The 66,919-nt window shown below is 44.6% G+C and overlaps 2 protein-coding genes across 3 annotated transcripts; one reads left to right on the top strand and one right to left on the bottom strand.

Annotated features, from left to right (window-relative positions):
• The first annotated feature begins 7,014 nt into the window (after positions 1-7,014).
• On the top strand, positions 7,015-42,716 carry RHCE (Rh blood group CcEe antigens). The gene is made up of 10 exons (XM_065898168.1): positions 7,015-7,162; positions 19,701-19,887; positions 23,446-23,596; positions 26,027-26,174; positions 26,941-27,107; positions 28,636-28,773; positions 31,131-31,264; positions 34,964-35,043; positions 38,040-38,113; positions 42,690-42,716. Exons 1-10 carry the CDS (start codon positions 7,015-7,017, stop codon positions 42,714-42,716), a joined length of 1,254 nt encoding a protein of 417 aa, XP_065754240.1.
• Positions 42,717-44,598: 1,882 nt separating this feature from the next.
• TMEM50A (transmembrane protein 50A) lies at positions 44,599-65,140 on the bottom strand. Of its 2 annotated transcripts, none has more exons than XM_065879174.1 (7): positions 65,008-65,140; positions 63,220-63,325; positions 61,399-61,511; positions 58,917-58,984; positions 56,763-56,855; positions 53,985-54,045; positions 44,599-44,949 (listed from the first exon to the last, which is right to left on the bottom strand). In XM_065879174.1, the coding sequence occupies exons 2-7, from the start codon at positions 63,310-63,312 to the stop codon at positions 44,904-44,906; spliced, it is 474 nt and encodes a 157-aa protein (XP_065735246.1). In that variant the 5' UTR covers positions 63,313-63,325; positions 65,008-65,140; the 3' UTR covers positions 44,599-44,903. The 2 variants fall into 2 exon arrangements, with proteins under 2 accessions (XP_065735246.1, XP_065735249.1); XM_065879177.1 differs by having other exon boundaries at positions 63,220-63,356; positions 65,008-65,098.
• Between the last annotated feature and the right edge of the window lie 1,779 nt (positions 65,141-66,919).

Raw genomic sequence — 66,919 nt, 5'->3', positions numbered from 1 at the left:
GAAGCAGATGCCGTCTTGTTTTGTCCTGGGATGCGTGGACCTCTCCCTGCCCTGTGATCACCCCTGAAATAAAAACCCGCCCCAAGAAGGAACTTGTAATTTACACCAGATGCATCATGCTCAACTGCTGCTCTTTAATACTGTCGCAAATCTTCAAGGATCACCCAGTGCCTGAAAGAGAAAACCCATTCTCTCTATTATGGCATCCAAAGATGGTCACAATGGGGACCCACCCCTATTTTCCAGGCCTCCTCAGGCAAGCAAGCCTTATCTATTCACTGTCCTCAAACCCACTAGTACAACCTTATCTTCCCTCATTCCTGCCTTTACTTCTACAGAGAGCATCTCTGTCAGTATTGTTCCTAACTTGTGGTTTCTTGGGTGAGGCTTGTCCATCCACCTAGATGAAAAGCTTCTTGGGGATTGGATTCATACCCTGTACAGATGCAGTTTAGAAAAATGGCAAGAATACCTGCTTTTTCAGACCAGGATTGAAATTCCAGCTTGGCCACTTACTAGCTTGGGCAAGTTACTGAATGTCTCAGAGCCTCTGTTTTCACGCAGGTTTGTTTGAAGCCTTACCAGATGATGAACTCTCAGGGCCAGGCATGCAGTAGGTAAGAGCAAGTCATTTCTGTTAACAGTATACTTGGTTTTCTTCCTTCACCTCTACTCCAGCATGTTGATAAAGTGTCACCGGGCAGCCAAGGATAACATACTCTGTGAGCTCAAAGTTTCACCAAGGCTGTCCGTCATTGTGAAATGCTCTGCTTGGAACCACAGAAAAAGACTTCAGTTGCCAGGGCAGGTTGGTTCATGGAGAAGGATACAGGCAGAACCTAAATCAATATGACTGGAGGCTGAAAGGCATAGGTACATGGTGAGGTCATGGCTCCAGACTCCATGGGGTTCGTCAACCTGAATAGCCCTCCTCTCCATGACTGCAAGTTTCCAGATTACCTGGGCCAGGGACTAAGACAGTCAACTCTGTGAGGTTAGGGGCCGTATCTGTGGTCTTTTCCACTCCTCACTGGGTCCCTGTCGTCTAGGACAGTGCCACGGCACACTGCGGAATGGGTAGGTGAATAATTCAGAGAAAAGATGAGAGAGGCACTGGGGACACATGCCAGCTTTCTGGAGCTCACTGTCTAGCCTGCCATCAAATAGGTTCCTGACAAGGGCATTCCATGTGGAGAAGTGTGGAGTGGCTGGGTGTTACTGGAGTATGTGGCTGGGAGTTACTATTGGGCAACAGACTATCTGAGAGCAGAGGAAGGGCAGAGAGAATCCCAGGGTTGGCCCAAGATGATGCAATCTGGAGGTCTGGGTTCCAGTCCCAATTCAAATGTCAACTCACTGGTGTCCAGAGTTGAGTCACCCGCCCCCCCTGTGCCAAGATCAACTCTGGAGACACTTCAAGCCCTATGTTTAAAAGCAGAACATGTTAGCTCCATTTTACGGATGAGAAAACCGAAGCTCAGAGAAAACAAGGTCATGCAGTTGGTATGGTAAAGGAATTTGGCTTGAGTCACGAGCTGAGCAGTATGAAGCCTTGATGCTCTGGTGCCTCTTGATGGTAAGGATTGTTGACCTAATGATTGGCTGGAGTGGGTTGATGGGAAAGGCCTCCTTGTCAAGAGCCCTAGGACGGGCCACAGTAAGTCTGCCCTTCCCCATTCCCTTCCTCACACCTCCTGTCCCAGCTGGACCCTGTATTTTCCTGACCGACCATAGCCCAAGCCCCTCTGGCTCCAGCCAAGTTCCAGCCTTTCACCTCTGCAACCTGAAAGGACCCTTTGGGATCCTAAGGGCACAGAACTGGGCTGAGATGAGGCCTGACACAGAGCTCCCCAGTTCCCCACACTGCCACCACCAATCAGGAAGCAGGGGAGATCAGCAGTGGCCATTTTACAGATGAGTAAGACAGGGTAGAGGAAATCATTTGCTCTCATTCAAAAGACCAAGGGCCAGACAGGAATTCAGGGCTGTTCCTCCTCTTCTCCTGGGACATTCTGATGGCCAAGGGGTTGGGATTGGCATGTGAGCTTCAACTGAGCTCAAAATAGCTCAGAATAGCCTGGAGAGAGATCATCACACCCTATTTCACATATGAGGAAATTGCATACCCACCTCTTTTAGCAGCTTTGATCCCCTCAAACCCGCCAGGCACGGCTGGCCCAGCTCCCTTGAGCTTTGTTCCTGTCCCACGTGAGTCACAGAAAAATCCAGACATTGGATGGCCACCTCCTATACGTGTGTCTGTATCCCCCAGAGGACGCTGTTAATGAATGATGTTCTTAGTATGTTTAGAACAGAAACAGTTTAGAAATAGCCCAGCTATCCCACAAAGGGAGCTGGTCAAACAAATGATCACACATCCTTACTGTGGAAATCAGTGTGCCATGGAGAATGATGACACATAGCACTTACTATGTGCAGGCACTCCTCTAAGTCTCATATGCATTTTGATCTAATCCTCACAACAGTCCTGTGACAAAGAGATTACTACTGGTGCCATATTACAGATGAGAAAACTGTGACACACACAACTACTGAGCCTGAGCTCTAGAGCCCGCAAGCCACAACTACTGGGCCCACGTGCCACAGCTACTGAAGTCTGTGCGCCTAGAGCCCGTGCTCCGCAACAAGAGAAGCCACGACATTGAGGAGCCCACACACCGCAACGAGGAGTGGCCCCCGCTCACCGCAACTAGAGAAAGCCCACGCACAGCAACGAAGGCCCAACACAGCCAAAAATAAATAAATATATTTAAAAAAAAAAAGAAAAGAAAACTATGGCACAGAGAAGTTAAGTCATTTGCCTAAGGTCACACAGTAAGTGATAGAGCTAGGATTCAAACCTAGGCAGTCTGGTGTCAGAGCCTGGGCTCTTATCCACCATGATAGTGTTATAGAAAGATTTTTTCCTGGCTTGGAAACTGCTTGTGATATTCTGTTCATGAAAGAAGCAAGTTACTAAACATTTGCTATATAATCCCTTTTTTGTAGGGGAAGAAAAAAGGCATAAATTCACATGAATAGAAAAAAATCTGAAAGGATATATACACAAAGAAGTAGAGCTGGTTTGGGGAGATGATGAAATCATGGGTGCTTTATGTAAGCTTTATGCACCTTTGCATTTTTGAACTTTCCTATGGTAAACATGCCAAGCTTGTGCCATAATAATAATGCTAACATTTATGGAGTGTTTTCTACACATGTGACACTTTATGTGCATTACCTCATTTAATCTTCACAGCCACCCTGTGAGATCGATCCTGATTTTCTCCACTTTACAGGTAAAGAAACAGACTCAGAGATATTGGTACTCTTATCGAAGGTCACACAGCTAATAATTTGCAGAGTTAGGATTTGAACCCATGTTGCCTGACTCCAAAGCTCATGTTTGTTAAATGAATGAATTATTGACTTAGCCACACTTTAACCAGGCATGCCCAGAGCAGGATCAAACCCTTGGTGTGGACAAGCTTCCAGAGAGGAGATGGAGGGCCTACCTACCTCCTTGGTCACTGCTCATGACTGAGTTTTACAATACTTGGCTCAGGTGAGGAGGGCCTGGTGAGTATTCTCATAGAGTCCTGTTTCTTACAGAAAACGCGAGATTACACGTGAAAGCTGCAGTCTCTCTGACTTGATTCATCACACGCGGAGGAAGCCTGGTCACTCAGAACAGGAGGCCACAGTCATGGCACCACTTGCTCACCTTCATTTCCGAAACACAGGTTGCCGAGCATGCTTACATAGTCTCACATTTATAATAACTCTGTGAGGAAAGCAAAGTAGCTCATCTTATTTGACTCACAAGGAAATTGAGACTGTGAGTTGTTTAGTTAATGGAAGGCAGAATTGCAAAGAAGTTAACAGCACAAGGCATGACGTCAGATGGATGTGGGTTGGGTTCCGACTCTGCTGTTTATTAGCTTTGTGACTTTGGGCGTTCACATCACCTCTCTGAGCCGTAGTTTTCTCATCTGTAAAATGGGAGTGGTGATGCCTATACTCACAGGCTTTAGGGGAAAAGTAGATGAAATAATGTAAGCAAAATGCTGGGTCCAGTGCTTGGCATTCCAGAAATGGCAGTTGTTAGTCAGTCAACAGATATTTATTGAGCACCTACTATGGACTAAGCATCAGGTGCTGAGGATACAACAGTCAAAAGTCCCTGGTCTCCTGTTGCTTGGATCTGGGTCAGCGAGGGCAGGAACATGCAGACACCTGGGTGGAGGGGTGCTTTTGGCATAGGGAGTGGCAGGTGCACACAGAACCTTTTCTCCCCAACATTTTGTTATGAAAAATTTCAAACATATATCAAAAAAGTTGAAAGAAATGTTCAGTGAAAAGCCATTCACCTCCCACCTAGAGTCAACAATTAACATTTGATTTGCTTTATGACGTTTCTGGCCTAGATCGCCTGTGCTTTTCTGTACTAGGGGCCCTGCCTTGAAGATTTAGAGTCACACTAGCTGGAACTGTCATCAGAAAACAGGGGTCTTTTGCAAGAGTTAGAGAGGAAGACAGAAAACTCCCCTTTTGACCAGTCTTCTGGGAGAGGCCACCTGTGGGGGTCCCCTCCCTTTAATAAAAAAAGCCTTTCTGTTCACTGAGGAGCTTGGCCCTCTTGTCAAGCGGTCCATCCCTCACTGAGGCAGGATCAGGACACACAGTGGGTTAGGATGCCTCTGTGAGAACCAGCTGCCGTCATCACTGAGTTTGCTAGCTGATAAACGCAACCATCAGGGGCTCCAGGCGCAGGGGCTGGCAGCGACTGGAAACCTTTGGTGTTCATCTGCCTGACATTTGGTTTCCCTGGGCTGCCTGGTTTACAACCTGCTGGTACAGGACCCATGCCAACAGGGGTCACATTCACTTATCGCTCCTCACAGGGGAGTCCCTCTTTAAGGAAACCCAGCTCATCAGAAGTGCTGATGGCTAGAAAAGGACCAGAAATCAGAACCAGGGCTGACCAATCTCCAGAGACCAGGGCACCTACTCCCTTATTTACTGTTGAGATAGCAGAAGCCTTAGAATCCTACATTCCTAGACTTTTAGAAGTGGAAGAAGACTTAGAAGTTATCTGGGCTAAAGTTAAGTGGTTCAACACCCAGGTGCACAAGTCAGACTGCCCGGGTTGAAATCCCAGCTCTATTACTTACTAGCCCCATGAACTTGGGCGAGTCACCTAACCTTTCTGTGCCTCAGCTTCCTCTGTTGTAGTAAAGGCTAATAGTCCCATCTCACAGGCTAGTTAACTAAGTTCATACATGTAAAGTGCCTAGGACAGTGCCTAGCATGCTAAGTGCTTAGTAAATTTTAGCTCCCGAAAATACCTAAAGCAAAAGTAACCAGGTAGTGGTTTGCAGCCATTTTTTTTCCTATGCATGTCTTAGCATACTGTATCATTATTATTTTACAAAAGTGGGATCGTACTTACACACTGTTCTGTAATTTCCTTTTTCACCAAATAATATATCCTCTGTGCCATTTTTGAGAAACCTTAAAAGCATTTTCCTCTGGATTTTCCCCCATGTTCAGAACCATCATATGGGTGGCAGATCGTGTGTCCTGTAGTTTACTTAACCAGTCTTCTACTATTGGACATTTAGGTTATTCTCAATTTTTTCCCTTCTGTAAATAAAGCTGTGCTGAGCAAGAAGTGACTGATGCCCATGACTGTATGACCTTGGGTGTGACCTTCTGTGTCTCGGTTTCTTCATCTAAAAACAAAAAGACAAGATTCTACCAGGTGATTAGAATCTCCCTTGATCCAGATATGAATCGCATGCCAGACATCTCTGACAAGTAACCATCAGTTTCTGCTTGCATTCCCCTAGTGACAGGGTGCTCACTACCCCGTGAATGGTCAATAAAGTATCCACTCATGTTGGATCAATATCTGCCTCCCTGCTACTCCTAGCCAACTTTTAGTCTCTGGGCTCCCATAAGTTCAGTCTATACTCAGTGGCCAGTAGCTGGCCAGGGCAGAAGGTAAAAAACTTTGATTCCTCCCTCCCTCCCTTTTTCCATGCTTACTATGTATTAGGTCTTCTGCTGAGCAAATGGATGTGACCACAGGAAAAGTTAGCTGCAGGGTCAGAACTAGATCTCAGGTGCCCTAAATCCTATTCCAGGGGACTGTCCTCCATTGTGGGTTGGGCGTGCTAAGGCCGGTGTCCATCCTCAAATGCATTGCAGTGTTCATGCCCCAGGCAGAGTCCTGGGATGCTCTGTGAGCAAGTGACCAGAATGGGGGACAATTTTAGCCTCACCAGGGTTTTACTAGAGCTGGACCCAAGCCTCTTTTCTTTTCTCCCACCTGTCCTTAAGAGATTTAGAAACAGGTCAATTTAAATACAGTTTCAAATAAAAATAATTTCAACTGTGTAGCTCCGAGGACTTAGTTCTCTGTGGGTCCTGTGTCCTCCCCAGGGCTTAGCATTGCTCTTTGCTTTCATTCATTCATTCATTCATTCAATATATCCCTTTTAAGAGCCCACTTGGTGCCCTCTCTCACATGTGGTAAGGTTTTAAAGAGAAATTTTGCCAATCCAAAGCCCCATCTGAGCTTTAGTTTCTCCATTTGTAAAATAGAGGTGTTGAGTTGATCTATTCTTTGCCATTCTTGCAAGATATAGTGAAGGTAAACGAAGTAAGGGGTAGAGAAGGATTCTTATGTTTGGGGATCAAGTGAATGAATGCCCTCTTTTCAACTGAGCACAGTGCCTGTAGTAGGAATGTAGCAACTCCTTGTTGAATGAATAAGTCAATGAATGATTGAATGAATCAGTTAATGTTGGAATAAATGCATTTTTTTCCTCCTCCCTGTCATTGCCCCTCTGCTCCTGTGTTAACTCCATAGACAGGCCAGCAGGGCCAGCCTTGAAGCCTGAGATAAGGCCTTTGGTGGGTGTCTCCCCTATCCCTACCCCGAGTGGGTGTGGAGCCGAGGTGTAATGCCCGGTGCTGGTGGAACTGACGCACACAGACGGACACAGGATGGGCTCTAAGTACCAAAAGTCTGTGCGGGGCCCGCTGACCCTGTGGGCCTTTATGCTGGAGGTGACTCTCATTCTCATCTTCTTCTTTTTCACCTCCTATGAAACTTCTGTAAAGGAACAGAAGAAGCTCATGAGGACCTATCGAGGTGAGTGTCCAGAGGGGAGGTGGTCACAGAGGCAAATAGAAGGGGCAGGGGAAGAGGAGGTCTGTGGTCCTCCAAGGGCCTAGGGGCTCCTTTCCACAAAGTCTCCGAGGAAAGGGTTTCCCTCATCCTCTTCCATTCATTGCACAAAGACCCAGCCAACAATACAGTCTCTTCTTTAGGACCGGTGTCGCCATCACCTCTTCCATGAAGCCTCCCTTGATTTGTCAGGGCAGAGGGAGGGGCCTCCTTTTCTGTGTTCCTAGAATTCCCTTTGCCAAATGGTCTTCACAATTCTCTGCTTCTCTGCTCCCCCACCCCCGCTTCTCTCTCCTTAAAAGCAATGAATTTCATGTTGTTGTTGGGTTTGGGGGATTTCGTTTCCTTTTTTTGTCTCTTTTTCTCATTTCTGTGCCACCCTCCTTTTGGAAGCTTTCCTCTCACTTAGGGGCTGGGAAGTCTGCTTTCTGCCTGCAAATCCAGAGCCATAAGCTCTGGCTGAAGGGGAATGTAGGATGGTTGTTATTTTATATGCAGCTAAAAATATTCATAGACTGTGATGAGAACAACTCTAAACAAGACAGACATCCACAGTGGTGTGGCTTCTGCTTTTTTTAAAAGTTGAGATGAGTTTTCAAGTATATCTGTGGGTCAATATGTTGTTTATGATAACGGAAGGGCCTCCTTGAGTGAAGTCCCTGGGACAAAGCTGAAACTTGAGCCTAGTTGAGTGCTTGCTTGTTTCTAATTGATATTAGCTAGCTAACTGGAAGCAAAGGGAAGGCATCCCTGGGCCCTCAGCAGTGGAAAGAAGGACAAGGAGATGACTTGGGAAAGGAAGTCCCTATACTGCTTAATGGGCTAGCCCAGAGAGGGCTCTCAGTGCTGGACAAGTGAGACCTGGGCACAATTTTAATTCATTTCAACTTACTTTAATTCTTTTTAATCCGGTACAATGTAATTCAATCCATTCACTCATTCATTCCCTCAACCCTGTATTACAAACCATGTGAGATCCAAACGCATGCTAATCAGGGATGATATTTATTGATTACTTACTAGGTACCAGGCACTATTCTAAATGCTTTACCATAACTCTACAAGACAGGTACTATTATGATCTCCTTTGTTCTTGTGAGGAAACTAGGCACTTAGACATGGAATGATTTGCCCAAGGTTGTTCAGCTAACAATAGCACAGCAGATTTAAACTTAGCCTTATATTTTAAATAGGTAACCAACAAGGACCTACTGTACAGCACAGGGAACTCTGCTCACTATTCTATAATAACCTAAATGGGAAAAGAATTTTAAAAAGAATAGATCCATGTATATGTATAACTGAATCACTTTGCTGTGTACCTGAAACTAACACATTGTTAATCAACTATACTACAGTATAGAAGTTAAAAAATTAAAAAAAAATTAAATAGATTAAATAAATAAAACTAAATTAAGGGGAAAAAATAAACTTAGGCAGCCTGGTTTGAGTTTCCATGCCCTTAACCATGATGCTTCACGACCCCATTTTACAGTAAGGTTGAGTCTCTTGTCATATAATCAGTAGGTGTAGGAGCCAACATTGAAACTTTGTCGTTTGGGTACAGGGTCCCTCTTCTTTACCCCTAGGCTGTGCTGCTAACATATAATAGATATAAGTGTCCTCAGGTGCTCACTTGGTATGGAAGCACAGAGGAGGGCCCACAGTCCATGCAGGGGAGATGGTTTTGTCAGGAAAGGCCTCTGGAGGGAAGTGACTGCCCAGCCAGGACTTGGAGGCTCGGTAGGAGTTACCATGTGAAAATGGAGGGTCAAGAGCTCAGCAGGAACCATTGCGTGCACACTCATTGGACCGCACCAATCTGGGGTTTAACAGTGCAGTGCTGTTGGAGCATACATAGGGAAGCAGGGTGTGGTGGACCCATCGCATTGAGTGAGAAATTTGCCCTTCATTCTTTTCATGTAATAGGAAGCAGGAGTGTGATCAGTTTGGGTTTGGGTTATGGAGAAAGCCATTCCAGGGCTGGCGTGGGGATGGGGAAGAGAGCGTGACTTGAGGTAGAAGGCCAGCGTGGAGGCTGTAGTGTAGTACGGACCCGGGGGCTTCAAATACTTCTGATCACGCACACCATTATTCAAGCACGCACCATATTTATACGTACCGCTACATGAATACATTTCGTACATTATTATACATGTACACAACTTAGAAAATTTGAAAGAAATCAAAAGTAAATATAAAATATTTTCAAATTACTGATCATAATGGTGTCAGTCACTCTTAAGGCAAGGTCCATTGTTACTGTTAATGATAGTGGGTGGGGACTTCCCTGGTGGCGCAGTGGTTAAGAATCCACCTGCCAATGCAGGGAACATGGGTTCGATCCCTGGTCCAGGAAGATCCCACATGCCGCGGAGCAACTAAGCCCGTGCTCCACAACTGAGCCCGTGTGCCACAACTACTGAAGCCTGCACGCCTAGAGCTGGTGCTCTGCAACAAGAGAAGCAACTGCAGTAAGAAACCCACGCACCGCAATGAAGAGTAGCCCCCGCTCGCCGCAACTAGTGAAAGCCTGCGTGCAGCAACAGAGACCCAATGCAGCCAAATAAATAAATAAATAAATAAATAAATGATAGTGGATGGCAATCCATTCCTCGGGGTCTTCTTAACAATTTCAAATTATCTTGCTTGACTTCTTGTCAGATATGGTTAGATTGACATTTTTTTTTAAACTCTGAATGTGGCTGACGGAGAGTCTGCACGAGGAAAAGTATCACTGCCCTTTTGTTTCTGTATGTTTGGCTGCCATTATTGATCTGCCTTCAATCTGTGTTTTTTGGCAGGAGTTGTTTGAGCCATTAGTCCATTTTGTGAAGGTTAGTTGAGTTAAAACTAGGAAGCAATCTGTCAATCCACTTAATCTAACCCAGTCCCTGTAAACGATAAGTTATTTAAACCAGCCAATTCTTTTTTTAAAACATCTTTATTGGAGTATAATTGCTTTACAATGGTGTGTTACTTTCTGCTTTAGAACAAAGTGAATCAGTTATACATATACATATATCCCCATATCTCCTCCCTCTTGTGTCTCCCTCCCACCTTCCCTATCACACCCTTCTAGGTGGCCACAAAGCACCGAGCTGATCTCCCTGTGCTATGTGGCTGCTTCCCACTAGCTATCTATTTTACATTTGGTAGTGTATATATGTCCATGCCACTCTCTCACTGCGTCCCAGCTTACCCTTCCCCCTCCCCGTGTCCTCAAGTCCATTCTCTACGTCTGTGTCTTTTTTCCTGTCCTGTCCCTAGGTTCTTCAGAACAAATTTTTTTTTTTAGATTCCATATATATGTGTTAGCATATGGTATTTGTTTTTCTCTTTCTGACTTACTTCACTCTGTATGACAGACTCTAGGTCCATCCACCTCACTACAAATAACTCAATTTCGTTTCTTTTCATGGCTGAGTAATATTCCATTGTATATATGTGCCACATCTTCTTTATCCAGTCATCTGTCGATGGATACTTAGGTTGCTTCCATGTCCTGGCTATTGTAAATAGAGCTACAATGAACATTGTGGTACATGACTCTTTTTGAATTATGGTTTTCTCAGGGTGTATGCCCAGTAGTGGGATTGCTGGGTCGTACGTAAACCAGCCAATTCTTAAAAAAGACATTTTTAAGACAATCTGGAAACTGGAATAAAACATGAATATTATATAATATACAGAAATTATTGTTAGTTTTGTTAGGTGTGATAATAGCATAGTGGGTGGTTTTTAACTTATTTAGAAACAGGTTTAACAATTTAACAAATAGTGAGCCCTATTTGTTAGAGAAGCATATTGAAATGGAATGATGTCTAGGGTCTGCTTCACGCCAAAAAAAAAAAAAAAGAAGAAGAAAGGAAACAAGGATAATAAAAAAAGATTGACCCCATGTGACAATCATCAAAGCTGGGAATGGGTACGTGAGGTTCATCATGCTACTCACTCTGTTTTTGTGTATGCTTAAAATTTTCCATAATATAGAGGTAAATTAAAAAAAAAAAACAAATCCCTGTCATTAGTTGCAACATGACGAATATAGAGAAACACATGTCACCCCCCTGCTCAATGGCCCAATATTCCCTTAGAATACCTTCCGAAGCTAGGAGACTAAGCTGTCTGACATCCTGAGCAAGTGAGAGGAGGCTCCTGGGTTCATCTCAACATTAAATGCTTGCAGAGTTGCAAACTTCACCAAGTGCCTCTAGGGGTAGAAGAGCCTAGATTAGTGGTTCTCACAATGTGGTCCCCAGACTAGCCACCTCAGCATCCCCTGGGAACTTGTTAGAAATACCCGGGCCCCCATCCATACTTACTGATCTGAAACTCTAGGGTGGGGCCCAGCAATCTGTGTTTTCCCAAGCGCTCTAAGTGACTCTAATGCTCATGGAAGTTTGAGGACTACTGGAGCTAGACTGATTCACATCTTGCCTCTGCCTTTTCTTAGCTGTGAGACCTTGGGCAAATCACTCAACCTCTCTCTGCCTCTGTTTTAACCTCTGCCACATGATGACAGTGCTTATTTAGCTGTCAAAAGGATTAGGAGAATGAACACATACCAAGACTGATAAAGAGTATTATCTTTTATCATGAATAAACTTTAATTTCTTAATTTTGTTAGTAAAAACGAATAGAACTAGAGTGCTAATATCTCTTCTTCCAGCAGCCCCTATGGATTGTCTGGAGCGTCTTCTGAGGGGTGTGATCCCTACTCTGATGACCACTGGCCTGGATGACCTGTGATGAGGCCAAACGGGCAGGGACAATAGAGGAGAAGTGAAGAGTCAGATTCAAGAGCTACTTAGGAGATAAAATCAGCTGTTCTTGGTAAAAACGAGGGAGGAGTCAAGGATGGCTTCATATGTGAGATTTGGCAGATGAAGGAGCCCATTCCTGAGATGAGAGACACAAGGGGAGGGTCAGATTGTGGGATAAAGGAACAATGATATGTTCATTCTGGGCTTGGGATTCAGGCGCCTGTGAGGTGCTTGGGGGAAGCAAGTGCATCCATTATCTATTGCTGCATAACAAACCACCCCCAACCTTAGTGGCTCAAAACAGAAACCATCTAACTTGTTCCTGATTGTGATTCCATGGTTCAGCAATTTTGGCTGTATTTGGGGAGGCAGTTCTTCCATCAGTTTCACCTAGGGTCACTATGCATCTCTAGCCTGGAGGTGGCTGGATGGCCTCAGATAACCTCATTTGCATGTTCGTCAGTTAGTGCTGGCTGGCAGCTAGCCCATGTGGTTCCAGCAGACTAGCCCAGACTTTTCACATGGCAGCAAATGTGTTACCACAGTAAGAGAGGGCAAGCCCCAATGAGCAGCTGCTTTTCAAGCCTCTGCTTGTATGGTGTTTGCTAATGTCCCATTAACCAAAGCCAATCACAAGGCTCAACTCAGGTGGGAGGGGTCTACACTGGAAACCATGATTCACTGGGGGCCATTACTCTGACAACCTATCACACAGAGCCTGCTTGCAAGCTGCCACATTGGGGGACCATCCTGGGCCCTGCACTGTGGCTACCACCCAATTGCCCCCATACGCCTTAGAAGCAGTAAGCAGAGCTACTAAAAGACAAGAGCGGCTTTGCCAGTGACCTATAAATACCCCCAAATCCTGGTACCTTCTATATCTCAGCCTTGACTGCCCCTTTGATTGGGCAATCTCTTTTTCTTTTCCCAGGCTGCTGCAGAGGTGAGGGTGGGGTGAGAGGATGCGGGGAGGGGGAAGGCAGCATGGGGCTCCGTGGATGGTCCCTGACAGGGGCTGCAGTCAGGTCCTCCCAGTCAGTGGTGGGGAGCACGGTGTGGAGGCCGAGCCCAGGGCCTGAGGGACAGAAGTCTGGCCTGGCTTCAGAACTGACGGTGCTGACGTGTCTGCAGGCCAGAGGGAGGGGCTGGGGGGGGGGTGGGGACACAGAGTGAGACTCCCAGGGGCAGCCAGGCAGAAGGAAGGGGGAACAGTCTTGCCTGAAGTGACAGCTAACAAGTGGCAGGTGTGGAATAGCCGTTACTAACACTTACCGTGCACCCAGCGCTAAGCTAAGCAATTCGAAGGAGCCGGCGAGCTCCGTACTCACAGCACACCTCTGCGCAGGTGCTCGTGTTTCAGACCATTTTACAGACTAGCAAGCGGGTACACGGCGAGCTCCGTACTCACAGCACACCTCTGCGCAGGTGCTCGTGTTTCAGACCATTTTACAGACTAGCAAGCGGGTACACGGCGAGCTCCGTACTCACAGCACACCTCTGCGCAGGTGCTCGTGTTTCAGACCATTTTACAGACTAGCAAGCGGGTACACGGCGAGCTCCGTACTCACAGCACACCTCTGCGCAGGTGCTCGTGTTTCAGACCATTTTACAGACTAGCAAGCGGGTACACGGCGAGCTCCGTACTCACAGCACACCTCTGCGCAGGTGCTCGTGTTTCAGACCATTTTACAGACTAGCAAGCGGGTACACGGCGAGCTCCGTACTCACAGCACACCTCTGCGCAGGTGCTCGTGTTTCAGACCATTTTACAGACTAGCAAGCGGGTACACGGCGAGCTCCGTACTCACAGCACACCTCTGCGCAGGTGCTCTTGTTTCAGACCATTTTACAGACTAGCAAGCGGGTACACGGCGAGCTCAGTACTCACAGCACACCTCTGCGCAGGTGCTCTTGTTTCAGACCATTTTACAGACTAGCAAGCGGGTACACGGCGAGCTCCGTACTCACAGCACACCTCTGCGCAGGTGCTCTTGTTTCAGACCATTTTACAGACTAGCAAGCGGGTACACGGCGAGCTCCGTACTCACAGCACACCTCTGCGCAGGTGCTCTTGTTTCAGACCATTTTACAGACTAGCAAGCGGGTACACGGCGAGCTCCGTACTCACAGCACACCTCTGCGCAGGTGCTCGTGTTTCAGACCATTTTACAGACTAGCAAGCGGGTACACGGCGAGCTCCGTACTCACAGCACACCTCTGCGCAGGTGCTCTTGTTTCAGACCATTTTACAGACTAGCAAGCGGGTACACGGCGAGCTCCGTACTCACAGCACACCTCTGCGCAGGTGCTCGTGTTTCAGACCATTTTACAGACTAGCAAGCGGGTACACGGCGAGCTCCGTACTCACAGCACACCTCTGCGCAGGTGCTCGTGTTTCAGACCATTTTACAGACTAGCAAGCGGGTACACGGCGAGCTCCGTACTCACAGCACACCTCTGCGCAGGTGCTCTTGTTTCAGACCATTTTACAGACTAGCAAGCGGGTACACGGCGAGCTCCGTACTCACAGCACACCTCTGCGCAGGTGCTCGTGTTTCAGACCATTTTACAGACTAGCAAGCGGGTACACGGCGAGCTCCGTACTCACAGCACACCTCTGCGCAGGTGCTCTTGTTTCAGACCATTTTACAGACTAGCAAGCGGGTACACGGCGAGCTCCGTACTCACAGCACACCTCTGCGCAGGTGCTCTTGTTTCAGACCATTTTACAGACTAGCAAGCGGGTACACGGCGAGCTCCGTACTCACAGCACACCTCTGCGCAGGTGCTCTTGTTTCAGACCATTTTACAGACTAGCAAGCGGGTACACGGCGAGCTCCGTACTCACAGCACACCTCTGCGCAGGTGCTCTTGTTTCAGACCATTTTACAGACTAGCAAGCGGGTACACGGCGAGCTCCGTACTCACAGCACACCTCTGCGCAGCTGCTCTTGTTTCAGACCATTTTACAGACTAGCAAGCGGGTACACGGCGAGCTCAGTACTCACAGCACACCTCTGCGCAGGTGCTCTTGTTTCAGACCATTTTACAGACTAGCAAGCGGGTACACGGCGAGCTCCGTACTCACAGCACACCTCTGCGCAGCTGCTCTTGTTTCAGACCATTTTACAGACTAGCAAGCGGGTACACGGCGAGCTCCGTACTCACAGCACACCTCTGCGCAGGTGCTCTTGTTTCAGACCATTTTACAGACTAGCAAGCGGGTACACGGCGAGCTCCGTACTCACAGCACACCTCTGCGCAGGTGCTCTTGTTTCAGACCATTTTACAGACTAGCAAGCGGGTACACGGCGAGCTCCGTACTCACAGCACACCTCTGCGCAGCTGCTCTTGTTTCAGACCATTTTACAGACTAGCAAGCGGGTACACGGCGAGCTCCGTACTCACAGCACACCTCTGCGCAGCTGCTCTTGTTTCAGACCATTTTACAGACTAGCAAGCGGGTACACGGCGAGCTCCGTACTCACAGCACACCTCTGCGCAGGTGCTCTTGTTTCAGACCATTTTACAGACTAGCAAGCGGGTACACGGCGAGCTCCGTACTCACAGCACACCTCTGCGCAGCTGCTCTTGTTTCAGACCATTTTACAGACTAGCAAGCGGGTACACGGCGAGCTCCGTACTCACAGCACACCTCTGCGCAGGTGCTCTTGTTTCAGACCATTTTACAGACTAGCAAGCGGGTACACGGCGAGCTCCGTACTCACAGCACACCTCTGCGCAGGTGCTCGTGTTTCAGACCATTTTACAGACTAGCAAGCGGGTACACGGCGAGCTCCGTACTCACAGCACACCTCTGCGCAGGTGCTCTTGTTTCAGACCATTTTACAGACTAGCAAGCGGGTACACGGCGAGCTCCGTACTCACAGCACACCTCTGCACAGGTGCTCTTGTTTCAGACCATTTTACAGACTAGCAAGCGGGTACACAGAGGTAGAGCCAGACTCTGGACTCTGACAGCCTGACTCAGAGGCCCACACTCTTCGTTTGACACTGTGGAGAGCGGAGAATGTATGGAGAGGCAGGATGGTATAGTGGTTAAGCCCAGAGAGTCAGGATTCAGCTCTGCCACCAACATTTGCTAGCTGTGTGACCTGGGCTAATTACAGCACCTCTCTGCGCCTCCCTGTCCCCATCTGTAAAATGGCGATAATAAATAGTACCTCCTACGTGGGCTTGTTGAAGGTCAAGGCTGGCAGGCACTCGGAAGAGTGCCTGGTATGTGGCGGGCACCATGTATGTGCCCGCTGTTACAGTGATGGTAATTATTGTCCTGCAGGACTCCCAGGTTAGACTTTCATAAACTTCTGAAGGCCTGCCTTAGACAGGATGTAAAACTCCCCTCTGGGGTCCGGTTGTTGGGGCCCCTGCCGCTATCCTCTCTTTATCGCCCCTGGACACCTTAGCGTCGTTAGCTTGTCAGACCAGCAGCTGATGAGGGGCTCAGCGCAGGGTCTGAGAGGCAGAGGCTGACACCAGTGGGGATGCCCTGAGCTGGGACCCAGCGCTGAAGCTGGGGTCCAGGTCGTGAGACATGGGAGGAGCAGGGGTGGGCCAGAGCCCTGAGAGGCTGGGAGAGGAAATGGGAGGATGCATGGGGTGAAAGTAAAGGGACCCTGAAATCAAATGTGATTTACTGACCAGCTTGGGGTGAATGTGCTCTGTCAACAGCTCCCAGAAACTGCCACCCTAATTTCATCCCCCTGGCCGAAGCACAACCCCACCCTCAAGGACACTGCGGGGTCTTGGGAGGAGGGTCCTGAGTGCCTATACCAGGCAGCAGGCGTGGCAGCTGTGCCTGATACTGATAAAGCTCCCCAACCAAGAGGCGCTGACTTTCTATCTTTAGAGCCCCACGTCTGCCGTAATCCTGGTGCCCTTCCCCTCCCCACCCACTGCCCCCCTCCTCTGAACACACCAGAGCGGTGAGGTCCTTGCAGAGTATCAAGTCCGACTCCCATGTGTTACAGATAGGGAAACGGAGGCCCAAAGAGGGCAAGGGACTTGCCCAAGGTCCTTTAGTGCATTGCGGGCAAACATGAGCAAGAGACAGCCTAGCCTGATGGGAGGGCACTGCACCAGGAGTCCAGAGCTTGGCTCTGCTACTGACATGCTGTGTGCCCTTAAGTAAGTCACAGGCTGTCTCTGGTCCCCTTCTGTAGAATGAGAGGAAAATGCAAGATCCCCCTACTCATGGAAACTTTGATAAATCTGGACCCTTTGCATATAGCATTGCTGCAAGATGGTGGATGTGTTTGTTTGTTTGTTAATTTGTTTTTTAACAGCAGTGTTTAAGAAAAGATTGAATTTGAATATCTAAAGTGGGGTTCGCAGTCTCCAGTTGGCCATAGCCCTCACCACTCCCTAACACACATTGTACCCTTTGTATACATAGTTTCCTGTTCGGCTCCTGAAGGAATTTGAGGGATCCCAAGAGGAGCCCCTATACAAAATGTGCCCTGCCCACCCCCATTCCACCCCCATTCCTAAGGGGATGCAAGCAGGAGATGGAAACATTGCCTCCCCCTCCCTTATGTCAGAGAAAAAAGGTGAAAGAAGTTGAATCCTCCTGCTTGCCCACTTCTCACCCACTCCAAGTCCCCAGATCCTGTGGAGATGCCCGGGTCTCCTATAACCCAGTGTTTGTCAGACTGACCTGGGATCGTCAACACCCACCCAAGTCCTATGTACAAGATTCTAGGTATGTGTATTTTTCAATGAAAGTGAATTTAAATGTAAATTGAAGAGGCTTTGGAGAGATCTGGAAATGAGAGCTTCCTTGTTATCAGAGCCAAGGGTGGAGACCAGGTGAGTTCTTATTGCTGTGATGGTGATGATGGTGCTGGTGGTGAATAACCACCATTTACTGAGCTTTCTCCATGTGCCAGGCATGGTGCCAAGCTCTTGAACAAAACATTACTTCCTCTGGCTCTCCCAGCACCCTCCGAGGGGGGGATAATTGCCCATATTTAGCTGATGAGGAAAGTAAGCAACCCACAAGGCCATGCAGCTAAGAGGTTGAAGCATAAAAGCTGCCATTTTTGTAGGTCAAAATGGTCAAATGCTGGCAATTTAATATGGTTTAACCTAATAGGGAACGATAGAGGTGGAGTCAGACAGAACTGTCTGACCTCAAAGCCCATGCTTTTTCCTTTAAAAAAAAATTACTTACTGTCCACGTGCTGGTTGTAGAAATTTTTAACCCTGAAAATTTTTTAAAATATAAAACTCTCCTAAACCCAGAGATAATCTCCATGGGGCAAAAAATTCCTTCAAGATCTCTCTCCAGGCATTTGTACACGTATGAACATAGTTGGTGTTTGTTGATGAAATAGTCTTTACTATTCTGAGCAATTATGTGCCTCATACTGTTTGATTCTGGCCACCTGATGAGAGAGGTATGATTATTTTTCCCATTTAATAGATGAGAAAAGCAGGAGGGCAGATAGTGTGGTAGCTCAAGGCACAGGCTCCAGAGCAGACCGTCTAGGTTGAAATCCCAACTCTACCAGCTGGAGCAAGTTACTTAACCCCTCTGTGCCTCGGTTTTCTTGTCTGTAAAATGGTGATAGTAACAGTACCCGGGACCTCCCTGGTGGCGCAGCGGTTAAGACTCCGCACTCCCAATGCAGGGGGCCCAGTTTCGTTCCCTGGTCAGGGAACTAGATCCCACATGCCTGCTGCAACTATAAATTTGCATACCACAGCTAAGGAGTCCGCCGGCCACAACTAAGACCCGGGGCAAACAAATAAATAAATAATATTAAAAAAAAAAAAAACCAGCACCCACCTTGAAGGATGCTTGTGAGAACTAAATGAGATAGTTTACATGAAGTGGTTAAAACAGTGTTGGCATTTGATAAACACTTAATAAATGTCGGCTGTTATTAAAACTCAGAGACATTAAATAACTAGATTAAGCCACACAGCTGGAAAGTGCCGGAGCCCTGATATGACCCCAAGCTTATCTGGTTCCAGAGCCCAAACTGTTATCCGTTTTGCAAACCTGGAATTAATTCAAAGTATCCGCCCGTTTCCTTTTGCTGGTCCCCTCCGGAACATTAGCTAAGTCCCTTGCGCTCATCTGTCACAGCAGCCCCTTGTGCAGGGTCCGAGGCTGGAAAAGGGGAGGGTCACCCATGTGGCTCTGGTGCTTTCTGCTGGCCCACCAGGTCCCTTTCAGCAGGGGTCAAAGGGAGAGAGCCGTTTTCTGCGAAGATAATTTTGGTTCTTGCCTATGAACCTCTAGACCCGCTTCTGCCCCCTCTTCTGCATGACCTGAGCTAAGTCACCAGCTTCTGTGGCCTTATTTTCTCTCACACATGATCAGGAGGTTGAACCGGATCCTCAAAAGCAGGAGTCAGTACCTTTACTGATTGTAAGCTATGTGCAAGGACTTGTCCTGATGCTCTACACGTGTTCATATCATTGTGTTTAATAATAACAATAATTGCTGCATTTGCTGAGCACTCAGTATGGGCCAGGCCCTGCATTAGCTCAGTTAAACCTTCCCTCAAACCTGCATGGTATGTCTGTGTTATCCCCATTATTCAGATGAGAAAACTGAGGCTCAAAGAGGGGAGATAACTTGACTAAGCACTCTTCAATGATCTTCAATGTCCCTTCCAGCTGCCGTTCTGTAAAACTCCAATTTCACACAACCCTCCACCTTTTCTGCTTCTCCTCCTCCTTCTCGACATCTCTTCCCTGAGCAGAATTCCAGGATGTTATCATCATGGCAGTCCTTGGCTTGGGTTTCCTCAACACATCTTTGCGGAGACACTGCTGGAGCAGCGTGGCCTTCAGTCTCTTCGTGCTGGCCCTCGGGGTGCAGCTGACAGTCCTGCTGGATGGCTTCCTGAACCAACTCTCCCTTAGGAAGATGGTCCTCAATCTTTCCAGGTAACTGGACGGCCACTGGATCACTTTTGGGTCCTTAGGAGTCTGGGGCCCAAGAGGGCAGATTCTAGAAGAGCTGGCTTGTCCCCTTCTCTTTCTAGCACCGGCACCATGCAATATTCAGGACTTATTTATACTCACAAATTACTCACTGTTTGTCTAAAATTCAAATTTAACTGGCATCCTCTATTTTATCTGACAACCCTCCTCTGTGACATCACAAGGGGCCCAGATCTACAGCCCACCCTGTATCCTTTCATTTTTGTTGATTTTGATTTCATAAACTTATACAATAAATATTAGTTCAAAGAAAAAATTAATAGAGATTAGACAAAAAGAAATAGAAATCTCACACTCAGAGAGAGAGTCTCTTGAAAAGAAGGAAGTACTCTCAGTCCTCAAATGCTGGTGGACAAGAAATAGCCTTGTCTTTAGTTTCTTTAAATTAACTTTGATTTATTTAGATGCCTTTATAAGAACTAGCAAAATTAACCTGCGTTGCTAGAAGTCAGAATAATGGTTACCTGAGGAAGGTGGTGTTTATTGATTAGGAAGGGGCACAAAAGAAGTTTACGTGGTGCAGGAACCATTCTCTATGTTATCCTGCGTGATGGTTACACAAGAGTATATATATACACACACACACACATACATTAAGTTGTACATACCTGCAAAAAAAGTCATTCGCACTTAATAGGAGGAACCAGGTAAAATTTTTCTATAAAAATTGGTTTTTGGTTTTATCCAATTCTGAAACTTTGTCTTGCCCAGATGATGGATAAATCCCACCTTAGGTATCTTGGGGACCCCTTCAAGGCCATTCTACCCTCCCCTCTGAGACCCTACTAAACCTCTGGGCACTGCTGGTAAACATCTCTCCATGAACCAGGCTCTGTGCTGGGCACTTCACAAACATTGTTTGTTTAGCCCTTCCAAGTAGGGGTCTGATGTGGCGTACAGGCAAGGAACTAGACGCTCAGAGCTCGTAAGACACTTGCCTAGGGTCACATAGCTAACTGGTGGAAGTGACTTCAGTTTTAACTCTGTAACCTTTCCCACACACTGCAGAGTGGTCCTGACAAGAAACACAGTGTAGCCAGCTCCCCACGGGCCCGAAGAAAACTCTTCACCTTTTTTCTTTTAAACCATTTTAGAGCTGATCCCCATGGGGATTCAATAACCCTCCCCCCCACCCCCCCAGGAACCACCTGGGAAGTGACAAAGGGCATTCTGGGGGAACTCCAATAGGGTGGTCCTGGTCTGGTGTTTCTGCTGCCCTGGCTTAAGGTCACACAAGCCTTTGGCTTCCTGAGCCTGAGTCTCCAGGCATCTCCAGGCTGCCCCCGTCTTCTGACGTCCTGCCTGCAGGAATCTGTCAATCCGGAAAGACAAGAAGAGGCCATTTACAGCCCGAGTGAACGCCCCTGCCCTGCCCTGACCACTTGGGCCCTCCCAGCTGTGACCCCCAATGGGGCTGGCTTCACAAATTTGAACAATGGGCTCCTTCCTGACCTTTCCTGCTCTGGCTGGGCTGGTGGGCGGTGTCCAGGCCTGCCTCTCAGATGGCCCTCTCCCTCTCCTGCCGCCTCACCAGCTCGAGGCCTGACTTGGCACTGAATCGGTTCTGCCTTGAGTCACCGATGACCAGAACCTTCAGGGCGGGGGCCTGTCTTATTCAATTTTGTCCTCCTTTGTTGTCCTCACATAGTAAGGACTTAGTAAATGGTTATTGGAACAAATATGAAAATAAAAAGAACCCTGAAAGTGGTGATATTTTTAATGCTGTATGTTAAAAGGTCTTGGAGGGCCTATCATAGCAATAACCAACCCCCTTACTTTGCTTGACTCACTTTGCCCTCCCAACAGCTCCGTAGGCCTTGCCTCTCTTATAGATGAGGACATGGAAACACAGAGTGGTTAAGTCATTTGCCCAAGGCCACACAGCCAGTAAGTGGCTGAGTCAGGATTCCAACCGTGGCAGCCTGAACAAGACTGTCCTAAGTACCGTACTTCACTGCCTCAATACCTCCCTGGTCCCAACTGGCCCCTGAGGTCTGAAATCCTCCCACTGAATTAGGCTTTTGCCAGTTAAATGAGTGCTCACCCAAAAGATAACATGGCCAGCCACAGTGAAGCACTGAGTGACCCTTCATTTCAAATAATTCCTGGCCCCTGTGAGGCTCCTTCCCCATACCTTTGGCCTCCTCTGGCTTTTCCTCTGAAGTCCTTGAGCCTTAAGTAGGACACTACATTGGCAGCAAACAGTGGGAAGTCTGTGTCCAGACTTCAGAACACAGGCTTTGGATACAGGCCAAATGGGTGGGTTTGAACCTTACATTTGTCATTAACTAGCTGTGTGGCCATTACCAAAACAGTCACCTCTTCCAGTCTCAATGTCCTCACCTGTAAAATGGAGGTACTGAATGGTACCCTAGCACCATTTACAGAGGGCTACGTGGAGGATTAAAATTTAAATGAGGTGATGTACTCGCAAGCCTGTTATACATAATGCTTAATAGAGTATTATTATTACTATCACTATTATGGTGGTGGTGGTGGTTGAAGCATCAACATCATCAGCTCCCAGGGGGAGGGGTGGTCTCAGCAAAGTGCCAGAGGAGGGTGGGTTGGTTGAACCACAATGGATCGTCCAGCTCAGTGCCACCTCCTCCAGGAAGCCCTCCCTGATGAGTCCAGTTCACATTGCTCTCTCCCTCCAGTGAACCCCTCTGGCCTCATGATATTGCAGATGGTTTTAATTGACAGGGTCATGATGTCGCTCTGTCTCCCCAGCCTAATCGTAAGTGTCTTGAAAACAAAAATTGTTTTCTCCTTCTGAATCCCTGCACTAAGCTTGCTCACTTGTCAAGGGAAAGAAGGAATCAGTAATAGCACTGAGTTAGTTCTTTGTGCCAGTCATGGTGTGCGAGACACACATGCACGACTATTCCTTCTAATCCCCGTAACACTCCCATGAGATAAGTATTATCATCCTCCTTATTTTACAGATGAAGAAACAGGCTCAGTGAGATTAAATAGCTGTTCAAGTGGAAAAGCTGGAACTGGAAGCCAGGCTTGTCCTACTTCCAAATCCAGTCTCTTTCCACTACAGCGAGAGGGAGAGAGGAGGGTGGTGGTGCCTGAAGGATGGGCGGGCAGGTGAAGAGCGCCCTCTATTGAGCATCTGTGAGTGATGACAGTAGAAGAGAAGCCCAGGGCAGAATCCTGGTAGTCAGATCCCAGAAGCGGTCCCGTGGGAACAATCAGACATTCCTATGAGAACTTCGGAGCATCCTCAGTACAGATGAGTGCATGCAGATCAAACAGAGTGTGGCTGCCATCCTGAGGGTGGGGAAGGGGATGAAGGAGACCCCAGACTTGGCAGCCTCCATCCCCATGAGAGTGGAAATCTTGTCTATTTGCTCTCCTACTCCATCCCCAGTTTCTTGAAAAGTTTCAGGCAGAGAGTAGGTCCTCAACAAGTGTTTGCTGAATGCGTGGATGAATGAACGGGAGGCATCCTTCCTTCTCAATCATCCCTGTCTTGCCCCCTCTCCCCAGTATTCAGATATCCACCATGAGCGCTACATCTGTGCTGATCTCAGTGGGTGTCATCCTGGGGAAGGTCAACCTGCTGCAGCTGCTGTTGATGACATTGATAGAGGTGACAGCCTTTAGTGCCACGAGGATGGTCGGCAAGGAAGTCTTCAATGTGAGTCATGGTGCTGTGAGGAGGGACCTCGGGGATGAGGGCTGAGCAGGTGAAAGGGGAGGGCTCTGTCTCCATTTGATAAAGCTTCTGGGATTAAAAAAATTAAAGACAGGCCAAAATGGGGTTGCAAAAGTGTGGTCTATGCTAAACATTTAAATATAGCAAGCAAATGCTATGAAGGCGGTTCCCACGGTAAAAACTGTCAAGGAGGACTTCCCTGGTGGCGCAGTGGTTGAGAGTCCGCCTGCCGATGCAGGGGACACGGGTTCGTGCCCTGGTCCGGGAAGATCCCACATGCCGCGGAGCGGCTGGGCCCGTAAGCCATGGCCACTGAGCCTGCGCGTCCGGGGCCTGTGCTCCGCAACGGGAGAGGCCATAACAGTGAGAGGCCCGCGTACCGCAAAAAAAAAAAAAAAAAAAAAAACTGTCAAGGAAAGAGGTCAGTTCCCAGAGATGGAAAGCCCACTGTGGGCAATGCATTATAAGCCTTTTCCTGCTTTGTTATGGTTTTCATAGTGGTTGTTTTAAAAAGCTGCATTAATTCAAAGCCATCTCCTCTCTTCTCTGCAGCTTCAATGTTTTAGTTTAGCTGGTCCGGGGGAGGGTTTGGCACTGATTTTGAGAGTTCACTGCTTCTCCTCAAAAACTTCAATTCAGCCTGGGTTTGTTGCATGGAAGGGCTCAGGGGAAACTAGAGCCAGAAACCAGAGCTGTTCCCAGTAGAGGCAACCCAAGAAATGAGTATTCCAAGCTGACGATTCCTGGGGGACCACAAAGAGATTAAAAATGCAAGACTTCTTCAGGTCTTACAAGGGAATTCCACAGACTTTCATTTTTATGTGTGACTGAGGGTTCCTTACCATTCATTCATTCCTTTCACAGATATTTATTCTGAGCCTATTATGTACCAGGCACTCTTCTAGGCAGTGGGAAAATGCAGCTGTCGTGGAACTTCTATTCCAGAGGGAAAGACTGCCAATAAACAATAAAATAGGCAACAGATACAGTGTGTTAGATAGTGATAAGTACTATGGAGAAAAAAATAAAATGAGGAAAGCAGACAGGAATAGCTGTGAGGGAGGATAAAGTGTTAGAGAGGTTGGCCAAGGAAGGCTTCCCTGGGCAAATAATTTTTGAGTAAAGAGCTGAAGGCAGCAGGTTTGCAAGTCACGTGGGTATCTGAGGACGGTGGCAGATGGAAGGCAGGGCCGTGGGAGCGGTCTGCCTCGTTCAGGAGGAAGATTGTGTCAGTGACACTGTTTAGAATTGTTGGCACATGATGGTAATAAAAAGCAGATGGGCTTTTAGTTGCTTTAATTGTTTTAAATTCTCTACAGACAATGCATCCCCTTATTGCCTGTACCCAGGGTGGACCACTCCCTCCACTGTGCACTCCAGGCAGTGGAACAGACGGTGCAAAGTGGTACTGATGTGGGAGCATGAGTGTGGGTTTGAGGAACAGCAAGGACAGTGTGTGTGGAATGAGTAGGAGGTGGAGTCACAGAGGTTGTGGGAGGGCAGATCATGCAGGGTCCTGTAGGTCGTAGGAAGAACGCTGACTTTGACATTGAGGGAGACGTTGAGGAATTCCCACCCCCCTCACTGGGGGATTCTGAGCAGAAATATGCCATGAGCTAAGATTTTAACAGGGTCTCTCTGGCTGCTACATGGAGAAGAGTCAGTTGGGGGACGAGGGTGGAAATGGGGAGACCAGTTAGAAGATTACTGCAAAAATATGCGAAAGTGTCGATGGTGGCTTAAACCAAGATGGGGGTCAGTGGAGCATGGTGGTGAAAATTCTGCCAAACCTGGATATTTGTTGAAGACACAGCTGACAGGGCTTACCAGTAGCCCACGAAGTGAGTTATGAAGGGTTACTAAATTCGATATTCGTAAAGCAAAATTAACATATAGCTGGAATTTTCTGAACACTTTAGTTCGGTATTATAAAAATTCTGGCTGCTTCATGGTGCGAAGATCATATCACTCATACTCTACGCAAAATTTGAAATTCTGCCAAAATGTAGGAAGCAGTGGGGTGCATGTCTGTGTGGCTCTTCCCCCACCTAAGTGGACTTCAGCCAAAAGTGTTTAAAGCCAACCAGAGGGGAGTCCCCTGGCGGTCCAGTGGTTAGGACTCGGCGCTTTCACTGCTGTGGCCTGGATTCAATTCCTGGTCCTGGAGCTAAGATCCTGCAAGCCGCAAGACTTGGCCAACTAAATAAATAAAGCCAACCAGAAACCTGTCGGGAATAAATACACAGCAACTCACGGGACTCCTCTGAAAGGCGGGCTGCTGGGCTGGGTCAGTCTCCTGACTTCAAGTCACGCCTCCTACATGAAGCCAGAACTTTCTCCAAGGAACACGGGAGGTTCCCTCCCTGTGGGCAGAAGATGCTGACACTCACTTCCCGCTGGGTTTTGTTGCAGATGGACAACCACATAAGCATGATGTACATCCACGTGTTTGCGGCCTGTTTCGGGCTGACTGTGGCCTGCTGCCTCCCGAAGCCTCTGCCTAATGAAGCGGAGGACAAACAACAGACGGCCACGAGCCCCAGTTTGTTCGCCATGCTGGGTGAGGACAAGGTGGCGTGGGTAGGCTTGGATCTGGGGTGGGCAAGAGGCTCCAAAAGGGCTCTGCAGGAAAATCTCTCTCCTTTTCCAACCTTCTCTGGGTGTCTGAAAGCCCCTCGGTAATGATCCATTTCTTCAAGTGGTATCTGATGAATTCACATCTTTGAATTCCCCTCTAGGGAACTTCTCTTCATTAATATCCAAAGGAGAGGAGAGGCTCATTACATCTCAGTTTAAATAAGGTTATCCAATCCTTTTGTCCTCAACTTAAAGCAGAGAATTGGACACATGAAGAAAGCCGGGCCTAGGAGTGGAGGAAAGAATGGGAGTGGGAAGAGAGGAGTAATAATGGTGTATCAATAGTTTGAAGAGCTCCAGTAAAAGTGATGAACTTAGAGGCTGGGACTTAGAGGCTGGGAGAGAAAAGGAAGGAAGAAGGAAATCAGGCAGTGAGATGTCAGCAGGCAACTGAATACCAGGCCATTGGGCCAAATGAAAGCATCCCATTAATTTTTTAAAATAAGCATTAAGCCATCACAGGCCAGGGTCAGGAGGCCTGGGGTTTGGTGATTTCAACTCTCTGGACCTTAGTTTCCTTTCCTGTAAAGTACGTTAGCTGGGCCCTACCAGCTTAAGAATTCAGAGAGGAGACATGATTTGCCCAAAGTCACAGAGCAAGAAAGTGACAGAGATGAGACTTGCCAGGTCCAGGATTCTCCTGTCTGAAGTCCCCCTGGCTCAGGCCACTGACCCTCTCTGGCCCCCAGGCACCCTCTTCTTGTGGATGTTCTGGCCGAGTTTCAACTCCGCTCTGCTGGACATTCCAGACGAAAAGAAGAAGGCCTTGTTCAACACCTACTACGCCCTTGCTGTCAGCATGGTGACAGCCATCTCAGTGTCAGCCTTGGCGCACCCTCAAGGGAAGATCAACATGGTGAGGAGGGGGTGCTGTCCCTTGGGCAGCACTTGGGTCTTCTAGGCCTGACACACATATTCACACCCAACCCGCCGGCCTCAGTGCCAGCCCCACAGGTCGGGAAAGAGCATATCGGGTGATGGGGTCTTGTCTGCAGCATCGTGGGGCATCAGCCCATCAGCACTGCCTTGTCAAAATGGGCCTGGAACATAGGACACTGTCAAATGAGCAAAGGCCCTCTGGGGGCCTTTGACATCAAACAAACCCAAGTCTGAACTCCATTTCTGGTGGTTACTAAAGCCAGCTCCCATAAGCAAGAGTCAGCAGAGAAAAACCGGGGTAGAATGAGTCATCCTCTCCCCTTCCCCGAAGAAATTTCAAGAATGGAATAAACAGAATCAGAAGTAAAGAACTTTGTTTCCCTAGCCATCTGAACTTGGCCAAGCCACTTAAACTGTTTGAGTCTCAACTGCCTCATATGTAAAGTGGGAATTGAGAGATGATGCACGTAAAGGGCTTCATGCCCAGAGCTAATAAGTACTGGGCAAACATTAGCTGCTATTATCAACGTAGCTGCGAGTCTGTGTGTGAGTTTTCGGGGGAGAGATGGGTGAGATGGTAGACTAAAGACAAAACAAGGTCCCATGATGATCAGGGCATGAAGTCAGCCAGCCAGACATGATGGGAAAGTCTAGACAGATGGGGCAGGGGGTGGGGTAGGGGGTGGGGGTGAAGGGGAGAGAAGATGGCCAAGGATGACAGGTTAACAGCACTAAGGGGAGGTGAGGGTCCCCACAGGTGAGCTCCATGGTCACAGGGAGTCTAGGATCAGACAAGGTAGCAACATCCAGGGAGGCAGGTGTAGGCATCAGGTCGGGGAAGCCCAGAAGCTGGTCCCAGGGCCCAGAGCTCCAAGATCTGGGTAGAATTGAGAGGGGCAGAGAGCAGTAGCATAAGAGCAAGGCAGGGCCCCAGTTCTAGAGGAGGTAAAGGTCACAGCAGAGACATGACCCAGGAACAAGGGCCAGCTTCTTGGGATGGGGTCCAATAATACAGGGTGATATCGGCACCAAGTAGCCAATAATAATAATAGTAAAAAACAATAATAATGGCTTATATTTGGGGGCATTTACTCATGTTCTATGCCAGGCATTGGGCTCAGAGTTTTATATATGGTAACTCAATTTTCACAATAACCATATCAGTAGATACAGCCAAAACCCCATTTTTCTGGTGACAAAGTTAAAGCACTGAGTGGTTAAGCGCCCGAGGACACATCACAACTAAGTGTGAGCATGGCTAGGATCCTGAGTAACTGCACTTTCAGGCTAAATGACTCCCAGTCAGGGTGACTGCTCCCTGAGCCTGAGAAGTGGGGTGAGATAAGACCGTTGGTGAACTCTCAGCAGAGGGGAGGGGCTGGTTTCAGGATCAGAGAAGCAGGGAAGATGTTACACTGCTGTCTTGCTACCGGCTTACCAAGTAATTTAGAGAGATGCTGTCCTCTCTATGTCATTTCATTCACCCACAAGCTATTCCTCTGCAGACTCACATCCACAATGCGGTGCTGGCAGGAGGTGTGGCTGTGGGCGCCCCCTGTTACCTGATCCCTTCTCCTTGGCTTGCCATGGTGCTGGGTCTCCTGGCTGGGCTGATCTCCATTTGGGGAGCCATGTACCTGCAGGTAAGGAGCTGGGCAATGAACACCTGCTGCTTTGGCTTCCACCAGGGTCCAGGCCCCTAGAACATGGCGGGCCATCTTGTAGTGCCAAGGGCTGCATTAGGCAGCCGTTGGCACCGTCTCAGTTTAGCTTCAGAGCTTGGGTGAGGGATCCACTCAAGTTGGATGGTGCATTTGTTAAGATCTGGGGAGCAAGTATCAGAACCTATTCAAGCTTGCTCAGGAATAAGGGGGATTTGTTAGAAGGCTACTGGGGTATCACCGACCCCAAGGACAGGAATGCTGCTGGGAGCCCAGGAATGGCTGGCACCAGGGATGCGAGTCTTGTGGGGAACCCAAGAAGTCCCCGCTCTTCTTTTTTTGCTTTTCCTGAACATCTGCTTTATTCTCACTCTGTAGACTTCCTTCTTCTTCTCCTGCTCCACATGGTGGAGTGTCATCTTTCTCTTCAGGAAAGCAGCCAGGTGAAATCTCTTGGCCCCAGTTGCAAATTCTTTGGAGAAGGGGCTCCTTGGTCTAACTTGGATAATGTGCCCATCTTTGTCTGGGTGGGAGGTAGGGCACATCATACATGCAAGTCTGCTGTTCATGAACCATGTGAATGGGGGTGGGAAGGGCAGCACTCAAAAGAGGGATGGATGCTGGGCTGATAATCCAGGTCACGTCCACTTCTGATTATTTAGTTCTTCTAAGTGGATGGATTTTTTCTTCCTTCAATATTCAACATATACTGATAACATCAGAATGCGCCATTATAGCCGATTTGCTATCACACACTTCTAAGAGAAATATTTAGGAGCAACAGATCTTCATAGGTTTGAAGACCTGATGGAGGAAAAAGGAATAGACTTTTGGGTGACACAAGAAGATGAATTTGGATGAACCGTGGATATTCAGGGAGGCAGTTTCAATCCCAAATAAGGAAGAACTTACCAACAGTTCGATCTGACCAAAAGATGGGGTAGTCTGCTTTTCATCTTTGGAGTGGAAGTGCATGTCTTTTATCTCCTCTGGCTTTGAGATCCTCTGATGAAAGTAGGACATATTCAGCAAAACGTGTATCACAGGAATTCCCTGGCGGTCCAGCGGTTAGGACTCCAAGCTTTCACTGCCGAGGGCCTGGGTTCAATCCCTGGTTGGGGAACTAAGATCCCACAAGCCACGCGGCGTAGCCAAAAAACGTGTATCACAAGTATCAGGAGGCTCAGTGTCTGTCACTTTCTCTGTGCCTCAGGTTCCTTGAGTCTATCGCTGCGGGAAGGATTCAAAGACTTTTTCATTCATTCATTCACTCATTCATTCACTCATTCAACACATTTGTTTTAACAGTCATCCTGCTTCCCAAGCTATAGTGTGGTGAAGGAAATGGACAAATAAACGCAACACGGTGTGTTAACTGCTACTGGAGCACATCTAAGCTGGCCTGAGATGGGTCAGGAAATGCTTCCCAGAGCAGAGAAGGTCTCACCCGAGCATTGACAAAGAACTTACATTAGCCAGGGAAAGAAGTGGGAAATGTACTCCAGGCAGAAGGAACAGTGTGTTCAAAGGCTCAGTGGCGAGAAGAGCGCGTGGCCCAACCAGGAAGCGGAAAGATGTCCTTTGGGCTGAAGCACAAAGTTCCTCAGGGAGTGCGCCTCTCACCATCGCCTTGGGAGATGGCAGGTGCTCAGGAGTACCTTCTGGGCGAGTTCAAGAGTCTGAATATTTATTCCCAAGACAATGAGGATTCTAAGGGGGGAACTAGCCTGATGACATTTGCATTGGTATCCACATCTGTTGGCTCCCAGCCATCTGGGAGGCCAAGTGATGAAATGGAAGGAGTACTGACTGGGCGTCTAGAGGTGCGGTCAGATTCTTTCCTTTTAATCAGCCATGTAGTCTCTTGGATGGCAGTTAGGTTTGGTCTAGACCAGTGGGTCTCAATCAGCCCCTGGGGACATTTGACAATATCTGAAGACGGTTTTGGTTGACACACCTGGAAGAGGGGTGCTCCTGGCATCTAGAGGGTACAGGCCGGGGGCGCTGCTAAACCTCCTACAGTGCACTGGAGGGCCCCTGGCATAACACAGAATTATCAGCCCCAAATGTGAGTAGTGTGGACAGCGGACCAGCATTGGTGTCACCTGGGACTTTGCTAGAAATGCAGAATCTCAGGCCCCAGACCCACTAAATCCAAGTCTGCATTTTAATGAGCTCCCCAGGTTCTGTGTGTGCACATTCAAACCTGAGAAGCACTTACTTAGTTGCGTCCTAATGCCCATCCCCCTGGATGCCCTGGACGCCGAGGGTCTGTGAAAGGGCGGGTAAGGGGTATCAGTCCCACATGCAGATCTGCTGAGAATGGTGTTTGTTCCCAGGTGTGTCTTCAACGAACGCTGGACCTCCATGACACCTACGGCGTGCAATATACCTTCGGCTTGCCGGGTCTGCTCGGAGGGATCACCAACATTGTGCTGATGGCGCTTCAGGTCAAGTGGACCAAGATTTCCACGTAGGTCACTTGGCTCAGCCCCTTATCACCCCATCCAGCTCAGGAAGGAGTGCGCCCAGAGCCCTTGGCCGGGGAGGGGGGGTGGTGCCCAGGGCCGGGCAGTCAGAGGCTTCAGTGAATATTTGTTGGCCAATTTATTCTGAAATTCTGCCCAGCCCCTACTGTGTACGGACTTATCACCTGTCCAGGCCCCTTCTTTCTAAAGCAGGCAGCGTAGGTGCAGGGCAAGGGCAGACGGTCCCGAGTCCTCCCCAAATGCGGGCAGAGCAGGCAATCAGGCTCAAGCCAACTGAGCCTGTCTTTCAGTCCCTGGTGGTTTAGGTTGTGGTGAAGTGTGCCGTGGGGTCTTGACCTCTTACTAGCTGGGCCACGCTACCTAACCTCTCTGAGCCTCTGTCACCCGATGGTAAATGAAGATAATGATAACTCCTCCCCTCCTAGGGGTGTTGGGTGCTACTTGAGGCCAGGTACTGTGTGGTTAAGAGGATTTGATATGTTAATGTAGGAAAATGCTGAGTACAGCCCATCCCTGAGACCCAGAGAGGGAAGGAGCTTGGCTAAGGTCACACAGTGAGGTGGGACCGTGGGTCTCTGGACCAGAGTCAGGTCCTGTGCCCCCCAGACAATGGACAGCAATGATCAGAACCCTGGCCATCACCTTCTGGAAGTCATCTTCTTGTTTCTTTCCTTTTTTTTTTTTTTTTGCGGTGGGGGGCAGTTGTTTATCTTCTGGATGTGACTCACATATAATGGAAGAGTGACTTGGGCACAGGGATAGATTTTTCCAGATGAACTGAGGTAGTGATAACAATAATAGTATTACTGATGACAGTACTGTTTGACTGCTTTCTAAATGCTGGGCATTATGCTAAAATCATTATGTCATCTCATTCAATCCTCACAACCACCTGGTGAGGTATTATTAGCTTTCCCTAAGAAATGATACTTCGGGGGAGTTAGCTGTCCAAGGTCATGTGGCTGAAACCTGGCTGTAAAGGTTATGAGCACCTGCAGTGGGTGATGAGAGCTCATTGTTGTGGAGGTATCTCAAAGAAATCATGGAGGTCTGCATGCCTCAGTTCTAACAACAGAGACGACCATAGCCCCAAATTATAGGAATCTTCTGTGAGCAGGTGAGATATACCTCCATGAGCTGCTTGGGGGTGAAGAGGATCCCATTTGGGGGTGGGGAGGGGATGGTCTGTGTGAAGCAGTGCATCTCTGTAATGGACTCCAATGATGTGCCTGTCACTGCTTCAATAGCTGTGTGACTCTCAGCAAAGCTTTTTCCTCTCTCTGGGCTCCTGAGTTCCCCTCTGTAAAATGAGGGGTTGATCTAGCAGGGTCCTACACTCAGATACCTGTAGGGACCAGGCAGGTAAGGTTAAAACTGAGACCAGTGAGGGGAGGAAACTGTGGGCATTTGCTCTTCAGTGCCAGGCAGCTAATACCATGCAGGGTCCCAGGATAAGTGTTGCCAGATCTAATGACTTTTCAAAAGTCAGAAATCCAGAGTTTTGCATGTACTTCCCAAGCATTGGCAAAAGATTCAAAATCATTGGAAACATTGTGTGGGCCAAATTCCGCTCGTGGGCTGCCGACCTGGAACTTCTGCATCACCTACCCTTCTATCCCCCAAATTCTGTGATTCTGTGGCTCTCCTAGAACAGTGGCTCTCAACAGCATCAGCATCATCTGGGAACTTGTTTGAAATGCAAATCATACCCCACCCCAGACCCACACGATTAGAAATCTGGAGGCAGGCCCAGCAGTCTGTTTTAAGGAGTCCTCTGTGTGATTCTCATACAAGCTCAAGTTTGAGAACTATTGGCCTATAGCAAAAAAAAAGAAAAAAAAAAAAAAGCAAAGTTGTCAACCAGCAGTGTGCTGCTAAAGGACTAACAACTGGCTCTCCAAGGAAACAAAGCCCTGACTTAGAGCATTTGCCGATTTCTCCCTGTGGCCAATTTCAAGCCATCAAGGTAACACCCCTGAACGTGGAGTTGAGGAGAGCTGAGAACCATCGGCCTGTGTGTCTGTGTGAGCTGGCTCCAGCACCCCTCTGCAAGCCAATTCTCATCAGGATGAGACAGCCGAGGACCAAGAAGTAGTCCTCTCTCCTCTGCGGGAACCTGGCAAAGGGAAGGGCACAGTGACAGCGATGACGCCTCTCAGGGTGGCCTCTGGTCTGCTGGAAGCAAAGGGCTTCAGGGACAAACAGACCAAGGTCACATTTACCAGTTGTGTGACCTTAGGCATGGTATTCAAACTCTCTTTAAGTCTCAGTTTTCTATCTGTAAAATAGGATAATAAGATCCATGTCCCAGGGCTGCTGTGAAGATTCAGTAACATATAATAATTAAAGGGCTCAGGACAGCGCTTGGCATGGAGTAAACACCCAACGCATGGCCCCTTTCTTTATGATGGTTACTGATGCTGCTGCCTCCGTAGGAGGGGCATCTGGATGTAGTGGAAAGATGGGGAAAGGACTGAGCTGGCAGTTAGAGCGCTTTCTGGGAAGTGTGGATCAGCTGCTTTATTAGCTCTATGTCATTGGATGAGTCAGTTGACTTTACATTCATTCCACAAACAATATTTGTCGATTTCCTATTTGGGTGAGCGAATGTAAATCAGTCAGATGCTGTGCTTGGAGGCTGGATGGAGCATTTTTCACAGATTGTGGGATTTTTAAAAAATAAATTTATTTATTTAATTTATTTATTTTTGGCTGCATTGGGTCTTCGTTACTGCGCGCAGGCTTTCTCTAGTTGTGGCGAGCTGGGGCCACTCCTCGTTGCGGTGTGAAGGCTTCTCATTTTGGTGGCTTCTCTTGTTGCAGAGCATGGCCTCTAGGCACATGGGGTTCAGTAGTTGTGGCACGTGGGCTCAGTAGTTGTGGCTCACGGGCTGTAGAGCGCAGGCTCAGTATTTGTGGCTCACGGGCTTAGTTGCTCTGCGGCATGTGGGATCTTCTCGGACCAGGGCTCGAACCCGTGTCCCCTGTATTGGCAGGTGTACTCCTATCCACTGTGCCACCAGGGAAGTTCCTTGATTTTTTACTTTCTTAATGGTATCTTTTGATGAACAATAGTTTTAATTTTATCATAGTCCAACTTATCATTGTTCCCTCTATGTTTAGCTCCTGTGTGTCATGTTTAAGAACTTTTTGCCTACTGCAAGGTCACATAGGTGTCCTCCAAGGGCCGCTTAATAGTTTAGAGTGAAGCCCTGGGGTTGCTTTGAAGGAGAGAGGACAGGCACATATGTCCAAGGGGGTAGGCAGGGGAGATGGGTCTGATGGCCAAGCTGTACTCCATCTCACCCTGATAGAAATAAAACCTTCATCTTTAATTGCCTAATGAGAAAACTCAGGACTGTGAGAGTTTAAGTGCCTAGGGTCGTGCAGCTAGTGACAGAACTGGGACCTGAACTTGGGTTTTCTGTCTTCTACTCTAGTTCATCGTTCATGAGGTCTGAGAACTAAAGTAAGCCGAAGAGGATCTTGAAATCCCTTCTTCCCCTTCTACATGTCTGCATAGCTTTGTGGGAGAATGACAGGAATGTACTGCCTAGGGAGGGGACATTTGTTTTCCTGGTGGCCCTTCCTGACAGCATCACTACTGATGCAATCTTTTCTGTACCCAGTGACCTCTGCGGCCTGATGCCCAAATGTGACCACCTCTGCTTTGTCATTTCTAGGCTTGGCTACCAGATACTCACTGACTCCGGGGCATTCAGCTTCACCGTCATTATGGGTGTGGGATCTGGTCTTCTGACAGGTCAGTGTGAGACCACCCTTCTTCCACCATTGTCCAGGGCACAGGGCCTGGGCCTAGACTGCACCTGCCCCATCCCTGGATGTGTATGTGCCCGTGCCCTTCCCCCTGAACCCACCCCCTCAGCTCCAGCCAAAGGAGGCAAAGAGCCCAGACCTTGATTAAAAAATAAAGGAACACAGAATTACAAACTTTCATAATTGGAAAGGTCCTCAGAAGTCACCTGGACACTGCAGCCTCTTGAGCCCAGGACTGGTGATTTCATCAAATTTTGCACAGAAGACCAAGGAGACCCTTATGCTACAGAGCTTACCTTTTACTCTCTGAGAACACCTAAATACTATTTTGTTCAGCAAATATTTGTTCAATATCTGCTATGAGCCAGGCACTATTCTTAGGTACTCAGGATACAGCAGTGAACCAAATTCCCTGGCCTCATCAAGTTGACCTTCTAGATGCGGAGGGGGCTTTTACCATAAACAGAAAAAAAAAAAATAAAATAAAATAAAAAATATATATATGTGCTATGTCAGATAGTAATAAGCACTATGAAGGGAAATAAATCAGGGTAGGGGGAACGTAGAGTTATTGTGAAGGTGGGCTGCTCTTTTAGAAGGGTGGTAAGGAAGGCCTATCTAAGAAGCTGACTTTTAAGCAAGGACTTGAATGCAAAAAACGAGGGAGATACCATGTGTTTATTTGGGAGAAGAACATTCCATGAAAAGGGACAGCAAGTGCAAAGGCACTGAGGCAGGAGCATGCATTGCATGTTTGGGGAACAGCAAGGATGTCAGTGTAGCTGATGTGGATGGAGTGACAGGGAGAGTGGCAGGGGTTGAGGATAGAGTGGTAGCAAGGAGCCAGATCATTCTGAGACATGGGAAGGCATTAGAGATCTGTAAACAGAGGACTGACGTTTTTTTGCTTCTGCAATATGACAGACCTGCAAAGAATCTTGGGGAGACACCAATTTGCCAGTCTTACATGCTAGGTGAAAACATGCATTCTGTACAGAAGTGCTCACTCTTATTCTACAAGCAAACAGCTTTTATTGGTTAGACTTTCATATATTGTATCTCTAAGCATGGAGTGAATGCCAAATAAGAGACAAAATAGCATAAGTAGACACTAAGGAGTTGTGTGATCTTGGGCGTGTCACTTTGGGCATTGGCTGGCTTCTCTGTAAAATGAAATGATTATAGTAACTAATCCTATGGCGTCCTTTCAGCTCTAAAACGTATGAAAGTACTGTTTGGAGTTTTAGAGAGTGAGATTGGCTAGAATTGCTTTAACGTAACAATTGGCCTCAGCTTTCGACAGAGTCTGAGGTGATTAATTAAATACAGATAAGAAAAATGTCTCCAGCCATCACTTTACATTCTATTCATGGTGGCAGTCCAACCCTGAATAGGGTTGCCAGATTTAGCAAGTGAAAACACAAGGCACCCAATTTGGAATTCAAAAGTAACTGAGCATCTTGTATTTTATCTGGCAGCCCTACACCTGGCCTCTCACACCATTTACCACTCTCCCCAGCGTGTGGAGGCTTCCTGTGCTTCCCTGAAGCCAAGAAAGAGAATAGAGGAAAGACACTCCTATCATTCCTTTAAGAGTTAAGACCAACCCGCTTTCCTCTTCACATGTTGCTTTCCACATGAGGGAGCCAGTGATAAAAAAGGACTTGGACAATGGAAGCGGAAAGAGGCCTCTAAGAGGCCAAGATGGCAACAAATTGACCCCCTTAAGCCAAGCATTTTACATGCGAAGAGACCCCGTTCCGTGGAGCCCGTCTATAATATATGCACTTATTTAAGAAACCATCTTATCGAGCATAGTTATGGGGTTTCCCAGGTCAGGCAGATTAGAAATAGCAGATTAGACGTGGATAGGTTTCTAGAGGCAAGGCACCCTCATAGAAGTTAGAAGTGAAAGCAGAGAGCCTAGCAGGAGAAGAGAATTTCCTAAAACCAGTCACAAGAACATGAGAAGCTTGGGCTGCTGGAGAACAGGCCAGTAACCTTCAGCAGCTGTAGCCCTTCTCCACGTTACACAGCACATTTCATAAAAGGATGTTCCTAGGAACAGTTCTGAATTTTTTTAAAGTCTAAATGTGTTCAGTGTTGTCTCATAAGACAAGAAAATATAATAATTTTAGAGGATTTGCATCAGATGAGTAAGCCTCAGCTATCTGGAAAATATATGTAGGCGACAGGGATCATTTCTGAGTAATTCTAGCTAAATGAGGTGTGCTGACTGCACTCTACATGCCAATATCAGTTAGAGGCACACACTATAAGATGAAAATACCTACTCTTGTAGCACACACCTACTCTTGTTAATCTTACTATTTAATACATTGGGACTGATCATCATTAAAAATACACAGATAAACCTATCAATGGCATTTCCCTGCTTCACATGAAAGGTAAACACTACTTTATGTACTGGAAATTTGGCAGACTTTGAGCGACTGGGGAAGGCATAGGGCCCGAGCTCTCTGGGCGGAGGAGGGATGGGTGAAAAGAACAGGCACAGAAGCAAGTTGTTCTAAACTACTTTACTAGCAAGTGGAATCTTGAGCTGAGGTCACTGGGACTTTATTGGAACCAGTGAGGATGGACCTGCAGGGGTGGCTATCTGAGTTGCTCTCCAAGGTAGCTTTTGCATTTTAAATGGACCAGCTCTTAAGAGGGGCACCGTCTAACAGGGTCCTTCTATTCCATCTTGGGAAGTGTATTAATCCATGACTATCATATACCTCCCTGCATAACCGAAATCCTTTGGATGTAATTGTTCTTGCCAGTTCCTTTTGAAAGATGTCTATAGAATTAATTAAGCTGGTCCAGGAAGGACAGTGCTTCAATTTGTCTATTTCCTGGTTGTGGAAGAAAAAAGGATTTCTGTTGAGATACCATAGTTGACTTATAATATTTTGATTAATTTTGAGATAACAAATGCAATCATCTAAGTGTGTAACATTTAATTATGAATTTAAACAGGTATGCTCTTAAACCTCAAAATATGGAAGTCACCTCACGTGGTTAACTATTTTAATGACCAAACTTTCTGGAAGGTAAGAGTTTTAACCTATTAATGTCTAAGGTTTTGAGTGAATGAACTTAAAGAGATACCTGGGTATATATGTTAACTTGGTGTTTATGAGAGTAAAGTAACAAACAAACAAATCCAAGATGTGTGTGTGAGCGTGTGTGCATGCCTGCGTGTGTAAGCATATGTGCATGCGTGTGTGCATGCGTGCGTGAGCATGTGTGCGTGTGTGTGCATGCATGCGTGTGTGTGTGTGTGTGTGTGTGTGTTGGTGGGGGGGTGAGGAGGTAGTAAATGTTCCCATTTCCCTGATGCCTCAAAATCACTGAAGGTCAGGGATGTGAGAACTGTCACTGGCCACATGTCTCCTCCCCACCTGGAGTCACCAAAGTGGGCGGGCGAACAGTTTGACGTGAAGGAATCCTGCAGTGCAAGAGCCAGAAGGACCACAGGGGCCAGAGAGTCCAATCCCCTCACTTGATAGACCTCCAAGTGAAGCCATGAGTATATAAGTTCTCACAGGGAGTGAGTGGCACAGCTGAAGAAATTAGAGCTAGTGGACATGAGAAAACTTGCAGCATAGGTGTCTGGGGTTATTCAGTCAGGGGACATAAAGTTCAAACAACTCAGCTGCTGCTGAGGGTCTGTGTGACATTGTAGTGTTTGTTGTCATGACTGGGCTAGAAAGGAGGTCAGGGCTCATTCCCTGAAACCCCACTGCCCTCCTCCCTTTAACCTACACTCACAGTTCACAAAGCATTCTGATGTGTGTCACATTAGGTAATCTTCCAATTGATGCTGAGGTTGGCTGGGCAAGCAGGGACCCATATTGCCGAGTTATAAATGGGAAGTGGGGGCCAACAGAGGGCAGGCTAATGCCCAGCATCATGTCTTTGTGAGTGGAAACAGTCCTCTGTGTCCCAGGCCAACCCTTTCTCCACCCAGCAGGCCAAGATACTGACCACTAAAGGGACAGAGAACCAGCCTTACTATAGGCCTTGGCATTTGTGTCTGTAGGGGCAAAACAGAGAGAACCTACGGAGAAAACCCACCTCGTCTCCCTTTCCTTCATCTCCGCACTCTCTTTCCTCCTCTTCCTCTTGAAACAACTTTCTAGAGGTATACTTGACAATGAATTGCACATATTTAAAGCATACATTTTGATACATTAAACATGTTTATACACCTATGAAACCATGACCGCAATAAAGGTAAGAACATATCCATCACCACCAAACATTTCCTCCTGACTCTTTGAAACTGCTCCCTCCTGACTCCACCCTGTTCCATCCCCAGGCCACCACTGAACTGCTTTCTGTCCTATAGATTAGCTTACATTTTCTATAATTTTATATAAATGGAAGCCCACGGCATGCACTCTTCTTCGTCTGGCTTCTTTTGCTCAGTGTAATTATTCTGGGAGTCATCCACGTTGTTGTGTGTAACCTGCCTCATCTTGCACCAGCTTCTCTCTATATGGCTTCTCCCAACAGCTAGTCTCTCCCAGTCCCCTGCAAGTATTCTTGCCCCTTTAGCAGAAACAGGGTGATCTAGTGAAAGGATTCAGAAAATTGGCTTCATCCATCCATTCATTCCACAAGTGCTTATTGAGCAACTATTATATACCAAGCACTCTGCTCATTAATGAGATACCACAAATAGGACAAATATCCAGCTGAATTATTTGAGTTGCAATAAATACTTGCTGAACAAATGGAGGAAATCTGAGGAACCCCCGCCCCCAACACTAGCCCCTTGCAGCAGCAGGTGAAATGGAGATTGTGTCCCTGGAACAAGAAGACCTGGATTCTAGTCACCATTCTGCAAGGTCTGATGTAGGCAAGACCCTTGACCTCTCTCACTGGTAAAATAAGAACAGTAACCTTCGTTGTACCTCACTGGGTTGTTTTGAAGACCAAGTGGGGTCATAACATATGTGACCACATTATGTAAAATGCAAACTGCCATGTGAATGCGAAAGTTTATTACTAGGGGTTTAGACAACCACAAAGGAATATGTAAGCCTAACGGCTATCATTTATTGCAAGCCTATGGCTTCCGATTCCGTGCTGGATGCTTTTCAACATTATCTGATTTTATCCTCGCAAAAACCCTGCGTAAGAATAAGTCTCCCCGTCTGCAGATGAGGAGTAACTTGTCCAACATGACAGAGCTAGTAAATGGAACAGGAGGAATTTGAATCGGTGTCTGTTTGGCTCCAAAGACACAGCATGTATGTGCTGTGGGCAGCTACTGGAGAATGGTTATGTCTCCCCTCATCTTCTGATGTGTATTTTTTTACAGCTGAGTAGAACTATTTATTCAGCAGTGTAACACTTACAGCTTGCATTTAAAAAGCAAGAATACAAACTTCCAAAGCTGATAAATCCAGAGGTGATTTTTTTTTTTTTTGGTAAACCATCCAAAAAGTCATTTTAAACATTATGGAATGCCCTTTATTGTGTGTCATAGAAGCAGACTACTGGGGGTTGGAAGGGACATTCCTTCACTGGTTGCCCAGACCATGCTCAGCACTTCCTGGGATGGGGCACTCACCATCCCCCAAGAATACCCATCCCATCCTTGGATGATTTTATGAAGATGTACTCATTCATTCACTCATTATTAATTTCATAAATATATTAGCTAATATGTGATCAATATTGTATGAAGAGCTGGGGAGACACATCTAAATAAAATTTAGTTCTAGGTCTTAAGGAGCTGCATGTACTAACCCTTTGTCTTCTTGGAAATTACAGTGATCCTCACCCAGATACTGATTTACAAAAATCCAATTTATAACTTTTCGTATGTCTTCTGCCTTCACTAAGAGGATAAATTCTTTCAACTTTTAATTTCAATTTCATAAACCATGGATTTTATTTCATGCTTTCCAAGGCACAAGGACCCACTGACATCCATTTATTAAAATGAAGAAAGGAACTTTGTTTTGCGAGTCTCCCATGGACAAGCCCCCGTTCTGATTATTGTGTGGATGCAAACAGAGAAAATAGGGGTCTAAGCACTTAGAAGAACTGATCTTTACCTGTGCACAGCTCTATCTATTAGGTACTAAATAAGTAACCCTGTAGCTGCTAGTTGAACCAGCGGAGGCAGAGGTCACAAGCTTGGGGAGGTCAGGATTTGCTGGATGTGGCTAAGCGACAGAAACTGGAAGACATTCCAAGAAAGGGGAGGATTGAGAGCAAACACAGAAGCATGAAGCAACTGGCTCAGGGGCGAGTTGGTGAAGAGGAGGATGAATGGTGGGCAGTCACTTGAATCATCCTTCAGGCGATGGGAAGCTCCCAAGGTTTACGTGGGGAAATGGTGCCATAAAATGAATGTTTCAGGGGTGAGCAGTATGACGGGATTAAGCATGTAGGATGGATTCTGAAATGACTGCAGTATACTCAAGGTCATCCGTTGCTTTCTGAACACGTATTTGTAGTTTATCTTTTACAGGATTGTATTGCCAAAAAATTTAAACACCACCACTGTTTTGGCACAAAAACACGACAAAATGTGTTGAGTTCCTCTTGCTGTTTTATGCAAAACAGCATAGCCTTGTCACACTGGTGTCACCCCTGCTTCTGATTTAAAACAGATGTTCTAGACACACAGTAAGGGTCCAAAAAATGCTCGTTCTGCCAAAATGAGGAGAGCTGGTTTTTAAAGCAAAGTAGGAAAACAGATCAGGAGCCTGCTGATTCCTCCCCTTTGGGAGAGGCCCAGTGGAAACAGCCTTATCTGGGCGGCAGATCTGAATTGAGTCCTAGCTCACCCACCACAGGCTGGCGCCCTTGGGCAAGTCACTTTACTTCTGTGGGGTGGAGGGGAGGTTCAGTTCCTTCATTTGTGAAATGAGATCAAATTCGACGTTCTGGAGTCAGACAGATCTGGGTTCTACCACCTCTAGCTCTGTGATCTCTGAAATGGAGATATCTCACTAGGTCGTTGGAAGGATTTAAGGGAGGTAACATGTGTGAAATGTTAGCACACTGATCCATAGAAAACACCGCATAAACTTTAGCTACTCTGATTTCTGGTTCTAGAATTCTGTGATCCAAGGCTACTCAACATGCAGTGATATTGTATGGCAGGGTACCCTATGGCACAACCAAAGAACTGAGGATTGATTTATTTAGCTTGCAGGAGAGAAGACCCAAGGGAGACCTAAAAACAATCTTCAAACACTTGAGACTGTCGTGTAGAAGAGGGAAAAGATTTTTTTCTATGCTTCTCCAAAGAATTTAACTAGTCCCAGTGGGCGATGCAGTATAAATTGCTAACAATTTGAACTGTCTGCAAAACGGAATAAACTACTTCATGTGGTAGTGAGTCTCCTGTCACTGGAGGTGTTCAAACAAAAGCCAGGTGACCACTAATGATCCATGTAAAGAGCTATATGAAATGAGATCTACCTATCTAAGAGATCTTCCAATTCAGATTTTATGAAAGAACTTCTAAGACCTTTGTGATGAAACAACATTTCGGGCAACATAAGTTTCAAAAGATCAAGCCAGAATCAATATGTGTACAATATTAAGCATATAATAAGGGTTCATCTGTAATAAAAAATGTTTGCTTTCCTTTTACAGTTTCCACATTTGGCTGTTGGATATTAAGCGAAAGCAACCAAGAAAAACAAGGGCTGTTTGAAAACAACCTCTTTTCACTGTTGCCCATTTTTTTGTGTGTGCGACACTCATTACAGCAAAGTCTCATGTCCAATGAAACAGGTGAGAGATAGACTTGATATTAAAAATAAAAGACTAAAAACATAAGGGATAATTTTATATTATAATAATTTTAAATAATTATGTTTGGTTTCATGAAAGATAATGGTATCATTATTTTCTTGGATGCAGACACACAGTTCACAAAATTAAGGTTTTGGTTCAATTTTATTGACAATTTAGATCCTTTCTTGTGCTTAGTAAAGTATTAAGCTATCAGTTAACTCATCTACATCAGCAAAGCAGATGATATAAAACAGGGGAAAACTAAGAACTCACTTAGATTTAGCCCTTGCAGACACTGTGCTTTTATTCCAGTGGTTTTACAAGGAGTTCCTACTCCCTGAGCATATCCTGAATTTAACTGTGGGGAAGAAATTCGTGGTCAAAGGTGGAGATACACTGCCTCAAGATTTAAAAACTAGTTCTATGACCTTGAGGAAATCATTTAAATTGCCATGGTCCGGGTTCCCTTATCTGTAAGAAGAGAAGGTGAACTTCAACCCCTAAGATCGCCTCCACTTCTCACATCCTGTGGATCTAAAACCTCACCAGGAGTGATTTGCTGTGAGATGAGAACAACACAGCCGTTTCTTTGAATAGTCGATGACCAGGCAACATTCAAATTGTACACACTGGGAGAAAAAGATGGCTGACATAGAAAGGGGACCACTGGGACTTCCCTGGTGGTCCAGTGGTAAAGAATCTGCCTTCCAATGCGGGGGACGAGGGTTCGATCCCTGGTCGGGGAAGATCCCACATGCCACGGGGTAACTAAGCCCGTGCACCACAACTACTGAGCTCACGTGCCTCAACTAGAGAGCTCGCGCACTGCAATGAAGATCCCGCGTGCCGCAACGAAGATGCAGCTAAGTAAATAATAAATAAATAATAAACTAAATTAAATAAATAATAAATTTAAAATAATAAATTAAAAATATAAATAATAAATAAATAAATAAATACTAAAAAAAAGGACCACAATTTAAATCTAAGTGATATTTGGCATTTAATGAATGGCTAATTGTAGCAAGTTTTATGAAAGAAAACATTTCAAGCTTTAGTTCTGAAGAACATGTATCCCACAGTTAGTTTATTAAAGAATAAAAAAAATTCCCATTTTGCCAAAGTGGGGAGCCTGGGGGATAACAGAATTCCAAAGAGGAACAGACTAAGTAAATTCCCAGTAGTTAACATTTGTCATTGTAATTGACCTGCTGGTCTATCTTGAGCTTAGTGGTTCAGTACAGAGATACAATGAAATGGAATCTAATTTATTATCAAACCGACAACAGAATTAGTCATGTGAGTAAAGACCAGTGTCAAGTCCCTATCCTCTTGCTCTTTCCTTCCATGGTAGCTGTGGAGTGATTGTCAGCGTCCCACCAGGACCAGGTATCACAGCTGAGTTATTACTCACCCCCTTCCCCCCCCAATCACTACCACTGAAGGGACACTTTTGAGGAGACTGGAGGCAGGATTGTGGGGCTACTCTCTTTCAACATGTTCACTCATCCCTTGGGAGATGCTCAATGGTTACTTACACTGAAATATTTACAGAATTTTTGGCAAAACCATATAAACCAAACACAAAGTATACTGAGAAATAATTCTGACCACTGAATAGTTTTTTAAAAACAACAATATGTTTATATCTCATTTAACATTTGACACAGAAGAGGCCACATTTAAATAAACACATTAAATCTTCAGAGAACTTTAACTGCAGTTTTGCACCTTGGATATGACAGATACTCATATAAGATGCTTCCATAATTTCTTTTGTCATTTATTTTTATTTTTACAAATTATACCATGATAAAACATAATAAAAATTTCTCATATGAAATATTTTTAACATTTTACAAGTTAATCAAATGCATACCACAATAGATTTTGCTGTTGTTGGTGTTGTTTAAATAGGGAGTTCTCATGATTTTAGTATTATACAAATTTAAGTTGAGACTACACTCAGAAAGAAGTTTAGAAAATGGCATTACAAAAGACTGGGAGTGAGCAGTGAAAATAAAAACCAAACCCATGCAGGACTTCTCTGCAGTAATAAATCAGATGTTTTCACTGCCACAAGTCTTCAGTGCGGCCAAACTTAAAAATGAGTCCTCTGTGAATAAAATAAGAAACATCATATGACTAGCTGAGTTTGGTAAAAGAAAGACTGTGTGAGATTTAGAATCGTGGGAAACTAACAATAAAGAATAATTGATGAGTTGTATGGGAAAAACCCATGGGATGTATCAGAACAGAAACTGATCATTCTAAGGTAGTAAATTCTTTCACTGTGCTCAGCTGTGCTATTTACCACTAGCTTCCCTGCATCCTTAACTTCTAAGTTTGGAGACATATGTCCCTCCTAAAAAGTTAACCAATGTTTAGCATGTAACCATTATATGTCTGATTTTATCTAGTTCATTCAACAAGCCTTTTTTTCTTTTAACATCTTTATTGGAGTATAATTGCTTTACAATGGTGTGTTAGTTTCTGCTTTATAAAGAAGTGAATCAGCTATACATATACATATATCCCCATATCTCCTCCCTCTTGTGTGTCCCTCCCACCCTCCCTATCCCACCCCTCTAGGTCATCACAAAGCACCGAGCTGATCTCCCTGTGCTATGTGGTTGCTTCCCACTAGCTAGCTACTTCACATTTGGTAGTGTATATATGTCCATGCCACTCTCTCACTTTGTCCCAGCTTACCCTTCCCCCTCTCCGGATCCTCAAGTCCATTCTCTACATCTGAGTCTTTATTCCTGTCCTGCCCCTAGGTTCTTCAGAACCATTTTTTTTTTTTTAGATTCCATATATATATGTGTGTTAGCATATGGTATTTGTCTTTCTCTTTCTGACTTACTTCACTTTGTATGACAGTCTCTAGGTCCATCCACCTCACTACAAATAACTCAATTTCGTTTCATTTTATGGCTGAGTAATATTCCATTGTAATATGTGCCATATCTTCTTTATCCATTCATCTGTTGATGGACACTTAGGTTGCTTCCATGTCCCGGCTATTGCAAATAGTTCTGCAATGAACATTACTGTACATGTATCTTTTTGAATTAGGGTTTCTCAGGGTATATGCCCAGTAGTGGGATTGCTGGGTCATATGGTAGTTCTATTTTTAGTTTTTTAAGGAACCTCCATACTGTTCTCCATAGTGGCTGTATCAATTTACATTCCCACCAACAGTGCAAGAGGGTTCCCTTTTCTCCACACCCTCTCCAGCATTTATTGTTTCTAGAGTTTTTGATGATGGCCATTCTGACTGGTGTGAGGTGATACCGCATTGTAGTTTTGATTTGCATTTCTCTATTAGTCATGTTCAGCATCCTTTCATGTGTTTATTGACAGTCTGTATATCTTCTATGGAGAAATATTATTTTGAGAATTTTTGCATCTATGTTCATCAATGATATTGGCCTGTAGTTTTCTTTCTTTGTGACATCTTTGTCTGGTTTTGGTATCAGGGTGATAGTGGCCTCATAAAATGAGTTTGGGAGTGTTCCTCCCTCTGCTATATTTTGGAAGAGTTTGAGAAGAATGGATAGGTGTAAGCTTTTCTCTAAATGTTTGATAGAATTCGCCTGTGAAGCCATTTGGTCCTGGGCTTTTGTTTGTTGGAAGATTTTAAATCACAATTTCAATTTTAGCATTTGTGATTGGTCTGTTTATATTTTCTATTTCTTCCTGGTTCAGTATCGGAAGGTTGTGCTTTTCTAAGAATTTGTCCATTTCTTCCAGGTTGTCCATTTTATTGGCATGGAGTTGCTTGTAGTAATCGCTCATGATCCTGTGTATTTCTGCAGTGTCAGTTGTTACTTCTCCTTTTTCATTTCTAATTCTATTGATTTGTCTTCTCCCTTTTCTTCTTGATGAGTCTGGCTAATGGTTTATCAATTTTGTGTATCTTCTCAAAGAACCAGCTTTTAGTTCCATTGATCTTTGCTATTGTTTCCTTCATTTCTTTTTCATTTATTTCTGATCTGATCTTTATGATTTCTTTCATTCTGCTAACTTTGGGGGTTTTTTGTTCTTCTTTCTCTAATTGCTTTAGGTGTAAGGTTAGGTTGTTTAATTGAGATGTTTCTTGTTTCTTGAGGTAGGGTTGTGTTGCTATAAACTTCCCTCTTAGAACTGCCTTTGCTGCATCCCACAGGTTTTGGGTTGTCATGTTTTTCTGTTTGTTTGTTTTTTTTGCGGTACGTGGGCCTCTCACTGTTGTGGCCTCTCCTGCTGCGGAGCACAGGCTCCGGACGCGCAGGCTCAGCGGCCATGACTCACGGGCCCAGCCGCTCCACGGCATGTGGGATCTTCCCAGACCGGGGCACGAACCCATGTCCCCTGCATCCGCAGGTGGACTCTCAACCACTGTGCCACCAGGGAAGCCCGGGTTGTCATGTTTTCATTGTCATTTGTCTCTAAGTATTTTTTGATTTCCTCTTTGATTTCTTCAGTGATCTTTTGGTTATTTAGTAGTGTACTGCTTACACTCCATGTGTTTGTATTTTTTATAGATTTTTTTCCTGTAATTGATATCTAGTCTCATGGCGTTGTGGTCAGAAAAGATACTTGATACAATTTCAATCTTCTTAAATTTACCAAGGCTTGATTTGTGACCCAAGATATGGTCTATCCTGGAGAATGTTCCATGAGCACTTGAGAAAAGTGTATTCTGTTGTTCTTGGATGTAATGTCCTATAAATATCAATTAAATCCATCTTGTTTAAAGTATCATTTAAATCTTGTGTTTCCTTATTTATTTTCATTTTGGATGATCTGTCCATTGGTGAAAGTGGGGTGTTAAAGTCCCCTAGGTAATGAACGTGTTACCGTCGATTAGGTAATGAATGTGTTACCATCGATTTCCCCTTTTATGGCTGTTAGCATTTGCCTTACGTATTGACGTGCTCCTATGTCGGGTGCATAAATATTTACAATCGTTACATCTTCTTCTTGGATTGATCCCTTGGTCATTATGTAGTGTCCTTCTTTGTCTTTTGTAATTGTCTTTAAAGTCTATTTTGTCTGGTATGAGAATTGCTACTCCAGCTTTCTTTTGATTTCCATTTGTATGGAGTATCTTTTTCCATCCCCTCACTTTCAATCTGTATGTGTCCCTAGGTCTTATGTCTGAAGTGGGTCTCTTGTAGACAGCATATATAAGGGTCTTGTTTTCGTTATCCATTCAGCCAGTCTATGTCTTTTGGCTGGAGCTTTTAATCCATTTACATTTAAGGTAGTTATCGATATGTATGTTCCCATTACCATTTTCTTAATTGATTTGGGTTTGTCATTGCAGGTCTTTTCCTTCTCTTGTGTTTCCTGCCTAGCGAAGATCCTTTAGCATTTGTTGTAAAGCTGGTTTGGTGGTGCTGAATTCTCTTAGCTTTTGCTTGTCTGTAAAGGTTTTAATTTCTCCGTCGAATCTGAATGAGATCCTTGCTGGGTAGAGTAATCTTGGTTGTAGTTTTCTCCCTTTCATCACTTTAAATATGTCCTGCCACTCCCTTCTGGCCTGCGGAGTTTCTGCTGAAAGATCAGCTGTTAACCTTATGGGGATTCCCTTGTATGTTATTTGTTGTTTTTCTCTTGCTGCTTTTAGTATTTTTTCTTTGTATTTAATTTTTGATATTTGATTACTATGTGTCAGCATGTTTCTCCTTGGATTTATCCTGTATGGGACTCTCTGTGCTTCCTGGACTTAACTATTTCCTTTCCCATACTAGGGAAGTTTTCAACTATAATCTCTTCAAATATTTTCTCAGTCCCTTTCTTTTTCTCTTCTTCTGGGACCTCCGTAATTTGCATGTTGGTGTGTTTAATGTTGTCCCAGAGGTCTCTGAGACTGTCTTCAATTCTTTTCATTCTTTTTTCTTTATTCTGCTCTGTGGTAGTTATTTCCACTATTTTATCTTCCAGGTCACTTAACCATTCTTCTGCCTCAGTTATTCTATTGATTCCTTCTAGAGAATTTTAAATTTCATTTCTTGTGTTGTTCATCACTGTTTGTTTGCTCTTTAGTTCTTCTAGGTCCTTGTTAAACATTTCTTGTATTTTCTCCATTGTATTTCCAAGATTTTGGATCATCTTTACTATCATTGCTCTGAATACTTTTTCAGGTAGACTAACTATTTCCTCTTCATTTGTTTGGTCTGGTGGGTTTTTACCTTGCTCCTTCATCTGCTGTGTGTTTCTCTGTCTTCTCATTTTGCTTATCTTACTGTGTTTGGGGTCTCCTTTTTGCAGGCTTCAGGTTTGTAGTTCCTGTTGTTTTTGGTCTCTGCCCCCAGTGGCTAAGGTTGGTTCAGTGGGTTGTGTAGGCTTCCTGGTGGAGGGGACTGGTGCCTGTGTTCTGGTGGATGAGGCTAGATCTTGTCTTTCTGGTGGGCAGGACCACGTCCAGCAGTGTGTTTTGGGGTGTCTGTGACCTTATTATGATTTTAGGCAGCCTCTCTGCTAATGGGTGGGTTTGTGTTCCTGTCTTGCTAGTTGTTTGCCATGGAATGTCCAGCACTGTAGCTTGCTGGTCCTTGAGTGGAGCTGGGTCTTAGCGTTGAGATGGAGATCTCTGGGAGAGCTCTCGCCGTTTGATATTATGTGGAGCTGGGAGGTCTCTGGTGGACCAATGTCCTGAACTTGGCTCTCCCACCTCAGAGGCAAAGGCCTGACACCCGGCCGGAGCACCAAGACCCTGTCAGCCACACGGCTGCTGCCATTTTCCCCCGGCCAACAAGCCTTTTTTAAGTCGAGGTGCTAGGTGCTAGAAGCTAGGGCTAAAGAAGTAAAGATACAGTCCCTGCTTTCAAGTTGCTCATGTTCTTGATGACACAATGTGGTAGTATAGGGGGTGGGGGTGGGGAGACACATATATATCACATGTTAAGGGAGCAGAGAACATATGGGAATTTATTTTGCCTGAATGTGTTAGAAAAGGATTTACAGAGGAGGTAATATTAGATAAGTTTTGAAGGATAAGCAGGAGTTTGAATGGGAGGTTGGGAGGAACAGGAGCTAGTGGGATGATGAAGGAAGATGTTTCAGGGAGAGGAAAAGGAAAAGTAGGTCACAGGGCAAAGAGGAATAAAAGACCATGGGGCCTCAGGACAAGCCCAGGAGATGGATGTGTCAGGACATGCCCTCACAGAGCTTACACTCTAGGTTTTAGTTTGGGAAGTATCTATAGTTGTCTTCAAGGCTTCAGTTTAAGAGGGCAGAGTGGAATTATATGCATATGTATACACACACACATATATATATCTCAATATAAATATCTGTGGTGTAGTAAAGCAGCGGAGAGTCCAATATGGCGAGTATAGTTCAAGAATCAAGGAGGATGAGGAACGGCAGTGGCCGGATTTGGTAAGCCAACTGACCAGGGTGGCAAATTGCCCACAGGGGCCTTCGGTGCCTTAGATGAGTCAAGGGGGCAGGCACCAGCCTGTGATCTACTAAAGGGGCAGCTGGTACTCGGGCCCAGGCAATGCATGAGATGGGACTATGCAGAGATGCATCCCCCATTAAAAGAAACAACTTTAGCTCCAGCGGATTGTTGCTGAGCAGGGCCCAGGGTTGTCAGATCCTCTAGTTTTTCAAGAAAGGCCCCAAATTCCGATTTTTGATGAAATCTCTTGATATTTAAATGTCAGCTCAAAAAAAAAAAATACTGTATAGGCTAAATAAAACAGAATTGTGGGCAGAATTTGGTTGGACGGTCATTAGTGGTGACCTCTTCTGTAGACAGCTCCGAGTTTTGAAAAATTTTAAAACAGGAAATGACAGGCTTAGAGCTTTGTTTTAGAAGGAAACCTGACAGAGGAAAACTGGATCCAACAGAGGTATCAGTCAAGGATGTGAAGTGCTCAGGAAGGGATGAGGACGACCAAACATAACAATGGAAATAGACAAAAAGAGAACAGGTTTAAGACAATTCAGAAGCAGACTCATCATCAGGGCTTGGACGTGGGCAGTTAAGTGCAAGGGAGAAATGAAGAGAGGAGTGGATGCTTCAATGACATCTGCTGGTTTTCATATCTGTTTTCCAATCTCCAGTGTATACTCAAGGTTAAACCCTCCATCAAAATGGTTGATTTAAAACAGGTTTCATAGGGAATTCCCTGGCGCTCCAGTGGTTAGGACTCTGTGCTACCACTGCAGGGGGCCCAGGTTCGATCCCTGATGGGGGAACTAAGATCCCGCAAGCCTAGCAGCACGGCCAAAAATTTTAAAAAAACAGGTTTCATAGGCCTTTATGAAGGTAAACACCTGAGTGTTTTTTGATGAAAACAAAAATGCAACCAGGAAAAAAAAAAAAAAAAAGTGCAACCAGAAAGTCATCTATACCCTCTCTCGGAAGTATATGAATTTCTCTTTATAAAGAATTTCATAAACCTCCAAAAAGTGATTTGATCTCTACTCTTCTAGGTAATATCAAACCTACTGCTACAAAAAAAGAAAAACCAAAGTTGGGTATTAGGGACCCTACTCTCCAGAGAACTTAAAAGAGATGTGGTAACTTCAGCACACTAGTCACCAGATGTAAACTATAATCTCAATAGTTTCTTGGGCAAGAGCCAGTCCCTCCTACATTGTCAGATGGTCACCTTTGATACTGACATCTGTTTCTGAAACAGTAATTTCTAAGTGTTGCTGAGAACTGTTCTGTTATAAATCAAAATGGTAGGCAATCTGCTACAACTATTCTAACAATGGTGTCTATTAGTTGAATTTAATTTCGATTTGCTTACAGTATTTTCACAAAACCAAGTTAGTTTTTAGACTTAATAGATAGAATAGTAATAAATGGGAAATTAACCAAACTCATTGCATAGAAAAGTAATTTATTATAACTAATTTGAGACAATGACAAGTCATTGATCGGTTTCCAAGGTTTTGTGAAATGTGCTAACTACCATATGAACTTAACGTGTTTTTTCCCTCATTGGAAAAGATAAAAGTTTCCCACAAATCTTCTCTCAATCCTCTGGTTCCTCCCTGCTGTGACAGAGTAACTTCTCTGCCAAAAACAGCATCTCAAAGTGGAACTTACTTTATCCTCTACCTCTGCCAGAGAAAATAATGATTAAAATAAAGAAGGCTGTTGTTTGCCCTTCCTTGGCTGGTTCTCATAAATCCCCTCCCTACCACGCCATCCTGAAGCTTTTCTAACCCCTGCCTCTGACCCTGTTACACTGCCTTCCTTTGGCTGAAGTTGTGGGGCACTGAATTCCCCCGAGCACCTCTAACCCTGTGGAGATACTGGAGTAGTGAGCTCAGGGTGCCTGGTCCTTCTTTAAAGATGCCCAAGCCTCAGCATTGCAGCTTGAAAGGAAAAGAAATCATAAATATCAACACTGTCCCTCTCATAAACACATGCTACATTACCCTATAAAATAACAAACTTACCTATATTTACCAAATTTGCATAACCTGCGGAGTGAGGTTTGTTCACTTTGTATTTTTCAAGTACAGTGTTATACTAAGCAACTGGTTGAAGATTCAGCAAAAGGAGAAAATGTCAATTAAATTCATTCCAAATTTCAAATTTCACCCTCATAGTACCTGGAGACTGAACTTTGAAGTCAGATAGCCTGAATTCTAGCCACATGATCTCAAACATGAGCTCTGTGCCTGTTTCTCACATATAAAATGGTGATAATAACGGAGCCACCTTCCGAGTTGTGTTGGGGATTAACTGAGAGCACACATGTAACACTAAGACGGTGCCTTGCCCATAAAAAGTGCTCAATAAACTTTGGTCATTATTATTTTCTGCACAAAAATCAATGGGCTTTTTTTTTTTTTTTTTTTTTGCAGTACGTGAGCCTCTCACTGTCACGGCCTCTCCCGTTGCGGAGCACAGGCTCCGGACGCGCAGGCTCAGTGGCCATGGCTCACGGGCCCAGCCGCTCCGCGGCATGCGGGATATTCCCGGACTGGGGCACGAAGCTGTGTCCCCTGCATCGGCAGGCAGACTCCCAACCACTGCGCCACCAGGGAAGCCCTGGCCTAACATTTTTAAAAAACCCTTTGGGTTTTTTCCACTAGCTTCAAGATGCAAGGTATGACCCAAAGTGGCTGTGGATCTTGCCACATGTAAGTTCACATTTTTCTTATTTCTAAACTGATTTTATAAAATTGCAAAAATGCTTTGTGGTAGAACGGGAAAAGTGTGAATACCAACTGCGGACTATTATTAAAGGGCAACTGCTAGCATTTCATGAGTGGTTCAAGTAGATATGGGGCATCTATTTCCTTTTAGGAGGTGGGTGGGAAGGGAGAGGGAAGGAGAAGTCCTAGAATAGACTGTCCTAGAATATACAGCATATAAAGAAGATACAGAATATAAAGATTTTTTTTAAAACCTTTTTTGTATTAAGGACATCTTTGAAAATCTGATGAAAGCCACAGACTCTCTTCCCAGAAACAAGCAGAAAAACCAATGTCTTGCATACCTGGTGGTTTCCAATCTTTAGAAGCCTACCCATGGAAAGGAAGTTAAGAACTCCTGATACACAGGATAAAGAGAAGTTTTTGTTGTTGTTGTTGTTTTGTGGGGGAGGGGTTGAGTGGGAGGCCAGGGATAGGGGAAAGAGCAGGCCCTAAGTGTCCAGGAAAGAATGAACATTAGAAAAGATTAGTGATAAAAGTATTAAGGTCTTAGCAATCTTTTAATTTGCCATTGCATCAGAAGGATAAAAAAATGTCAGGGCTTTTCCTCTACCCCTCAACTGTCACAAATTCTCATGACACCAAGGATAGTAAGAACCATAAAATGCATTCAGAAACAAAATTTTAAGAAGAAATGATTTTAAGCAGGCTTTCATTAAAAGCAACTGTTAGAGATACAGATTTTAAATGAACAGCGCCAGTGTTATGTAACTAAATCTACACAAATCACAGTTCTTCGTTAAAGGGGAGGTGGTGGCAATTTTAAAAATCGATGTATGTTCCCAAGGTGGGCAGCAAGCCAACCCATGTAGTAAAAATATCTTTCTCAGTCTCATTCTTCGTATTTTATGACACTAACATGGGGAAGGGGCATTAGACGGGGAAATTAAGCAACTAAATATAGTAAATGACATAAAATAAACCATAATTTAAAAAAAAGATAGGATGAAGAATGCAAAACAAACTTACCCAAAAAAGATGAAGGCATTTTGGAAAAATACAGCAATTCCAGGGTATACTATGGCTTTTTCTGTAAAAGTAATTGTAATATTTAGAGGTTTATGATCTCAACACATTGTTTCTGATAAACTGGTGAATATGTTTTCCTGCCTAACATAATTGATTTTTCTGGTAACTATGGTTGGTGTGGGCATTAAATGACATAATACATACAACAGAGTGTAGCGCTGGTAGCCTCCTGCATTTATTTCACAAATACTGAGTACATATTACGTGCCAGCACTGTTCAACGTGCTTGAGGATACTGCAGTACATAAAACAGGCAAAGTGTTTGCCTTCACGGAGCTAGAGAATACCAAGAATAAATAAGGAGAAAAAGCAGGAAAGGTATAGGAAATGTAGTGAATGATGATATTTTCTACAGGTGGCCAGAAAAACCACATGAGAAGGTGACACTGGCATAAGGACCCAAAGAAGGAAGTGGGGGCAGGAGCCATGCAGAAGCAGCAGAACAACAAGTACAAACGCCCTGGGGTGGGAGTGGTCTGGTACATCAGAGGAATGGTCACGTGGGCCAACGAGAGAAAAGCAGGAGACAGATCAGAGAAGTACGAGGGGCAGGCTGGGAGGTGCAGATCCTCTAGAGCCTTGCAGTAATGGTGAGGACTTCGATTTTCACTCTGGGTGAGAGGAAAAGCCATTGGAGGGTTTTGAGCAGAAAAGTGACCTGAGCTGACACATTTCAATAGGATCCTGCTGGTTGCTGTGCTGACAGTAGACTAAAGGGAGGAAGGGGAGAAACAGAAACCAGTGAGGCATCTATTTTAAGAAATCAGGCCACAGACTATAATGGATTGAACCAGGGTGGGAGCCATGGAGAAGGTAAAAAGTGGTCAGATGCAAGACCACTTTTTTTAATAGCAGAATCAACAGGATTTGCTGATGGACTGGGGTGTGTGGGATGTGAGAGAAAGAGGTGTCATCCTTGACAGGCCTTAACCACCCAGGTTTTGGGCTTAAACACCTGGATGGAGAAAGCAGCCCCTAACTAAGATGGGCAAGACTGCCAGAGGACCATTTTGTCCCCATTTTATCCTCGACTGATTGAAATTCTCATAAATTTCTACTATTGGAACTGTTAATCATCACTGCCTAATTGACAAACTGAGGCATGATGAATAGGTGAATAGCAACTTTTTCTCATAATAGTTTTAAATTAATCTGATTACCATAGCCACTGGTTTGTACAGGCCTTCTCTACTAGAAGGCCACATTAAACAACTATTGACACTAGAATGACTCATAAAGATCCTATATAAAGGCAACTTTATAAAATTCCAGATCTGCTGCTAATAATTCTCAAAGCATAACCTGGCTTCAGAAGCCTTTAGGAAAATAACTTAAAAGTCTATGAGATGAACACATTCCTACAAAAAGGGGCTCTGTATTAATAGCTGTATCTAGGAAAGAAGAATTATCAGTAATTTTAGTTTCCTCTTTGAGCTCTTTTTTTTTTTTTTTTTTTTTGGTGGTACGCAGGCCTCTCACCGCTGCGGCCTCTCCCGCTGCGGAACACAGGCCCCGGACGCACAGGCTCAGCGGCCACGGCCCACAGGCCCAGCCGCTCCGTGGCATGTGGGATCCTCCCAGACCGGGGCACGAACCTGCATCCCCTGCATCGGCAGGTGGACTCTCAACCACTGCACCACCAGGGAAGCCCTGAGCTCTTTTATATTCTCAATTTTCTACAATGAGAAAGAATTATGCACTTCACATGATAAAAAAGTAACATTTTTGTTTCTAAAATATGATGGTGATAGATTTTATAGCAGCAAGAAGACTACTTATGATATCATGTTAAATGCAAAAGGCTAGGTTCAAAATTATATTTATACTATGATTATAACTACTTAAAAAACGCAAGATACCAAAGGAAATATACCAAAATATTTAAAAGTAGAAAGATTATTATAGTTTTTTTCTTTCTTTTCTACATTTTTAGTAACATGGTTTTATAATAAATTATATAAATAAAAAAAACATAAATATTTAAAATTGCCTATCATTCCTATCTATAAGATTAAAACAATTTTAATAAAAAATCAGGAAACCAATGATTTCAATCCAAGAATTACATTTTATTCAAAGAAATAAAATGTTAAAATATGAGCTAGCTTAGATCTCTGCTGGTCTAGTTTGGCAAATCATTAATATTATATTTTTACTATGATAAGCATCGTCAATTTTACCCAGAACATTAAATGGATTTCATGTTTTTCTGGGGTCCCTCAAGGCAAAATTTCAGCCAGGGACCCAAAAGCAGGTCTTTTCCTAGCTTGCCTTAAACTGGCCTTATATAGCAGATACGCCTTAAATGTTAATTTGCTTTTCTGTCTAAAAGAAGATGCTATCATATTATCAGGGAGCTTTAGCTCAATAAATTTCAATTCTAGGATGTTAGAGCTTTGCCTGGATATTACTCAGCAAGTCAAAACTTGCCAAATAGCTGGACAACATATGTGTTCTGCTTTTGAGGTTTCTGGAAGCCAAAGAGAAACAAGGTATAGAGCTGTGTCCCATTCCTTCCAGGCTCTAGATTAGAAAATACAGAAGAAAGGCACACTAAAAACATAGCAAACAAACAAAACAAATACAGATAGGGGGAGGAAAGTTCCCAGGCACAAATGCCTTGTTAGTATGAAAAAAGCTTTATTCTAAAAAAAACCAACTTTAACACAAAATTTCAGTATTCCATTGAAGTAAAATAAAAACTGCGTTTTGTCTTACCTTTAGCAACATACCCTCCAAAAAGAATCCACATAGATGCGATCAGAGAGCCAAAGGCCAACATGAAACCAATGAACAGCCAAATGCGAGCACCTTAAGGAAAATAATATTTTACCAGAATTGTTTCTCAAATGGCAGCAGTCAGTTCAATTAACTTTTCAAAGAGAAGACAAAAACCCAAAGAAAAAAAATGTGTAGTTGCCATTAAAGTCTAAAGCAAGAACAGTGAAAAATGTGCTGAGTATCATCAGTGTGGACGTTGGCTCTTTTCCTGTTGGTTGGTTGGTCTGTATATTCTAAGTGCCTGTGCTTACTTTCCCCAGCTATGACACTGAGAAAAACTTTACTCTCCCTCCCTATATAAATCTCATGAAATATGTTTCACCATATTTAGAAGCTCATTCTCCAAGTAGTTTTAGAAATTGTGCTCCAAAGTTTAAAGCCCTCTAAGAGAACTTTCAAACAATAACATAGGTATACTTAACAAAAAATTCATATACAGTGATATGTGAACCTAAACACTACCGTATTTCCCTTTTAGGCAAGTCAGGCAGCAAAGCAAATTCAAATTTAGTGTGGCTGGCACTTAGGACTAAGCTGCATTAAAATTATGTTAACAGAGAAAGACAACCAACTTATAAATCACATCATACAATATTTCTGAAGATTTGATATGAAATAAATGGAGTCATTGGATGGCCTAAAATGAATTCTGAGATGAGTTTGTTTAATTAGCACAAATACATTTTAATAAAAACACTGCCCTGCTCAATAAAGCACAGCAAATAGAATGTTATAAATTTCTGATTTCATACCCAAAACATAAAATAGTTCTGAAATAATAAGCTGTTACTCATAGATGAGATACTAAAACAAATACAACTAGCTCTGGACCCCCCAAAGCTGTGCTAGCTAACAAATTTTATTTATGGACGTGATTGCCATACTCTATCTAGTCTTAGCTCAAGCTATTATTGGCTTATTATTACCAACACTAACTGCTAACGTCCATCTCTTTGTTTAGAGTTTACAAGGTTGCGGTACGCTGGTATTTCTGTATCTTTTCTACTTAAGTTGATCTACAAAGAGAGTGAACCAAAGGAGAGTCTGAAAGCATAGACCAGAGCTGACTACTGCAGTTTCTCCTGTTTCATTAGGGAAAGAAAAAAGAGTCACCTGAAATTTGCCTAGATCCAGGTTCATTTTTGTATGGATATAATATTTTACCATTTAAACTGCTCAATAAATATCTGTCCCCTCAAATCTCTGACTAAATTGTACCCTATAGGAAGCTGTGCTACACGTATCCTGTATTCTGCCTACCTTGGGTACATGGCCATGGGGTTCAGGGGATATGAATTCCTTAGTTGAGCAGGGCAGGCCTGGGTGAATCTAAGCACTAAAATTCTATTATTCTATTCAGTTTTGCAAGATTAAAAGAGTTGCACAACAAAAATGAATGCACCTACTACTGAACTGTATACTTAAAAATAGTTAAGATGGTAAATTTTATGTTGTGTATTTTAAAACACACCAAAAAACTATGACTCTAAGCTATTTCAAAATGCTAATTCAATCAAGTAAGGTTGGCAAAAAAGGGAAGAAAATAATTTATACGGTATAGCTTCTTAAAACATAATAATAATAATTAATTAATTTGGCTGCGCTGGGTCTTAGTTGCGGCACGCGGAATCTGCATTGCTGTGTGTGGGATCTTTGTTGCAACGTGCGGGATCTTTAGTTGCGGCATGTGGGCTCTAGTTCCCTGACCAGGGATCCAACCCAGGCCCCCTGCATTGGGAGCGCCAAGTCTTAACCACTAGACCATCAGGGAAGTCCCGGTACAGCCTCAAGTAGCAGAAATTCTATTTTGCCCATGTATTCTTTATTATACACTGTTCTTTACTGTACTCTGTATACGTTTATATCCACATATTATTGCACAGGGTTATATATTCAAAACTGTGCGTATATTTAAAAATACTATTCGGCAATCTTTGATCAAATGCGACTTTTACCTTAGGCCTTGGAACCTATGACCTCTCCTTGGAACCTATAACCTATCTCTGATCTGAAGGAGGCAGACAAGTGGCCCTCCCATGCATAATTCTCATTTTAAGGGTGTATAGTAAGATGTTGTTTGCACCTATTTACCTGTTTGACCCAGGCAACCTTCACTGTAACTATCACCTCGCACTTGTCCATTCGATACTGCATTAATCCTGTGTGAATACAATAAAACCAAGAGATCAGGGTCTCTGACTCTTAACAGGAAATTATCCATGACATCAAATTACCAGGTACAATAAGCTAGAGTTCTGCAAATTTAAGGTAAGTCTTCATAAGTCTTGAGTAATGGGTTTATACACCTTAGGCAAATCCCCTCAACCAGGTATCCTGTAAAGCAGTGGCCATAGTCCCCAGACCAGCAGAATCAGCATCACCTGGGAATTCTTTGGAAAGAAAATTCCCCGGCTCCACCCCAAATTTACTGAAGCAGAAACTCTGGGTATGGGCCCCAGCAATCTGAATTTTAACAAATCCTTCAGGTGATTCTGATGCTTGTTAAAATTTGAGAGTGAAATTCTCAAAATTATATCTTGCTAAGATTGGAAGGATCTTTAGCTTGGTCCTATCTAGTTTTCCATTTGTACACATCAGACATACTCAACATGAAGAGGTGCAAGTGGTAAAATCTTGTTTTCTCAATCCCTGTTACACGTTCCAGACATAAGAAGTCTTTTGCTGACTTTCACAGAATACTAAATTGAGATAGCCTTGCTTTCTTTAGAAGTATCCTCTGAAAATTTTAAAATATCATGGGAAACTGTTCACAAGACATCAAGTTAAGAAGTTAGAAAACTATATATGTGTGTATGTGTGTGTATATCTCCATTTAACTGTGTATGTATGAGTGTCTACTGCTAGAAAGACACAGGGGCTGTGTCTATCTTATTTCTCACTGTTAGTCTCAGTGCCTAGCACAGGGATTGGCACATAGTAGGTGCTGAATACGTGAACCCTAATTTTTTCACAACAACACAAAGTCTTAATTTATTCATTCAAATCTAAGTTTTAAAAAGAATGATCAAAATACTCTTAATTATTTTCAGTGATCTCTCGTAAGTTATTTGGTACATAAAACAAATACATTTTAAAACAAGTTTCATATTTTTAAACAACGCAGATGTTCTTGGGCTAGTGGCTAGTGGCTCTGCTTTTTCCTTGCTGAGCCACGTGAATACACTTCACAGCTCTCTGTGGGACAGTCATGACCCTGCCTCGTCAGTCTTCACCACTAGGCACATCCTCGAATGAACCACCTCTTTTTGTTCTCTGGTATTACCGGTTTTATACCTATCTCAAACTTATAGAAAAGTCCCAAGTATAGTTCAAATAAATCTGTTTTCCTGAAACATTTGAAACTTGCCAACACGATGACCCATAACCCCAGAAATCTGTATGTATTTCGTATAAATGAGACAGTTCTACCGAACAATACAACCATCAAGATCGGGAAATTAACAATGATCCATTCCCATTAGCTAACCATCACACCTCATCCAAGTTCCCCGGTTGTCCCAATAATGCTCTAAATAGTAAAAGGATCCGGTCCAGAACCATGAGGGACATTTTGTTCTCCTGTCTCTTTAGTCTCCTCAGTCTGGACAGTTCCGCAGTCTTCTCTGGCTTTTATGACCTTGACCCTTTACTCCAGCCATGCTGGTCCCCTTGCCATACAGCCTTTGTGCTTGCTCTTCCGTCTGTCTGGAATGATGCTCTCCTACGTATCTCCATGATCGGGTCCTTCACTTCTTCAAATCTGTACTTAAAAATCACCTTCCAATAAGGCCTTCCTTGACTCTATTTAAAATTTCTGCACCCTCTGCTGACATCTCATATCCCCACCTCTGCTTTTTCTCTCTAGCACTTATCATTATCTTACATGCTATATATTTAATTTATTTCTCTTTAGTTACAATCTGCCTCACTCATTAAGGTATAAATTCCATAAAGACATGGATTTTCCTGTTTTATATACTGTATTTACTGTACCTAGAGCAGAGCCTGGGAATATAAAAGCTTAATAAATATTTGTTGGAGGAATGAATAAACAAACTCTTAGACAAAGTATATGGTTTCTGACGTGAAAGTAAAGTTATAAACACTGACAGCCTAGAAATAAAAGGATAGCTGAGAGACGCTGGGAGACAGAAGTGGGAGAGGAGAGGTGGAAGGAAGAAAAGAAGCCTCCTGCTTTTCTTCAACAGTCCTTCTCTATGATTTGACTTTTGTTGTTGTTGTTGTTGCGGTACGTGGGCCTCTCACTGTTGTGGCCTCTCCCGTTGCGGAGCACAGGCTCCAGACACGCAGGCTCAGCGGCCATGGCTCACGGGCCCAGCCACTCCGCGGCATGTGGGATCTTCCCGGACCGGGGCACGAACCCGTGTCCCCTGCATCAGCAGGCGGACTCTCAACCACTGCGCCACCAGGGAAGCCCTATGATTTGACTTTTAAACCATGTCCCATATGTTAATTTGGTTAGCACTTAAAAAATTTAACTCTACTCAACTGTATGTAAAACATTTTTCTTTTGTGACAATCTGTAAGTCATGTCACTAACAATGACACTTACATTAGGAAGGCTATGGTTGCTATAACACCACAGGCATGGTAGGAGTGGTTGAACTCATCCATAGTGGGATAAATGACAGCTGCATCTATGATAATCCACCAGCCTGTAAAAAACTAAAACAAACAAACCACAAAAAGGAGAAATTACAGTTATTTCATATCTTACTGGATAAAAAGCAAGGAATCTTGCTTTCCAGCAAAGAAAGCAAGAAATCAAGCAAAGAATCTAAGTGAACAGATCCTTTCTAATAAAGTCCAAAATTTTCTTAAATGTTCCAGCAGTTTCTTGCATATAATTAGTATATGGCTTAATATGTGACGAAAGATTAGATACCCTAAAGTCCCACAGCAATTATTATTAACACATCTTTTCTAAGTCTACTTTAGTCATTATTTTATGTTGTCATATTAAAGTCTGTAATCTAATTTTGTGAACTAGAAGTTACAATATTTCATGGCAGGAGAAAGGAAAAAAGTGATTCAGACTCCAGCTGACAGGAGGAGTGGCCTGTTGCCGATATATTATAAGCCTCCAGGAAGATATTATTGAAAATGAAAAAAAAGTATTCAAAATAATATAGGGAATAATTATCGTTGATAGAATTTTAGCTAGCCTCTTGGTGTTGTGAAATAAACAATGGCTATGCAGTACTGCTTTCCCTTTTGATGAACTATAGTGCAGTCTACAGATGGTTTCAGAGATTATGCTAAATTCAATTTAAATACCAAATTATAATTTATTTTAATTGCATTTGGTTCTGAACACTATCAAGGGCAAACATATAATGAAAAAACATTAAAACTGCACAAATATTTTTTAATCACCTGAGCAGAAACTTACAATAAGATGATATTAAGCAAATACTGACAAGTAGCTTAGAAGGTTTGGAAAGTAACCCCCTTCTCTATCCCCACTTGCAATCCTGACCTAGTTCGCTCTCAGAATTGCCATCTTCAGGGAATCATTTTAAAATAACTATTTTAGGCTAATCAAATTATTTTTATCAGGTTACAGACAGATCCATACTCCATTAATGACTTTTTTACTAGCTAGTGCAAGTACTCTTTCACTGTTTTTTTTCACCCTTAGCTCAATGTATTCAAGATATTTTCTTCATAGATTAAAATTCAAAGCTTTTCTTTTAAGAGCAGAATTTCTATAGTAGTTTTATATTTTGACATTACTTTGGAAAAATAAAGGATAATTATTTTTCATAGATTATAACTGTCAGAGACTAGGCAAAGAGGACATATTTAGAGTTTTGTTTGTTTAAAATTCACTGTTTAGAGCATATGACAACATTAGAGGACAAAACAAATATCAGATACCTTGAAGGATCTGTAATGTAAATAAGAATTTTATACTCTAAATTACTTCTAAGCAATATATTTTTATGAGTTCTTTCTTTCTATTTTCTAATGAGATTGAGAAGAAAGTTAATGCTGATCATGGAGAAATGCAATCATATCTCTTGAATGGTTTTGACCTGATTGTTTCTTAAACACTTCTTAGTAACTTAATGTACTCATTAAGAGGAAGCATAATCCATGCTATGAGTAAGTGTATAAAATATACTGTCTTACTATACAATTTTTTCATGCAGTTAAAGTAAAATAATCTAATCAAATTTCAAGCCATAATATCAACTCTAGATGGAATAACTAAACCCTCTCATGAATAAAACAAAATATCAACATTTTAAAAAATTCAGTAGCAAAGATAAAATAAATAGCACTTACTTAAAGACATCACACAGAGCTTTAAATACATAAAAACAAACACACCAAAATAATGAAGGCCCAAATTATCAAGGACACTTACTAGGATACCAGCAGCAATGGAAGCAATAGTATTGCGCTTTTCCCCCCAATCAATGCATTCTGAGCATCTCAAGCCTTCTAGAAATCCAGACATTTTTTTCAGGTCACTTGAAAAAACAAACAAACAAACAAAACCAACTAAAGTACTTCAATTGACTTGCTTCTAAGCTGACTTATGTTTCTAGAAAATAATTAACAGTTTAGGAATAATTTAATAAAAGTGAAGCTACAAATACTTTATCTGGCTACATATACTTCAGAATATTTAATTTAGCTTTTGATGAATTTCCACATAACTCTGGAAAACAAAATGTGGACTCATTTAAGTTTCTTTTTTTTTTAACTTAAAAGATGGTTTTGGTATATTTTAAGCAATGTAAACAAAAGCGGGCATCCCAATATTGAAAAAATTTTACACTGATTATTAATTTTAATTCCAAACTAAGTTATTATGTGACTTAGATATTTACAGTCCAGCAGCACTAGCATAGCAGAGACAAGTGATAAAACTTTGGTTCTGAGTTAAAGCATGGACTCAGATGAAAAATATTTCTCTTAACAATTTACACATTTTGTCATAGAACATGTTTCTTCACACTCAGATTAAGAAATTAAACACTGCACCCGCCTCACGTCCCTTCACTTCATTGTTTTTTCCTTCTCCATGTCTGCCTGTTGGCGTCATTTCTATGTAAAGAACACCCACTTCATTTTAGTAAGCTCTATCTCTGACACTAACATGTTTTCCAGCCAAGAGGAAGCACAAAATTGAAGTCAATATTAATTCAGACCATAAATAAAGAAAGAAGAAAGAAAAAAAAAGAAAGGAAGGAAGAAATTAAAGAAAGAAGGAAGGAAGAAAGGAAAGAAAGAAAGAAAATGCACTGCTATATTACCATGGATAAGTTACCATAGACGACAGTTACATAAAACATTCCTTAGAGCTGGGCCAAACAAACCTGGTCTGATACACATCCATAGGATCTCTATTTCAGAATATGAAAAAGCCTGCATTAAGTGTAAATTGATAATAATCAAGCAAACATCCAAACTCCTACAGTGAATCTTAACCTGTCCATGAAGCTACTCTGTAGCCAGCAACCATGGTTGTTCAAAAACATATCCTAAAAAAGAGCAATGAATCCAGTTGGAAACTCCCTTATAAAAACTAAATTTAAAACCGTGATTATACCCAGTGCTAATATGCCTTTAGGACAAGTCCAATTTTGAAAATTCACTCGTTTTATTCTTCCCTGGGAGGAACGGCAAGCCAGTATGTTGTTTTCGGTTCACCCCAATGACGCCGCCCCGAATCTGTTTTTCTTTGGTTTATTACCCGCACAACTCGTGCCCAAACTCCGCCCTCCAGATTCTGGGAATCTGAGGTGTAGAGAGTGGCCTGCGACTGGGAAGATGTGGAAACTAGTTCTAGCTCTTGTGGCTCGGCCATCTCCCTCGCCCAGGGAACCAGCCGGCTTACACTCCTTCCGGGGTGTCAGTTTCTGCAGCTCTAAAGTAGGGGGGCATGCTGAGTTTCAGGGATCCTGTGACGTGTCGGGGAAGGCGCTGTCCGGACTGCGGAGGCGGTCGTCCTCTCCCGCCGCCGGCCGGACACGAGTCAGCAAGAAGTGGTCAGGAAGTGTCCAGCAAGACACAGCCTGAGCCTGCAGCTTCCCAGAGGGTGGACCCAACGACTCAGGCAGCATCAGCCGGGCAGACACTCCTAGGTCCCGGCCTCATCCGGCCTGCGGCAGTTCCTCCCCTTCCCCCACTCCTGCCTGGCACTTACGTCCAGCCCCGCGCGTGCAGTCGGTCCAGAGCCCGGTGTCGCGCCGCGCCGGGCCGCCTCACTTTCCCAGTTCCAGCCAAGAAAACAAAACAGCCACAGGCCGCCGGATACCCGGATTGAGCAGCACCGCCCCAGGAGCTCGGTTGCGCATGCGGAGAAGGGGCGGAAGGAGCGGTGCGGAGAGACTAGGACTCGCTGAGGGAGGGCCAGAGAGAGCCACGCCCACCACGCCGACGTCTCTGCGCATGCTCTGGGCGCCAGCTGTGGGGACTTTCCGTAGAGCTCAGTTCACATGTGTACGTCGGAAGTGATACGTGGGTCCGGCGTTGCAGGGTAGGTGTGGGAAGTTGCTTTCTCCTAAGCTTTCGAAAGAAGGCGTTTGTTGGGGCTCTGTATCCGTCTTCAGTGAGGTGGTAAAGTTTCTATTGCTGGGGTCGCTCACACAGTTACCTCAGGCATGGGTCCTGTGTGGTGCAAAAGGTAGGTCCGGGTTCGCGGCCGGCCCCACAGCACTAATAGAGGTTTTAAAGTCCCGTTTATTTTCTCAGAGCCTGGCCCCGTCCTCGCCGTAGCTTCGCCTGCGTGAGTGGCGGGGTCATTCCCGGGAGGCGGGGACCTCCCGGTTCTGGAAGCGGGCTACTTGGGCGACCCAGAGGGTCCCGGCGCGGTGACCCTCTTCTGAGACTTGACCTTTTTTTCCCGTTTGCATTAAGGTAGGGTTTCTCAGCCTAAGCACTACTGACATTTTGGGCCAGATAATTCTGTTTTTTTGGGGGGGAGCAGTCCTGTGCGCTGTAGGGTGTTTATCTGCATCCCCTTCTTTCCCCCAGTTGTGACAACCAAAAATGTCTCCAGATTACCAGACATCCCCTCCCGGGGAAAATCGTCGGGAGATAGGATTAGGTTTAGGAGATACTCTGGGTTTTGGGGAAGTGACCCTTTTCAGAGCCGGCATCAACGATGTCTTAGCTACGTGAAGGAACTTGTGGCCGGGCTCGCCCGCTCTTCCAGACGCTCTCGTTCCTGTTCCAGCGTCTCGCTGGAGTCGGTCGTGGTCCAGGAGTCAGAGCCCGCACGGGAGAAGGAGCAGGTCACGGTCTCGGTCCGGAAGGCGCCACCAGAGAAAGTACGGGCGCCACTCGCAGTCTTCCTCGCGGAGCGGGTCGCGACCCCGCAAGAAGTGCCGCTCTCGGGGAAGGTCGTATTACAGAAGGGCCCTCTCGAGCACGCGGTGTGACAGTACTAGGGCTTTGACCCTGTAGTGTACCCACGCGGGGAGACAGTACTAGGGCTTTGACCCTGTAGTGTACCCGAAAGAACACAGCACTTGGAGGGAGAGATCCAGGAAGAGGTCGGAGAGCAGAACCCCGTTTCCTGTAAGTAAAAAAGGTGGGTGGGTTATTTGTGCTTAAGAGAGGCGCACAGTTTCCTCTTTTTACATGTAGGGCGACAGTATATGAGTAGGCTAGGGAACCAAGGTGGTTGTGTCATTTAATTTCTTTGATTTCTTTTGATGTATGAAATCTCTGTAGCTTTGGGTTGGGGGCGGTATTATCTTTTTTAAAAAATAAATTTATTTTATTATTTTATTTTATTTATTTATTGTTTATGGCTGCATTGCGTCCTCGTTGCTGTGCATGGGCTTTCTCTAGTTGCGTCGAGCGGGAGCTACTCTTCGTTGGGGTGCACGGGCTTCTCACTGCGGTGGCTTCTTTTGTTGCGGAGCATGGGCTCTAGGTGCGCGGGCTTCAGTAGTTGTGGCTCGTGGGCTTTAGAGCGCAGGCATAGTAGTTGTGACACATGGGCTTAGTTGCTCCACAGCTGCTCCATGGCATGTGGGATCTTCGCGGACCAGGGCTCGAACCCGTGTCGCCTGACTGGTAGGTGGATTCTCAACCATTGCACCACCAGA

The sequence above is a fragment of the Phocoena phocoena genome, chromosome 1 (genome assembly GCF_963924675.1).
Source record: "Phocoena phocoena chromosome 1, mPhoPho1.1, whole genome shotgun sequence".
In the NCBI taxonomy this organism is placed as follows: domain Eukaryota; kingdom Metazoa; phylum Chordata; class Mammalia; order Artiodactyla; family Phocoenidae; genus Phocoena; species Phocoena phocoena.
This window is presented reverse-complemented; position numbering and strand designations above follow the sequence as displayed.

Coding starts and splice junctions, on each gene's coding strand:
- RHCE (XM_065898168.1), top strand. CDS start 7,015: ATGGGCTCTAAGTACCAAAAGTCTGTGCGGGGCCCGCTGACCCTGTGG. Junction 26,175..26,940: donor CAGTTTGTTCGCCATGCTGG/GTGAGGACAAGG, acceptor TCTGGCCCCCAG/GCACCCTCTTCTTGTGGATG. Junction 35,044..38,039: donor GGGATCTGGTCTTCTGACAG/GTCAGTGTGAGA, acceptor GAATTTAAACAG/GTATGCTCTTAAACCTCAAA.
- TMEM50A (XM_065879174.1), bottom strand. CDS start 63,312: ATGTCTGGATTTCTAGAAGGCTTGAGATGCTCAGAATGCATTGATTGG. Junction 58,985..61,398: donor GCAACCATAGCCTTCCTAAT/GTAAGTGTCATT, acceptor GTATTCACACAG/GATTAATGCAGTATCGAATG. Junction 54,046..56,762: donor TGGAGGGTATGTTGCTAAAG/GTAAGACAAAAC, acceptor TTACTTTTACAG/AAAAAGCCATAGTATACCCT.